Source organism: Lactuca virosa, chromosome 9 (genome assembly GCF_052849685.1).
Source record: "Lactuca virosa cultivar CGN04683 chromosome 9, Lactuca_virosa_CGN04683_v6, whole genome shotgun sequence".
Classification (NCBI taxonomy): domain Eukaryota; kingdom Viridiplantae; phylum Streptophyta; class Magnoliopsida; order Asterales; family Asteraceae; genus Lactuca; species Lactuca virosa.
In genome coordinates this window covers 22,693,768-22,754,715 of record NC_136434.1, presented here as the reverse complement: position 1 = coordinate 22,754,715, position 60,948 = coordinate 22,693,768, and the positions used below count along the sequence as shown (strand labels likewise).

The 60,948-nt window shown below is 36.7% G+C and overlaps 3 protein-coding genes and 1 pseudogene across 9 annotated transcripts; 2 read left to right on the top strand and 2 right to left on the bottom strand.

Annotated features, from left to right (window-relative positions):
• Positions 1–1,469: 1,469 nt before the first annotated feature.
• On the top strand, positions 1,470–6,620 carry LOC145135659 (uncharacterized). 7 transcript variants are annotated; one of them, XM_079069910.1, is made up of 11 exons: positions 1,474–1,826; positions 3,058–3,107; positions 3,386–3,478; positions 4,135–4,272; positions 4,444–4,514; positions 4,592–4,901; positions 5,012–5,082; positions 5,159–5,409; positions 5,509–5,575; positions 5,964–6,034; positions 6,120–6,620. In XM_079069910.1, the coding sequence occupies exons 4-9, from the start codon at positions 4,260–4,262 to the stop codon at positions 5,564–5,566; spliced, it is 774 nt and encodes a 257-aa protein (XP_078926036.1). In that variant the 5' UTR covers positions 1,474–1,826; positions 3,058–3,107; positions 3,386–3,478; positions 4,135–4,259; the 3' UTR covers positions 5,567–5,575; positions 5,964–6,034; positions 6,120–6,620. The 7 variants fall into 7 exon arrangements, with proteins under 7 accessions (XP_078926040.1, XP_078926039.1, XP_078926036.1 ...); XM_079069914.1 differs by lacking the exon at positions 3,386–3,478 and having other exon boundaries at positions 1,470–1,826; positions 5,509–5,553; positions 5,964–6,039; XM_079069913.1 differs by lacking the exon at positions 3,386–3,478 and having other exon boundaries at positions 1,471–1,826; positions 5,509–5,553.
• Positions 6,621–14,526: 7,906 nt separating this feature from the next.
• LOC145138824 (peptidyl-prolyl cis-trans isomerase FKBP15-1-like) lies at positions 14,527–16,448 on the bottom strand. The gene is made up of 6 exons (XM_079072846.1): positions 16,307–16,448; positions 16,123–16,172; positions 15,458–15,520; positions 15,172–15,262; positions 14,967–15,071; positions 14,527–14,855 (listed from the first exon to the last, which is right to left on the bottom strand). Exons 1-6 carry the CDS (start codon positions 16,377–16,379, stop codon positions 14,764–14,766), a joined length of 474 nt encoding a protein of 157 aa, XP_078928972.1. The 5' UTR covers positions 16,380–16,448; the 3' UTR covers positions 14,527–14,763.
• A 4,943-nt stretch (positions 16,449–21,391) lies between these two features.
• LOC145138823 (Pentatricopeptide repeat (PPR) superfamily protein) lies at positions 21,392–24,225 on the top strand. The gene has a single exon (XM_079072845.1). The coding sequence runs from the start codon at positions 21,488–21,490 to the stop codon at positions 24,104–24,106; it is 2,619 nt and encodes an 872-aa protein (XP_078928971.1). The 5' UTR covers positions 21,392–21,487; the 3' UTR covers positions 24,107–24,225.
• A 4,152-nt stretch (positions 24,226–28,377) lies between these two features.
• LOC145137506 (UDP-glycosyltransferase 79A2 pseudogene) lies at positions 28,378–29,498 on the bottom strand (annotated as a pseudogene).
• Between the last annotated feature and the right edge of the window lie 31,450 nt (positions 29,499–60,948).

The following is a 60,948-nucleotide window of genomic DNA, read 5'->3' as shown; positions in this document are numbered from 1 at the left end:
ATCTCTATCATGTCTTGAGAGATCTATGAAAAGCATGTCAGATAAACTTTAGATGTTGTTATGTGGATGTTATTATACCTATATGGATCCTACTTGCCCAAACGGTTCTCAAATGCACTATGCAATTCATTATTAAGTGTCGAACTAATCAATACACGAGGCAATCTTGGCTTTGTTGTTGTCACAGTCTTTCCAAACCCTACGATATCTCTAGTTATCTCAAACAACCAAACATAATCTTTTACTTCTTAAATTTGACCATTAGTGTTAACTTACTTCTGTTACTGTTGCTCTGGAGAAAAAATAGTAGTTGAAATTGATTACCCATATTTGTTCTGTTATATTGAATGTAATTTTACTTTAGTTATGTTATATATAAGGCCTTATAAATCGCAATTGATTACATGTTTTCATAATACATTTTTTCAATCAAATAGGAGTCTCTATATACAACTGTACCTTTGATGACACCTCTAGACCGACTTTCATGAATAGCATCATATTCATCCATTTTTAATATGGCTTTACGTCGTCAATCTCTTTTAAGATTTCATTACATTGGTAATATTGAGCATGCCAATGAAGAAATCAAACATGGCATTTGAAGTTCAACTTTTTCTAATTCAAGATAGCCATAAAATATGACACCAAATATTAAGTGATTTTATTTATCCACCGGTAGGGTTTAAAACAGACAATTTTTGAAGTTCACTGCTTACATTTTCAAAATAATGTGTTTAGTTCCTCACTTATTGCAACCAATGAGACTGATGTTTGTGAGCTCAAAATCATGTTTGAATGATGGAACGTCTCAACGTCTGCAACAAAATAACATCTATAATAGAGCTTCGTTTCCAAAGGGAACCTGTCCACACAAACCTCGGACAAGAAACATGACAATTATTGGACTCAAACTAATGTTAAATGTTATTATTTAGCCGATTGTTGCTTCAAAGAATCGATGCAGTATGTCAATATTTTGTGGAATAACTATTGTTTTATAATGTGGTTTGTTTTGGCAACACATGAACTTCTATCAACATAACTTCAAATATTCCTAGCATCATAAGGGATGTTGGAATATTTTCCAAAACAACGATGTCACGCAAACCACGACACTCATTGATTTATGTTACGCAAAAGAGAGTGACATTAAAAAAGTGTCGTCTCTTCAAAAAATTTAAGGATTTAGGTCACGCATTATTGCGTGCCCTTAAATTAGCGTCTAATGTAAAAAAAAATAAAAATACGGAGGGCACTTTATCTAAAAAAATAAAAATAAAAACACGGAGGGCACTTTATAGCAGTTTGGTTTATTTAGATATAGTACCAAATTGATCTATCAATCGTTAAAAAAAAAATAGCATATCACAAAGTACGTTCAGGATTTCACATCACTATCTATATAGTTAATGCTTATCAAAAATTCATATGCAACTAAAAAAAAAAAAAAAAAAGACAATTATGTGTTAGGTATTCACGATACAATACATTGATAAAAAGTTGTAAACTAGCACACAGTTAGCAATTTGTAAAAATTCACGATTCTGATCAGCGACTTCTCCAATCTTTCTGAATTTATGTAAAAATATCAACAAAAGTGGTTTCTTCATATGTAAATATTGCTGATTTCTGAAATACTTGTTCAATCATGTTCCCAATCGGCAAAAAATCGGCCTTATTGGAGAACGAAAAATACCCAACATCCAATTATTTCGAATCCGAAGGCTCGAAGATGAAATCATGACTCGCTTGCGATTCTAAAGATGAAATCGGCCTTATTGTCTTCACTTTCATCAATTAGTCTTTAATTTCTGATTCATAAGGTATATCAACTGTAATCTCTTTCTCTCTCTCTCTCTCTCTCTCTCTCTCTCTCTCTCTCATACGCACACGGTGACTTTTTTTCACTCTGTCTAAATTTGTGCAAAATCAGTGTTTCTCTGTTACCTTGATTGCCAAACTCTTTCTAATCTGTTTCCCAGTCACCTGTATATTAGTTTGTAAAATCCTTACTTAGAAATCAGAATATTATGCATTTGGTAAAATTCTTGATGTTGATGCCATATCTAGCGAAAAAGGGGAAAGACCATATGGCAATTGATGACCCAAATAATGCTTGAAGATGATAAATAACGATTTCCAAATTCAAAGAGTAACGGTTGATACAAGTCTCAACTATTTCATTATTAGACATTGTAATGTGTGAGTGAGAGAGTGGTTTTAACACTTGGCTTCCTTTCTGCAGTAAACATTTATCAAAGTTTTAGCATTTGCCACTTATATTTTGTTGTGGTTTATTCATGTACTTTAGGATTAAGTATAAGTGGGAAATAATTGAATGCATTCGTTCGTTTTTAGTTGGGTTAGGTGGGTCTAATACAGGCTGTGGAATTAACTCCCATAACCACTCAGCAACTCAACTCCCCCATATTCTTAATTTTTTGGCGTATGGTTGTAATAAACACGACACTTAATTTGATAAAGGATGAAAAGTTACATGTCTGTGACAGAAATGGTCCCTGTGTTAATAATCTGTTACAGAAATGGTCCCTGTGTTAAGAATCTGTTACAGATAGAAATGGTCCCTGTGTCGAGAATCTGCTTAATTTTCCCTCATAATCTATGTTTTTTTTGTTGTTTTCACATCATTTAATTAGCTGTAAAATCTGAACATTATATTTCTATATTAATTTGAAATTATATTAGTATACCCTTTCACTGTAATATGGTTTTTACAGATTTGGTTCTTATATAGTCCCTATGTCCATGTGTCAAGAATCTGTTACAAATGGTTCCTGTGTCAAGAACTGTTTAATTTTGCCTCGTTTTATATGTTTTTTTTTTCATGATTTAATTAATTGTAAAATCTGAACTTTATATTTTTGTTTTAGTTTGAAATTATATTATACCCTTTCACTGTAATATGGTTTTCATAGTATCTAACAATGGCAATTTTGAAGCCTCCACTTTGCTAATAAATGTAATTACTTTCTTCTAAATTTCAAGGGCATATCAATTAGGTCAACTATTCACACCTTTGGTTCTGTTTTACAGAATTGCAGAAAATGATTGATCAGTTGATTTGAAGCTGTAGAAATAATCGGGTAACATAGTAGAAAAACCTTTACTTTTGCTTTTGGTTTAACCAACTCTTCATTTATTTTTTAACCAACGTTTTTTTAAAGTATAATGACACTTTTTCCTAATGATCAGTTTACCCCTCTTTCCCTATGCGACAATATTCTAAATCTGAATTTTATTTTTCTGTTTTAGTTTTAAATTATATTATACCCTTTTTCCTTGTGGCATAAATATTTATAGAAATCATCCTTATATCAATAATCTGTTATAGTAATGGTCCTTGTGGCATAAATTTTTACAGGTCCTTATATCATGAATCTGTTACAAAAATGGTCCTTGTGGCAAGAAACTGTTACAAAAATGGTCCTTGTGGCAAGAATCAATTACAAAAATGGTCCATGTATCAAGAATCTGCTTCATTTTGCCTCATTTTCTATGTTTTTTTTGTGGTTTTCATCATATAATTAGTCTCTAGCAAATAATAGAAGTGTTCGTATGTGTGATTACTATTTTAACAGATGAGGCTAATGATATGAATTATATCCCTCTTTGCAGGGCGTTTTAGTTGAATTTATAGCAATGTATATTGATTAATGACTAATTTTATTGTTCCAAATGTAATGTCTTTGAAGGATTGTGAGATATCCTTCACGTTGAAAACAACCATGGATTAATAAATAGTGTGACCCATGGTTCACCATGGATTCACACACTAGTTAAAATTAATTATGAGGATCAGGGAGATGAGTGTAATGTACCAACTAGAAATTCTCATGAACTTGGAGTTTGATGTTTGGATAATTTTTTAATGTAATGTAGTGTGGCTATTTTCATTCATTATATGTAGGTTGTTAAAATTTGTTTATTAATGTCTTCAAAATGATCCTATTTATTGCTCGATAATGCAATGGAAATTGTTAAATTTTGTACATTGTATATAAATAATTAAAATTTGTTTATTAATCTTTTTTTCAAAGTCTTAAGTTTAAAAAAATCAATTATTTTTAGCAGTCTGCAGACTTTAAAAAACAAACAGTCTTCTTCTTGCAGACTACAGACATTTGGTCCACCTTTTGAACTGCAGACATTTTGTTGTTCAAAAACAAACAACACCTAACAGCTGATACACGCAGTGTTTGTCTCATGAAAGCTCTACATACTTCTCTTCTGCAACAATGGCCTCTTGGGGTAAGGAATTCGTTTCTATTTCAGTATCTTCATTTTCCTTTATGCAGTTAGGGTTTCTGTTTTCATATGGACGTTGGATGGTTCTTAGATTTGTTATTTTCAATTTTTATTATCTGTGATGGTTAGGGGTTTGGGAGGTTGTTAATATGATGATTATATTGTTTGATTTAGGTTGTGAGGTGAGAGCTGGTGAACGATTTGTAGCAGACATTGCTGAGGGAACGATTTTGGTTATTTTAAAGGTATTACTGGAACAGGAGATATCCTTATTTTGCTGTTCATTAACATTCAACTAATTAAAAAATGAAATTCTACTTAGGCTTATCTTGGAGTACCGAAGGAGGATATTCATGAGGATTCTGTTTCTCTGTATATAACTGTTGATGGAAAAAAGTTAGTTGCTGGAAACTTTAATCCCCGGAGGCACTCCGAACAAAGGTTGTGTTTGTCAATTGATAAGAAGTTCTCATTAACCCATACGCTGAGAGATAATAGTCTTTATTTTTTTGGAGTTACACACGAAAAGGAGCCTGAGGATAAAAAAAAAGATAAACCAACAGTGGAAGAAGCAAGTTCTGCATCTGTTTATTCACATAGATGCAAAAAGTATTCAATCATGAGTTTTTGGGGTAAGATAATATCTCTCTCTCTCTCTCTCTCATTTGATCATTTCTATTTGAGCATATCATATGTGTTTTCTTATTCTAATTTTTGATGTTTTTGTAAAATTGTAATTTAGGGGCTGAAGTGAAACACGGTCAAAGGCTTCATGTTAAGCTTGATCAAGGGAATTATTTGAGTCTTAAACTGGTATGTGCATGCCATTTTGGTTTTGTTTTGCATTAACATTAAATGAACTTGTTATTTGTTTAATTCATGCATGCAGGCTTCTCTTGTGTGTACCGGAAATCATGAAGAAAAGAAGTCTGTGTGTTTGGAAGTCGATACATGTGACAAAACAATTCAACTTGCAAGGCTTCACCCTGAGAGGCTGCCACAACAAGTAATGGACCTAAAGTTCGATGAAGACATCATTTTAAGTCATGATGCAAAAAATGGAACATTATACCTATGTGGGTTCCAAAAAGACCACGCGTGCATGAATATCCACCTTTTCATGAACCTAATTTTGCAAAGGTTACTTTGGCAATTTTAATTCAGAATTCCAAATAGATACTATTATGAATCATTGAATTGTGTTGTTTTGATATATAATGTGTGAATATTTATTGACAGAATGAAGCAACTTTGGCTTCTGAATGTGCACGTGTATGCAGCAAGGTTAAGTCAATGAAGTTTTGGGGTAACAAATGTCTCGCTTCATTTATGTTTTTTTATGTTTCATGTGGATATTAGATGCTTGGTATATTATTTTCAATTTGATTGTCTGTGCTGCTGGTGGAAGTTAATTGGAATGCACAGCTGAGCTGTTTGTTATTAGAATATATCTTTTCCATAGGCCTAGAACTTTGTTTTTAGGTAGACTACTTATGTGCTAATACATGTATATCAATCGGATTTTTTCTGTTTGTTTGTGTATTGATGTATCTACACGTTACTAAAGCCTGCCTTGTTTGAAATGGCTTGGATTTATTTATAAGATTGCATGCATTCAGGAGTGGTACACTTTGCCACAATCTGGTGTTTAAGTTTTACTTACATTCATTGTTTTTTGCAAACTCGTTATTCAGGAGTCGAGATTAAAAGTGGTGAAACAATCTCTGTGAAGCTTGATCCAGAAAATATTTTACATTTCAGACATGTATGGTATATGCATCCATATGTTCATTTTCCTCTTGATTAACAATGAAAGACTGGAATTTTTTTCTACTAATTAATGTATGCAGGCTTCACTTATTGGTATTGACAAGCAAACTAAGGAGAAGAATGTTACTGTGGAAATCAATGCTAGTGGCAGAAAACATGAGATAACCCTGAATACTAGAAGCAAACCACAAGCAGCCTTACAAAAATTGTATGATGAAGAAATTCAGTTAAGCCATAACTTCAAAGATGGTAAGGTGTACCTGCTTGGGACACTGACCACAAAACATGGACAAAAGAGTGGATATCATTTTCTCACTTTCTCTCAAAGTGATGATGGTAAAGAGAAAGAAAGAAAGTTGGAAAGGCGCAGGTCCTGCAGCTTCTGACATCGTTGTAATATATTTCGTAGCTGTTTATTTGCTCTTTCATTTCTTTTATGTTGCAATGTTAGAAGTAAGATTATCTTTTTCAAGTTGTAGTCATGGTTTTAAGAAGTTTGTCATAGGTGTGTCATATCTTCAAGACTTGTATCTTACGTCACGTTTTAAGAAAGCTTGAAATTTGACATCGTTATCACACCATGTCTCTCGTTATTTAGAATCTTAGTTGTAGCTATGTTATTTCTATTTGGAGATGGTTGAATGATTGGTCTTGTTTGGTATTGTTAATTTCTTATTAACAGCAAAGACCTTGTATCTTGGGGAGTGAAATGGTCATTGATTTATACACTCTTCTAGAAGGCGATGAATGATTATTTATTCAAAGGTGTGAGATGCAACCCTATGAAGACAACATAAAATATCCAACTTAGTTCTTATATTCCTATATATGGATTACGTATAGATCAAAGTTTAACTAGTTAAATTGGTCACTAAGGCTCCAAAATGCAATAATGGAGGTTAGGATTTGCTTCAGAAGGTTGGAGGTGATGCTGGTGGAAGTTTTGACCAAATTACCCCTATCAATAGGGTTGCGGAATCATTGAAGTTGTCTATCAGGCTTGATGCATAAAGATATAGTTATATCAGTTGCGACCTAGGATCATGGGTATGCAGATGTTGGAGACTAGTTCTTGTTCAAAAAATGCCCCTAATTCCCCTAATGGGTGATGAGTTATCAGTAAAGTCACTTGTCACTGCAGTGTATGCAGGCCATGGATTGTCTGCTCCACAAAATTTTGGTATCAAGGAAGCCTTATACTCTTGAATATACTAAGGCAAATTTAAACTTGGTTTCCACCTTAAAGTCCGTGGCTGCTATCTTTTGGTGAGCTCCAGTGATACACCAGTTAATGACATAGGTAATTGGCCTTAAAATAAAGGTTATTCAAAGTTGGTTGTTGCTGCTGTTGATCTCCTAAATTTCCCCTTCGTTGGGCACTAGTTACCTCTTTCGGTCATTTTGATATTGCTCATCAGGTGTTTTGGTGTTGCTTTTAAATTACTATGTATTTTCCTTTTGTTCTTATGTATTTGTATTTTATTTCCTGTAACTGTCCCAACTCTTAGCTAGATCTTTCTAATATTTATATTTTTTCAGCCGTTCAAAAAAAAAAAAAAAGGATTTGCTCCGGATGGTTGAAAGTTGATAAATGATGAAATCTTATAGGTTAATGCATTTAAATATGGCCTAAATCCTAAGCACTAGGTTTTTCCCAACAACAAGGACACACCACGCTTAGCATTTGGGTGCACCGCACCACATATGGCAAGCCCACTTCGCGCTAACCAAACACACCCCAAATTAACTGAAGACTGATTGAATCGCAATGCATATTGGAAATGGGTGTTAAATTAGTGGTAATACATATTTTAATAAAAAAAAAGGTAAAGTGATCATATATCTACATGAAGCATAGTGTGTTACCATATCAAGTCAATATCCCTTAAAATATCAATATTTCATGCTTGTTTGTAAATATAAACAATTACTTATTTTTTGTTTTTTTAGAAAATGTAAAGCAAGTTCATAAGTTAGTTCCCAATAAAGTAATCCGACCATGTATTCACGAGTTTATATTATTCTACAAGGTACCTCTTCTTCCTAATAAATTAATTAAGTAATTGGATAAATCTTCCCGATATTTTATTATTATGCAAGTGATACCTTATATGTTAAATGTTGAGCTTTACCCAAAAACGGTGACCAAAATATGTTAAGAGAATTTTTCCAAACCAACATTTTGGAATTATGTATACAAGACGAGGATCTACATATAATAAATGTACTTATCTACCTAAACATCTATGGATTCAATTAGTTATTGACATGAACTTACAAAACATACTAAAATGCTTTATTAATTCCCAAACTTCATTCGCGTTTATAAACAGATAATGGGAAAGTCATTATAAGTAATTTTACAAACAAAACAAATATTACAATGTACAATATGAAAATCAGATTATTAAAACAACCCAAAATAAAACACTATTGTAAAATTATGTTCTGCCTGCTGCCAAGCCATCATATTTGCTTACATTTTTGTCAACTTTAAGTACCTTTCAAAGGTAAGCCTTTGTAGCTTTAGACTGTTAATTCCTTATCAATCTATCTTCAGTATTCACAATCTCTCGTCTTGTCATGTAAAAAACAAATTGAAACGTAGTTGGAAAAAAAAAAAGATGACTTTATTACGCTTCCTACCTAGGAATTTAAACACAACCCTTGAATTTAGGACATCCCAAATACCTTCTCTAATGGTTCATGGGAGTCCAGGGCGTGAATAATTGAGCTTTCACACCACAATAACACCTTTAGATTTCACTATTTTGTATCCACCTCCTGATTTTGTAGCTTACGACAAATGATGATGAGACCCCTAAAAAGAAAAAGATATTGAACGATTGAGTAAGTAAGTTATACATAACAAAGCCTCATCTAGTTAAATTAGATTGTATAGCCATATAAGCGAAATGGTATAAACATGTACACATGCTTACATAAATGAATGTATCGATATTCAATAAATGTTGACAAAACTGCAAAAATGGTCCCTGTGGTATGTATTTTTTCTGAGGTTTGGTCCAAACCTCGACTTTTTTGGATTGGTGGTCTTTTTGGCCTAGTTATGATGTGTATTTTGTCCCTCGGTAAACTGAAATGACGGTAATGCCATCATGTATTTATTTTTCATTTTTCTTTCATATTTTTAATTTAATATATATTTATCCATTTTTCTTTCATATTTTTAATTTAATATATATTTATCCCTCGGTAAACTGAAATGACGGTAATGCCCCATGTTGTTAATCGATTGAGAGCTACGTCGGATTCTTGATTTTCTGGTTTTGGAAGCATAGAAGGTGTTTGGATAGCGAAAAAAGAGGGTTTGGATTTATACAAAAGTTGTACTCTAAAAATCATTTTATTGTGGTGGGGATAAGCTAAATAAACTAATTTTAATAAGCATCTCCCCCTTGCTTATAGCTTATTGCTTATTTCTAATCCAAACACTTTTACAAAAGCTGCTTTCTTTCACCGCTTTAAGCTAATAAGCTATAAGCTAATAAACTATAATCTAATTTATCTAAACACCCTCATATAAGATTTCTTGATTGGATTTATACAAAAGTTGTACGGGTATTAAAGATGTATTTTCGACTTGCAAGTGAGGTGAAGAAGACAAACATGAATATGGGGGATACGGAGTGGTTGAGAGAGAGAGAGAGAGAGAGAGAGAGAGAGAGAGAGAGAGAGAGAGAGAGAGAGAGAGAGAGAGAGAGAGACCCCTCTTTATCCATTTTTACGTTTAAAATTTTAAATAAAAGGGAAAAATATTCAAGAAAATAAAAAAACAAATTAAAAGGGTAGATTAGTCATTTTGGTTTAGCAAGGGACTAAAACCACAACCAAAGTAGCTCAAAAGGACCATAATCCAAAAAAATCGAGGTTTGGACAAAACCTAAAAAAAAATGCATACCATAGAGACCATTTTTGCAATTTTGTCATAAATGTTTTATAAAGCTAGTTTCAACCGCCTACTATCACAAGTAATTTATGGGATTAGCGAGGTAAATTTATCAAATGTGCTTCTTTCCTATGCATATTTAAAATAGATGTAGCAATCGTGTCTTGTCGAAACATTAAACGGTTTGAAAGTGTTTGACCCTAACCCGACCCATTTAATTAATGTGGTGCGTCGTGTCAACCTGTTTATTTTCGTGCCGGGTTTCATGTTAGGGGTATACCTTGAAATATGTCGTGTCATGTGAGGTTAAAAGATTAAGTATGTTGAAAGAGTAGGAGTTTGGTAGACGGAAAGGAAAAACTAATAGTTTGGAGACGGAATAGATGAAGTCATAGCAAGTTCATATGACAAAACTGAAAGAGTAAGAGTTGAGGAGGCGGAAGACAAGATCACAAGGATGAGAAAGTGGTCAAAGGGACTGTGTAGTTTGGGAGAAAACAGAAAAATTGAAAATGAAGTCTTGATCTAGACGGCTAAGTCATTTCAACATTACAAAACGACTTGATCCAAAGGTTTTATTTTACTTATTATTTTGGTTTTGTATCTTTCTAGTTTATTTACAGAATTCAAAAAACTTGCATATAAATAAACGAGTCATTTTCGAGTTATATTCGAGTGAAAATTCTCAACCATAACCTTACCCGTTTAATATTTGTATCATGTCGTGTCAACCCGTTTATTTAAACGAGTTGAAATATCTTACAAAACTCGTTTATTTCGTGTCGGGTTTCGTGTCTTGTCAATTTTTGTCGCCTCTACATTTAAATAGTCTTCGACCAAACTCCATTTTGGACAAATTGCGACATTAGCAGTGTACATTTATGAAATGTGATTGTTTTTCTATATGCTACTGAATGCAATTCGATAAGGACTCATTTACACTTTATGGAGTTTTTTTAAATAATCGTTAAGTTATTTTAAATGGATCATACTTACGTGTGAAGCATTATTTGAAAATGGTGCGTACATTTTAAAATAACTACTAACGAGCATATGGGTCAACAATGTATGTTCCATCCACCTCATTCTTCAAGCGGGTCAACTTATTCCAATGCACAAACTCCTTCCACTCGTCTCCTATTTCCATTGTCAATTCATTGAATCTTCATTACGTCCATCTCTATCTCTATCATATCTTGAGAGATCTATGAAAAGCATGTCAGATAAACTTTAGATGTTGTTATGTGGATGTTATTATACCTATATGGATCTTACTTGCCCAAACGGTTCTCAAATGCATCATGTAGTTCATTATTCAGTGTCACTAATCAATACACAAGGCAATCTTGGCTTTGTTGTTGTCACAATCTTTCCAAACCCTACGATATCTCTAGTTATCTCAAACATTCAAACATAATCTTCTACTTCTTAAATTTGACCACTGGTTTTAACTTACTGGAGAAAAAAATATATATTAGTTGGAATTGAATAACCATATTTGTTCTTGTATATTGCATGTGCTTTTACACAACAAGAAAAAGCACATTTAGGGACGACAAAAAGCGTCGCAAATAGTCAAGAAAGTCGCCCCTAAAGGTATTAGGGACGACATGTTGTCTCAATTGGGTCGCCGCAAATACCTCGTAGCTAATACTCCAAAGTCGTCCCTAAAGGCGTCGTCTCTAATACTTATCGTCGCTAATACCAGTCGTCGTCCCTAATAATATTCCGGCCACCGGCCAGTATTATTCCGGCCAAATATTCCGGCGGGATGTGTCGTCGCTAATGCTTAAGATCGTCCCTAAAGGTGTCGCCACTAATGATTGTTTTTTTTAGATAAAATTTATATTTTATATTAGTTTATAGTATAAAAATGCAGAATTTATAAAATTATAAAACATATAATTTAAATATTTGCATTACATAAAACATCAAATAACATAAACAAAGTATATCACATTAACATCATCTAAATTCATAATAACATCATCCATAACATAAAACAGTATATACTAATCGTCTTCCCCATCATCGTTTTCATCGTCGTTGTTGGTCGCATTGTCGACTTGCTTGCTAAATGAGCGGATAATATCTCCAATTGGCGTCACAAACGCCGGGTTTTGGAGAAAAGCATTAACATCCACATCCTACAAAGTAAGAATATATGTTAAAATATATCATACTATAAAAACAAATTATTCTTACTTAACAATTAAGTCACCCTACAAAAGTTTTATGCGTTTCTTTTTTTCTATTATTCATACATATTATTTATGAGCAAAAAGTTGTTATTTAAACATGTTGCACGGATGTTATCTTTACATTTGATTGTTTTAGTTTATTTGTAACAATATTTTATATTATTGAAATTTAAATAATATATACTCCTATGTAGTTGCACTGATGTTATCTTTACACTCATTTTATCTTAAATCAAACCATATACATTTTTGCAATTATAACATCATATATACACTAAATTAATATACAATCAAACATAGTTTCTTGAAACAAATTTTCAAATGCACATACATACATATACACTTACCAAATAGACATATACACATACCAATTCAATACCAAATACAAAATACCAATTATACATATACAAATACACATATACAAAATACCAAATAGACATATACACATTCCAAACATACCAAATAGACAAATACATATTCCAAACATACATATACATATACACATATAGACATACACATATATCAAACACATTTTCTTGAAATACATTTTCAAATAGACATACACATATATCAAATTCCTTATACAAAATAAACATGCAAACATATATCAAATTCATACATACACATATACACAAAAATTGAACGCACGTGTGGTTGTAGAGCTGAAAATAGTGGAGCCGGTGGAGAAGTTCGTCGGAGACGGTGGATGTCGCCGGAGACAGTGGTCGTCGACGGAGACAGGCGGCAACAGTGGCAAGTGTCGTCCCTAAAACTTCGTGTCGTCCCTAAAGCTTATATTTCTTGTTGTGTTACTTTAGTTATGTTAGATAAGGCCTTATAAATCACAATTGATTACATATTTTCATAATACATTTTTCAATCAAATAGGAGTCTCCGTATACAACTGTACCTTTGATGACACCTCTAGATCGACTTTCATGAATAGCGTCACATTCATCCATTTTTAATATGGCTTTACGTTGTCAATTTCTTTTAAGATTTCATGATGATTCGATGATTATGATGGATGAAATAAGGATCATTTGATGATTGATTATGATGAAGTGTTATTTGAACTTTCAGCCATTGAATCGGAAGAATTGATTATGATTCAGATGGAGAAAAAAAAATCAAAGAAGAATGAATCAAATACAATTAGCGATTTGATTCAGATTGCGGAAGAGAGATTGATTCAAAGAATCAAAAGAAAATCAAAGAAACGGAACATGAAAAAGCTCTGATACCATTTTACATTTAGAATGAAATAACATGATGGAGAATAAACCTGTAATCCCTCATTAATCATCATTGAAGCTACAGACAAGGATTATATACAAAAGATTAAAGTGCACCATTGCTGCTAACTTGCACCTAACTAATTTTACTAACTCTGTACAAATAAGAACTAAACAGCTAACTGTCATATATGTGAGTCCCAATACATTGGTAATATTGAGCATGCAAATGAAGAAATCAAACATGGCATATCAAGTTCAACTTTTTTATTCAAATTAGCCATAAAATACGACACCAAAAATTTAGTGATTTTATTTATCCACTGGTAGGGTTTAAAAACACAATTTTCGAAGTTCACTACTTCACTCAGGCATTTTGAAAATAATGTGTTTAGTTCCTCCAAGAAAATAACATCTATAATAGAGCTTCGTCTCCAAAGGGAACCTGTCCACACAAACCTCGGATGAGAAACATGACAATTATTGGATTCAAACTAAAGTTAAATGTTATTATTTAGCCGATTGTTGCTTCAAAGAATCGATGCAGTATGTCAATATTTTGTGGAATAACTATTGTTTTATAATGTGGTTTGTTTTGGCAACACATGAACTTCTATCAACATAACTTCAAATCTTCCTAGCATCATAAGGGATGTTGGAATATTTTCCAAAACAATCTACAAGGCCTGATGCCATCATATCTTCTGAAGTTAAATCTTCCCCTAACATATTTGATAGTATGTATCTTGCTGCAAAAATTAAAATAGAATAATACAATCTAAAACAAGAAAATCACAAAGAGAACTAAACTAGCAGTTTGGTTTATTTAGATATAGTACCAAATTGATCCATCCATCGTTAAAAAAAAAATAGCATATCACAAAGTATGTTCAGAATTTCACGAGACTATCTATATATAGTTAAAAGCTTTGGCGGATCCACCCTACGTACCCCAAGTGGGGTATGGACCCACTTGAATATGATGCTTATCAAAAATTCATATGCAACTAAAAAAAAAAAAAAAGACAATTACATGATGTGTTAGGTATTCACGATACGATACATTGATAAAAAGTTGTAAACTAGCATTTTGGTTTTTGGAATGCATTAATAGTTATTTGGTTTGAGAAGAAGATCAAAATGGTGATAGTTTTCATCTTTTTGTTTAGTTTTCTGAATTGCTTTAAAATATCAATTTTAAGTTTCTCTAACCTCGTTACTTCAACCTAAGTGAAATAAGGAGTTAAAATGGTGTCACAAATACTTGTACAAGACATATGTTTTGTTTTTGAAGATACTAGGGAACAAAATTAAAGTATCAAATCTAGAATTCTCTCCTCCTACTAAAAGCTCATGATCTGGATTCTTGTGATCATACTCATAGCTCACTGTTGTTATTGGTGTCTCCTCCATCTGATCCTTTATCATTGACAGCAACAAGCTCCGTATCAAATATAAGTGTAGCCCCACCTGTGTATCAAAAATTAATTTCTTCAATTTATTAATATTTTTCCCCATTAAATTAAAACACATTTTCCCTATAAAATAAATGCTCAAAAAGGAGGAGGAATCATTACGTACCTGGGATAGTAGGTGGTGAACCCTGGTCTCCATAACCCAGCTTTGAAGGTATCTTCAACTTACGCTTCTCCCCAACACACATTCCCAATAGTCCCTGGTCCCATCCTGCAACACTATTTTTGTTAACTTCCATAATATATAGGAATTTAATTTCACAACAATGCAAATAAATTGGGTCGTATCATATGGTTTTATTTACACCTACCTTTTATCACCTGACCAGTACCAAGTTCGAATTCAATTGGGTCACCCCTTTCAAAGCTGGAATCGAAAACAGTTCCATCAGTCAGTTTCCCCTGCAAAACCAGAGATTAAAAGAATGTTATATCAAGCATCTTGTTGTTACACTTGCAAAGATATACATACAAATACAACCATAAACCATTCATTAAGTGATACAGAAAACTGAGATGATAACTCAGAGAAGAGTGGGGATGGGATGGTATGGAGAAAGAAAGGAAGTAGCTATGTAGATGTATCTACTAACTCACCCGGTAATGAACTTTCACCCTATCACCTTTGTGTGCTTGGATTTCACAAGATGCTGGTTTGAACTGCAACAACAACAACAACAAAAATGGAGGTTCAGGACAGAAAAAACAAGGTTAAAGGATGGGTGGTCGATACTGTTCATGTAAATGATGGTCAGCACAACTGATTTTAGCTCTTTAAAATCATTAAACATCAAGAAAGAATAAGAAATGGAAAGTATCAACATGAAAGTGAAAATCAAATTCAATAAGCTAACTACATTACTCTCTATAGATGCATTCGCTGTGTAACCAATTATCGGATCAAATGCATTGCACATAAGACACCTCCTAATTGGGAAAGCTAAGACATCTTTACATACTATACTAACAGCAGATCAACTCAAACCCTCACTACAATTCCGTGAAGATATCTTAAGCATTTCTTTCTCTTTTTCTACCACAAAGAGAAGAGAAAGCAATAGAAGGAACTAAGACACAGATCCTCCCAATTTTTACATAATAAGCACACTACACAACGATCGGGAAACAGAAGTGGATAATTCGCAGTGCAATCATAACTCCTTGTAAATAAATTAAATAATGCACAATTGTTAACTCACACACTTAAGCCAGATCAAGGGATTATAGGTGATAATAATAAGACTGGGCTACCGGAATTTTACCTTGACGCCGATCTGTAACTCCGTGACATCACCGGACTTCTTTGCCGAAACTGTGAGATATTACGAAGAAGATCAACTCGTCATTCAATTTACACAATCGAACCAGAACAAGTGATTTAAAATATGATAAATAATGAACTAAACCATTTCGAAACAGCTTTCATTAGTCTTCACTGAAACTCACCAAGTGTGGCGGCAATTAGCAGAAGCAACACAGAGCATCCCTTCATTGCAGAGGTCAGACTCAAATTCGCCATTTTTGCGTTTTGAGTTTCGACCGAACCGCCCTACGTTTTGTTGCTTCAGTGGGATTTGGGAAGCCTTGATGACGCGGGTCATCCAATCATGTATTGCCACGTCATACGTGAGAACCTAAGGATTAGATTACCGACAGAATTTCACCTTCAAGCTTCAGCAAAGAAAAAGATACCGATCTTGGACGTCCCTATATTTCACGTATTTAACAATTTGAGTCCTTAAGCTTCCATATTTCGTCTTAAACATCCGTAGAGTTCCGCACTCATTTCAAAATGGTAGTTTTGGATTTCGTTAAGCATGAACAACTTTTAGACTTAAGCATTTATACCCTCTAAGTTTTAAAACTAAAAATCTTGTTTCAATTTCGTTAAGCATATAGATACTAAAAGAGATTTACATGTATGGTTATGCAAGATGATGATTAAAGAACTTATATAAGGTATAGTTTTTTTGAAACCTAAAAAATATAAATTCATGATGTTGACATAGTCGATCATTCTTACGTCTTTAATCTCTTTGGGTACCGAAGCCACCAAGAAATTGACAAATTGTATGGCACATAACAAAATATCACGGTTCAAATACGGCTCAAGGTATCAATTATTCAATAGTCGTCTCATTGTTGTTAGCATTATGCATTTTAAAACCCTTGTTTATCATGTTGATCAATGAAAAAAAGTAAGCTAAACTCAACCAAACTCACAATCAAATTAAAGAGGCTAAAATGGACCTTAATAGAATAGTTTTATTGCTTTAAATAGAAGTTGTACGATGGATGCTTATAAGAACTCAAATTACCATACAAATTAATTAAAGAGTTCTATACACACATGATGGCTTCCTAAATATTGCAAAATCAAGAAACTTAATGGACAATAATTTGAAAGGACACTTTTTAGAAAAAAATCTATTTGTTATCTTCTTAGAAATATAAAGTGTATTCTAAACTAGAAGCTAAGCTATCATTTCATTATGATAAGGTAGTAATTAACAAAAACAAAAAACAAACTACACAACATGCATACATTTAGGGTATGAGAAAAAAAACATAAAAATTTATGTTGTTCACATTATCATTAATTATAATTATGTTATGTGCACGACCAAATTAGGAAGAGTTTATTGATAATATTGTCATGCTTTATTTTGAGTTTAAAAATGAATGGGAAGAAGAGTAATGGACGGGAAAAAATACATGTATTTTTGTTGTTTTCTTGAGTTAAAGGGAAATAGAAATAAAATTGTGTTCTTAAGTTGAAAGGAGAGGGAAGTAAATCAACATTTTTATATTTTTTTTCCCTTCATTTGAAAGAAATGAGAGTTATTGCAGAGAAAATGTAACTTTGGCACATTTCCCTCCCTTATGATCTTAATCCGCCCTCCTTTCCCCTTCCATTTTATTCCCCCTTTTTTTCTTAAAAAAAGCTCAAGAACACAATTTCTCCTGAATTCTTTTCCTTCCTTTCTATTCTCCTCCTAAAATAAACTCAAGAACAGGCCGTTAGGACTCACAAACACATGTAATTTACACATATATAGATTTCGGACCTAAAAATGTATCTAGGTGAAACCTATGATTCTATTTTTTGTTCATGAGATAACTCTCTACCCGATAAGGGGCGCCCCTTTACTTTGCCGACTATGTTGGGGTGCACCTTTATACGCCCTATCTTGTCTTTGATGTTTATGTATCTCTGACAATCATCATATTACATAATTTAAAAGGTTAGACAATTATATGAAATAATTTCAATAATTCATTTGCAAAATACACAAATATGTTTTTTTGGTATAAAAGCATTTACTTTTTGTTTTCAATTTAAAAAACAAGGGAAGAAAAAGCAATGGAACAAAAGAAATGAAAAAATAATAATAATAATAATAATAATAATGGAATGGAAAGATAAGAATCCATCTCATTTAGATTATATTTAGACGGATAGTTTCCTTACTCATAATTAAAAAAAAACACTAAGAACATATTTCATTTTCTTTGATTCCTTACTTTTTAAAAAAAAAAAATTACGAGACATTTCATTTCCCTTTAGGCTGGATTTACAAGAGATGCATGACATGTCATTTGAAGGGAGAAGGTTGGTCAAATTGGTAAAATGTAAATATAAAATAAAATAAAGAAATATAGTTATTCGTACACAACAAATTTTCTCCATACAAAATAATTTATACATTAAAATGTTATATTACACAAATTTATAAAACATAAATTATGTAGAACCGATCTATAAAAAAATAACTTAAACCCTCACACTCTCACTCCTTAAAAAAATAATAAATAAATAAATAAATAAAATAATAATAAAAAGACAAAACTTCAAAAATGGTCCCTGTGGTTTTCGAAAATATTAAGTTTAATCTCTAAGTTCAAAAAACCTCACAGATGGTCCCTGTGGTTTCAAAACTTTTAACATTTGGTCTTTTCGACTCACTCCGTTAGCATTTCACCGTTAAGTAAGGGGCATTTTTGTTATTTCACCACCCAGTGACCATTTATGAGGTTTTCTATTACTTTTTTAAAAAATAATAATAATAAATGAATAAAATTTAATATGCAAAGGGTCCCACCCTCTCTCTCTCTCTCTCTCTCTCTATCTCTCGTCTTGCTCGTTTCAACTTATGTCTAAGCTTTAACGAATACACTCGTCTCTCCTCCGCCACCGCCTCCACTTCTTCCACTGTTGTACATAATCTCTATTCTCGCCCTCACCGGAAATCTAATGCTAACTGGTCCGCCATTAAAACTGCCACCAACCTTTCTTCCGACGGGATTCTCCATCTTAGTCATCTTAAGCTTGTACGCCTTGTGGGATCGGGGAATCTTGGTCGGGTCTTCCTCTGTCGCCTCCGAGACTGAGATCACGCACCATTGTTGAGGCGATGCTATGGATTCAATTTGAGTTGGGGATTCAATTTCTGGAAGGGAGTCATCACCACCATTGTTGGATTCATTTAATTTCATGTTCTGGTCTGATTTCTTGGAGAGGGATTTGATACAAGGTTTCTGATTTCAAGTTTGAAGATCGATTTGAGTGATGAATATATTTGATATGGGTTTATGGGATTCTATCCATTTCCAGATTACCTAAGTTATAGGTTTTCATAGGTGTGGTGGCAAGACTGTCTTCCCCAACGAGACTGTAAAGAAAAGTTAGGGACCATCTGTTCTATCGCTATCCTGATTCTCCGGCGAGAGTGGTGGTGGTCGGTACCGGTGATTCTAGGTTTGTTTGTGTGGGCCGATTCTAATGTTCCTCGTCGGCTGATTCTAATGGCAGGATCCAGCGGTTGGATGATTGGGTGAGTCCGATCAATCTGTTTTTTGTTTCCAAAATCTCAGTTTGACGACGTTCTTGAATCATTGCTGGAGATTGAAGACAGGTTCTTTAACTTACCAAGGATTAAATCCTTGAAGACTTTTTAACAAGAATAAGGTAAATCTTCAAAAATTCGATTCTGGTAATTACAATTGGACCAAAACGGGAACAAGAGTGACAGTTATGGCCAAAACCTTCATCTGGATTCTAACGATTTTCATGTTCTGGGTTCTAACGAATAGACCCTTCATCTTCATGTTTTTGTTTCAAGAACAAGAACAAACTCGTTTATGGGGATCGATTTTCAGATCTCGATTTATGGGCTTGAACACAATTCGATTTTCAACATCACACCCACACACATTGGACACACTTATGGGTCTGGAAAAGGACCTGAAGATGTCTTCTTAAATCGTAAGTTCTTGAAAGAGAGAGAAAGAGAGAGAGAGAGAGAGAGAGAGGGTGGGACCCTTTGCATATTAAATTTTATTCATTTATTATTATTATTTTTTAAAAAAGTAATAGAAAACCTCATAAATGGTCCCTGGGTAGTGAAATGACAAAAATGTCAATTACTTAACGGTGAAATGCTAACGGAGTGAGCCGGAAGGACCAAATGTTAAAAGTTTTGAAACCACAGGGACCATCTATAAGGTTTTTTGAACTTAAAGATTAAACTTGATATTTTCGAAAACCACATGGACCATTTTTGAAGTTTTGTCTAATAAAAACCCCTTAAATTCTCTCTCATCTCTCCTTTCTCTCGCCTCCGCAACACAATGTCGTTTTATAAACTTTTTTTTTTATTTTAGTCCTTTCTAAATTTTGACTATATCATGGCGTGCTCTAAGGTAGTGTTTGTTTTTTGTCTGTAGATCTGCGTGACCTCTTTTGTCTGCGCCACGCAGACCACGCGCAGACATTAGCCTTCGCAGACTGTTTGTTTTTTTGAAGACTGCAGACCTAAAAATGTCTGCGCGCCCTCTTCTTGGCGCAGATGTGGACCAGAGTCTTCTAACATCTTCAGACATCTTCTAGCCTAAAAAACATATATATCTTTATTTTTTTTAAGTTTTTTTTTAATTTATATTTTTTCCAACTTTATTTATGATAAACAATTTGACAAAAAAATTACAAAACTTAAAAAAAAACGTTCGACGATACAAACATGATATTTTTGACAAATTTATAAATGAATATTTATTACAATAATAGTCGTTGAAGTTGTTTATATAAATATGAAAAAAAATCATAATATATTCTTATATTTTTTGCAAAATTTTGTAAAATATTATTTAATACAATATCGTCAATTTCTCGAGAAAATATTTATGATACATTTTTAATGGATTTAATTGAAAAAATCGAAGTTTATTTCTATCCATTTATGTATCAAATTCTTTGATCACTAATTATAATGTTTAGTTAAAACTTTGCAACCAAAGTTGTTGGTTTTTATCAAATATATACGTTAATTCATACCATTTTTATTTTTATTTTTTATACAATAATACATAAAAGTTGATCTAGATTCGTTAATTATTTATAACAATTTCAGACTACAGAACGTTTGGTCCACCTCTTCTATTGCAGAGGTTTACAGTACCAGGTACGCAGACTGCACGGTAAAAACAAACAGCACCTAAATTTCAGTTCACCACCATTTCTCTGTGTATGAATAGGCCTCCACCCTCTCCTATGAATATGCCTCACGCCGACTCTTTTCGAATCTACAGAGTTCAGACGTCGCTGCCTGAAATTCTTTAGTCAAATGCATGTTGATTTCTACAAGCAAACTTCGGAGTCTCTCCGTCAAACACAATCGAACGCTTTGCCATGTTTTTCAGTTCACCCAGAAACCCGCAAACAATGACAACCTTGATCAGATAGCAGATCTTTTGAAACAACCGAATTGGGAACATAACACATATCTTAAATCGCTTGCTTCCCACATGAGTCCTGAATCAGCGTGTAAGGTCATCTCCCTTCACAACGAGAACGTCGCACTCTGCGTCCGATTTTTCAAATGGGTGTGTAAACAGTCAACTTATTGTTACAGTATGGATAGTAGAATCCATCTTTCGAATTTAATTATGCGTGGTAATTATTTTGGGGTTTTACACAAGGTGATCGTTGTCTTCTTGATCAAAGATTGTAGTAATACTGTAAATGAGGCTTTGAGATTGATTAGCGTTCTTGATGATATGAGGAAATTTGGTTTCAGGATTAGTTACCCTTGTTATAGTACTCTTTTGATGTGTTTAAGTAAGCTACAAATGGGTTTATCAGCCTTTTCAGTTTATGAAAGAATGGTGAATGATGGGTTCATTTTAGGTTCGATAGATTACAACACACTGATAAACGCTTTGTGCAAGAATGGGTTTGTACGAGGTGCAGAAATGTTTGTTTCAAGAATTGTGAAACTTGGTTTCAATGTAGATGTTCATATTTCAACTTCTTTAGTACTAGGCTATTGCAGGATAGGTGATCTTAAAGAGGCCTTCCAAGTGTTTGATATAATGTCAAAAAGAGATGGTTGTGGGACAAATGAGGTAACTTTCACGATACTGATTCATGGTCTATGTGAATCAGGTAGGCTCACAGAAGCATTTGCATTAAAGGAAAAAATGCTCATGAATGGATGCCATCCAAGTACACGTACATATACTGTTCTCATTAAAGCAATTTGTGACTTAGGATCTACTGATAAAGCTATGTATTTACTTGATGAGATGCTCAAGAAAGGAAGTAACCCCAATGCTCATACTTACACAATATTGATCAATGGATTATGCATGGAAGGTAAAATTGAAGAGGCAAATTCGATGTTTAGAAAAATGATCAAAGATGGGTTAATTCCAGGCACGATTACTTACAATGCACTCATCAATGGCTACTGCAAACAAGAACGAGTTGTTTCTGCTTTTGAGCTTCTTGCCATGATGGAAAAGAGAAACAGTAGACCAAATATTCGCACCTACAATGAACTTATGGAAGGTTTATGTAGAATTGGTAAACCTTACAAAGCCATGTCATTATTGAGAAAGATAATTGAGAATGATTTAAGACCCGAGACACTAACTTATAACATATTGGTTGATGGGTTTTGTAAAGAAGGCCAACTTGATATGGCTTTTAGGATTCTAAACTCCATGGATTCACTTCACCTTGAATCTGATGGATTTGCTTATACAACACTCATAGATCAGCTTTCCAAAGAAGGAAAAGTGGATCAAGCAAATGGGATTTTGGGTGTAATGATGAAAAAGGGTGTAACTCTTGATGAAGTCACATTTACTGCTCTTTTAGATGGGTATTGCAAGAATGGTAAAACAGAAAATGCAGTTTTGTTTTTTAATCGAATGGTCAAACATCTTACTTTGACCAGCCCTCACATCTTCAACTCACTAATTGATGCTTTCAATAAAGATACGAAGGTGGGCTATGCAAATGCTATTTTTGGGAAGATGTTGAAATGTGGTGTGACTCCTTCTGTTGTGACTTACACAATTCTAATTGATGGGTATTTAAGGGAAGGTAATTTTGGTCAATCTTTAAAAGTTTTTGAATCAATGAAACTTTGTAATTGTCCTCCAAATGTCTACACATTCACGGTTTTCATCGATGCATTATGTCAAAATGGTAGAATGGATGAAGGATTGAAGCTTCTTGAAACTATGCGTGATACGGGTGTATCTCCAAATGTTGTTACTTATACTATATTGATTAAAGCTTATGTTAAATCGGGTGAGTTGGATCATGCATTTGGAATCTTGAATGATATGGTAAAAGACGAGTGTTCACCAAACTTTGAGACTTTTTCTTCATTGCTTGAAGGATTAGTTATCTCCAACAATGGTAAAACTAAAAATAAAAATGCTTCTTTTACTGTGTTTAAAGAAATGAATGCTACTCATAGTGTTGAGTTTTTACAAAAGGCCAAGAAACATGGTGTTAAGGATTCGGATGTTAATAGTTTCTTGATCATGGGGTTATATAAAGTGGGACGAATAGTTGAAGGCTATGAATTGGCTCAAGAAATGGTGAAAAATGGCTACTTTCCTGACATTACTTCATGTTCTCAGATTCTTGAACACTTGTTTCATGAAGGAAAATATGATGATTGTGTAGTGTGGATGAAGTTGATGTTTGATCATGGGCCTATGCCATCTTTTGAATCATGTTGTTGTTTATTTCATGGTCTTCGAAAGGAAGGAAAGATTCGGGAAATGCAAGATTTGATGTCTGATCTTTTGTGGAAAGCTGGTGTTGAGGAGAAAGATGGAGTTTTATCATACATAGAATCTTTGTTAAATTGTGATGAACATGATGAATGTCTTGAGCTTCTAAAAGTTGTTGAAGAACTTAACCATCAAGAAAAACCAATAATCTAACTAGATTGAAGAACAGGGGGTCCTCCTGATGTAATAGGTACTATGAATAGACATTGTAATTCTCCAGCACAACACTATGGTCTTATATGAATGTAAAAAAAGTTTTAAAGTTGGGTAAATGGTAAAGCTTACATGGCTTTTGTGAGAGTGGTATGATTTCCTTTGATTGCTATAAATTTAATGTCTTTTAAGGGTTAATAAACTTTATCCCGTGTATATATTTAGTCATTTTTTTTTGTATACATATACCAGAAACGCGGTACGGTATAGGGAATGAGGTACGGCACGGTACGGGGTTCGCGACATATAGTGTATCGGGGGGGGGGGGGGGGGGGGCTCATCTCGGTACAAACCGGTACAGTGTTCCTAGTTCTAAGACATTTCATAAAATATATGTATACTATTACTTAACAATTTAACACTTCAACGTTCAAACATGAAATACTTAATAACAAAAGTACCAATTACCAAAACAGGAACAAAAGAAATACCATAATTACTTCATCATAATACTTAATAACAAAAATATTAAAATACCATAAACTAGTTTATCCGCTTCCTTTTTCCTCTTTCATTCTCCACGTCATCATCATCAAGGTTCTCCCACACCATTTTCTCTAAACGGGCACTTGAACATTCAATGTGATCACTTTCCGGATTGATGTCCCATTTTTTGTTGGGTCCGGCTTTATAAGATTCTGAAAACCGGGACAAAAGTCTGATATTAGAGTGAATATACACAAGTTTATCCGCTCTTGGGCCATTTAAACGATTCCTTTTGATGCTATGTATATGAGAGTATGTACTCCAATTCCTCTCCGCCGAAGAGCTACTAATCGGCTGCGAGAGGACTCGTTTTGCCACGTCCGCCAGATCCGGAGTCTCCGCTCCATATGTTGCCCACCAATCAATCGCGTCCATAGTGGAAAGTAGAAATAGCAAAATTAAGTGGAGAAATTGAAGACAGAAAGATGAAATCGGAACTGAGTTTGATTTTGGATGTCTGATACTAGGTCTATATATAATAATCTCAAGTATGAGCAATTTACAGTGTGAAATTAACATTAGGAATACTAAGAATCGATCCATCGTATCTAGCGACACATATAATTGGAGAAATCGAACAGCCGCTATAAAACGTGGCCTTATCTCCCGCCGAAAACGTCAGCTGAGTCGACGCCTAAAATCCGATCGGAAGCAACACAATCGACTTCAGGTACGCTCGTTTTTTACACCAGGAACGCTATTAGGATCGATTGGAATCGCGATTGGGATCGATTGGATCCAATTCGGGGTTTACCAATATATCACGTACCGGACCGATTTCGCTTTGATTGGGTACGTGGGATGCCATTACTTGAGCGAATCTGATAACTTATGCATCTAACCATTAAACTTTTTTTTGGGTACACATAATTATGACCATTACAAACCAACAACTTAGTAAAATCAAGGAGCCGCATTAAACCTAATGATTATATGTGTACAAAAAAAAAAAAGTGATTAAATGTGTACACCTGATAAAGTTTATTACGCTTGAAAGACATTAACCCTATAAATTATAATGGGCAAATCCTAATGACTATGAAACCACATTGTACTGGCGTTGAAGTAGTTTACCACTGCTAGTTTGAATAAGCCTGACTTTGATTTTGGTTTCTTACTTTGCTAAGTAATCCCTGTTTTTAGGGAAAAAAATGTAATCAGTCACCTAGATCATTTAAGTGAAGGAAACTTGCTTCCAACTTCTTCAGGGAAGAATGGAAGATAAAGAGCGACTTTTGCACTACAAGTATGCCCATTTAAGTTTTAATGGTTTGGACATACTTAGGCAAAAAGAAACGGTGTTAAGATTCCCATATTTTGATAGTTTATATGATCAAGAATATGCGACTTGTGGGTAGAAACAAAGAAACCCATTTTCTTGAGGAAGCAAATGAACAACATCTTACATTCTTGAACTCCTACATGCTATATACATATGTGGAGCAATTAACCCTTTGTCTAACATCAACATAAGGTATATATAGTTGAATCAAGTCATACAATTATGTAGATGATATGATTCACCAACAATTATGAGCACATGCATGTTGAGTTAAGAACTCAATTATGCATGAGCTTGACATGATAAACCTTGGGAAAATGAGACTTCCTTGGTATGGAGATTCGAACAAGTCCAAAAGGTGTCTTTGTTTGCCCCAAAAAAAAGGGTGGTTCCACATGGAGGCTTGACATCTATTTGCCCAGCTTAAGATCGAGTCATTCAAGGTTGATTTGTTCATGAAGCTTAATAGAGTGTGTTTTGACAAATAAGTAAAACTGAATATCTCATTATTCATTTGAAGGAGGGATGTTAGAGTAAACATGAATCACTATCAGGTTTTTTTAGATTAGGTTTTTAACATGTCTTTTTCTGGCCCGATCTTTCCTTTTATTTTTTTTCAACAAATATTAAATTTATGATGTAAAACATGTAGCACTTCATAGAAGATGTCCCTGATATTTGAGTTTGGTTGCATTAATCATTTAATTGATGATGGAATTCAACAAAATAAGTTAAACACTTCTGACAAAACGATAAACAATTTCGTTAACACACACGGAATAAAACTACTGAAAAGATTGCAAACGAAAAAATAAAATCGGAGCATAATATTTAACGTGGTTCAGTCAAATTTGACATACATCCACGAGAGAAAGAGAGAGAGAGAGATGTTTTTATTATCACCACAAAATTACCAATTTGGTTTCCAAAAATAGGGTTATGCACAAAAAAAACTACCACTCCCTATTTTCCAAAGTTTTGAAAATCGGACCGGAGGCCGAACCGACCGTCTTACTGGTTCGATGGTTTAACTGGTCGGATCGGTCTCAAAAACTGGAAAAACCGAATGATACCATAATTACATTATTATTTATTTTAATTATATAAAAAATAAAAAAATAAATATTTTTTAAATCCCGGTTTTACCGGTTCAACCGAACCGTTTTCCTGGTTTACATGTATATCGTTTTTTTCTCATTTAAGAACTACATCCGGCGAGTTCGGTCCAATTTTTAAATCATGGCTATTTTCTATGTGGTGTATTGTATTATGAAGCAAGGAGATTGCCTATTTATAGCCACAAACACTACATGCATAAGAGCAAGTGGTATGGGTCACTACAACGTCGTTAGGATTGATGTGGCATGCCCATAACGCCGTGATAACATCAAAAACACCACCCTCAAATATTGTTAAGTCAAATCTCGTGGTAACGATAACAAGCTGCAACAGAGAATTCAACCAATCCAATCTTTTACTCTCTTGTTTTCTCTCTACCTCTTACCAAGTTATAACATATTATAACACATGCACACCACCCCCATTTCTAGTTATTGTTGTGTTGCTATATGATGTGACAATTTTTGGTAATATAACATTGGACCGATACACAATGCTCTAAAAAAATAAAGCTTGCATCTTCACACACATAGGGTAAAAGTCTTCAACACCCTATATTCATGTGTTCACACATAGTACACATATAGAGTAAATGTCTTCAACCGCTTACATAAAATTGATGTTCCTACCCATTTTTGACTTTCATGCCTTCACACATGCACACGTAACAATTGATACTATCAGTTGATCTTAAATTCATTCTCACTAAAGTTCGATTAATTATCAACGCCAGCTAGATCATCTTTTATACCATCGTAGTTTGTTCTTCATGATGATAATTATTTGTAGCATCATCTAAACTTAATCAAATAAATAGAACAAGCAACCAAATCTTCTTTACAAGAAGGGTAGACCAGAAGTAAATAAATATAAGATAAACCATGCACACTTGAAATTCAAGGCTACACACATCTTAGGGCATCCACAATGCATTGAACTCCATAGAGTTTAATGGATTGACACATCATTTTTCTAAATTCCATACAACTCAATCAATTTTTTCCTACAATGCATTCAACTCTACAAAGTTCAATAGAAAGTTACAAAAGCTAATTTATAATATGTATTTAAGATTAGAAAACTTTCATTTTTCCCATTGAACTCCTAATCCATTGAATGTCAAGGTGGCATCTCATTATGGTAGAGTTTCATCCATTGAATGACAATTAGACTTGCCACCTCATTCAACTCTCCCATTAAACTCACCATAGTAGATGCTCTTAGGAAGCACGGAAGATTGATCTCATGTTAGAAACCTTTATGCATTTATTGACATAATCTAAAAGCGTAGAGCATAATTTTAAAGTAGATGCATATAGTGATATACATGAGGTTACATTCAGACCATCAGTCGTGCTATTACTAAAGTGTCTTCAAATCCCTAACCAAATCTATGATATACTTATTATGTATCTCATCATTCTGCAAAAACCCCTTCCATTTCTTGTGATTTTCCCTTATCGATTTCGCTGGTTCTTTTTCAGTCTCTATCATAACACTCTTCACAGCTTCAAACACGTCTTCTTTCCCAAAATACCCATCTTCGTCTCTCCTATTTACCTCAACTCCTACCTTCCAATCCAGCTCCATTAACTTAGAGTTCATGAACTGGTCACCCTTCAATGGCAGCATCACCAACTGACAGTCGTTTACCAGAGCTTCTATCACAGAGCTGAAACCAGCATGACAGACATAGCACCCAACACTTTCATGAGCCAGAATATGTCGTTGTTGCACCCACCCTGAGTGCACCACCCCTTTACCCTTCACCCTCTCCATGAACCCACGAGGTAGGGTTCTTTTTAGTTCTACAGAGCTGTCAAGATTCGCCGGAAAATTCAACACTAGGAAGAATGGAAGACCGGTGAGTTCTAACCCTAAAGCCAATTCTGTAATCTGATCATCTGATAGAAAAGTTTCGCTGCCGAACGAGCAGTAGATCACGGATCTGGCCGGGAAGTGGGTCAACCAGTTGGTCCACGTCTGGTCCAGTTCGCCGGAATGTGGCTCGGGAACCACCGGACCGATTAGAAGAAGTGGTTTGTTGATCTGTTTGGTTATATAATCTAGGTAAGGTCCTTAGAGTACAGCATCGCATCCATTAAAGCATTTCATCAAACGGTCAAATACGCTTGGAGTGCCATGGAAGCTCTTGAAGATGTAAAGTAAATCCGACGCTTCAAAAGTTCTGAGACCGATGATTTGAGTGGCGGCGGTGCGGTTGAGCATGGTTTCTATACGCCGGACATTGGCGGAAGCAGCCAAGAAGGAAATCCTGATACCAGAATAAGAGGATAACTTATTGGAAAGCTGTACAAAGGGACTTATGTGACCAAAAGCCAGAAAAGGAAACATCACTAAGTGGAGCTCATTACTGTTTTCATCAGTTGACATCTTCCGTTGCATCAAGAAGTGGTTTTTTGATCTGTTTGTTTAAACTTTAAAGGTTCCTTTAGAGCTTCGATACCTCTGCGCGCGCATAAATATATATATATATATATATATATATATATATATATATATATATATTTATGCGCGCGCAGAGGTATCGAAGCTCTAAAGGAACATATATATATATATATATATATATATATATATATATATATATATATATATATATAGGGATTAATATGGACCAATCATTTTAATTACAAAAATTTAATAATTAATTAATTATATAAGGGTAATTTGGGAACTTTGTATATAAATAATTTTATAAACCAAAAATAAAACATAATATATATGGAAATCCCTTGCATGTTGGACATTTAAAGGGTGTTTGGATAAATATGTTTTTAGCTTATTAGCTTATTGTTTGTGAAAGACTCTAACTTTCGTATTTCTGAAAGACCCAAACTTTCATACTTGACAATTGTTACTCCAAAACATGCTACATGCATATTCATAAAAACAATATTTTACATTGATAAAGTGATTACAAACTACTGGATACAAACCGACTATTACAAAGTGTTATATATTACACAACTACCCAGGATACTATACTTTTAAACATATATGATCCCTAAATACAAAAGTAATATTATAATTATTCTAAACCTTTCAACAGTATATGACTATACTGTTTACTTATCTCCTGCAATTGTTAAACATTGAGAGGGGTAAGCGGTGACGCTTAGTGAGTTCAATAATAGATACAATATAACGTTATGCCATATATATACTTCAATATGGCAGAAGCAAAGGGAACAAGGAACAACAAAGGCATATGTGAATCATTCGACAAGCTTTCCATATCAATCAATAAGACATAACAATTTCAATACTTGATATACATCAATAAAACTTCGGCCCAAATGGCACAAAAGACATACACTTTCTGATTAAACATTTTGGTAGATTTCAGGCTTTCAACCCTGTCTAACCTTCTGCCAATGCCATAGAATAGAAGTCATTCTCTTACGAGACATGCTCTACATGGCCAGAGGCTACATACTGTGACAACCCGAAATTTCTAGCTTGTGTAAACATTCAAATTTATCAGTGTTAGACTCATTTTGCTTCCAGTTATCACTGTTTGGAACCTGTTTTGAGTATTCTAACTCTAGTGAATCAAAGGAATTAGTATTTGGAAGTGTCAGTTTAAGTTCTAAACTACCTAGCAACCGTAAACCTCCCCAAAAAGGAGTTTACGGTCGAGGCCTTGAGTTTACGGTCAGGGTAATCGTAAACTCGTATAGGCCGTAAACCCGTTTACGGTCAGGTGGACTCCCATTTTTGACCGAGAACTCTACCCTATATATAGGGTATGTAGCCCTCATTTCACACTTTAAACACTCCAAAGACTTTCTCTCTCTACTCTCTATCTCTACAATTTTCGAGTTTGCTCAAGGAGATCCTCAAGAACACGATGGTGTTTTGGACCGAAAACACCTTCTTTGCCTTCAAAAACCGTAAATATCATCTTCCCCTTCATGAATCGAGTTAAAATCCTTCATTTTGGACTTGAGATCATCACTCTTTGCTTGAACAAAAGAGTTTACGGTCCTATGAATCTTCATAGACCGTAAACACTTATAAAGGGTGTTTTTATAGCCTTTACCCTTCCTAAGGCTAAGCATGGTCCCTAGAATCCGATTCCTTTGAATGAAGCCCTTGAAAACCATCATTTGTGCAAGATTGATGAGTTTACGGTTGAATCTCCTTAGACCGTACACCCTTTAATGACCGTAAACCCATGATCGTAAGGTCATTAGACCGTGAACTCATGGAACCGTAAACCCATGATCGTAAGGTCATTGGACCGTAAACACTAAGACCGTAAACACTAATACCGTGAACACTTGGACCGTGAACTCCAATGGTCATACCTCTTTGACCGTAAACTCTATAGGGTGGCCATATACCCTAGTTATGCAATCATATGTGATTGTATCCCATAAATCTTGGAGTTTCCTAGCCAATAAGGGTGTTACCCTTCTTATTTAGTCGTCTATACACTAAATTCATACACATACATGTCTATATGTGTCTATTAGGATCATTGCGTGCTCAAGGTTACACCTGACACTCTGCACTCCTCTTCCAACCACACGTCAGAACCACTCACTGCAGGTGAGTTCATACCCCTACATTTTCCATGTTTTTAATGTTTTCAGGGGGGAATACAAGCTAAACATAAATGCTTTCAACAATATAAAACTCATGCAATTCTCATACTTTAACCCTTTTGTACTGTGTTGAGCATAAGGGACGTTTTCACTAAAATTGCATAGTTTTCAGGACTCGCTATTCACTACGTTATACATACAAACTATAATCGGTATAGTTTGGGATTTTCTAAACATAACAAGTACAGAAACTTTCACTACTAAGCATATGCACTAAGACAGAAATAGTTTACAGTTTACATCACTACTTTATCATGGTATTCATAACTGTAATTATCACTACATACGGTATACATACGGATTTTCACTATGGTAGAACGCTACTACACTACATGTAAACTAGATTGTACGATACTGTGAGGCGCTACTTCAATATTGTACCCTTAGGTGTACAGGGACAAATCCTATCATAGTATAACCAGAGTCTCCTAGAGGGAGAGCGTGAGATTTGTGAATAGATCTATTCGGGACTGACAATCCCGCACCTGAACTGCTAGCTACAGTTAGGCGGGCACGCCTGGGGTGTACAAATGTCATTTAACTCGACGCCTGAAGAACGTTGGAAAGGTCTCTAGTCATATCAAGTATGGTTATACGACTCACAATATGTATAAATCACTCTTGGTTTACAAACGGTCATTCTTCAATGGTTTTATTTTACTAAATAGAACTAATACACACTACAACTGGAGAATTCCCAGAGTTCTCAAACAGCATCGCTCATACAATGGTTTCACGCACGAAATACTTATACATCATGATTAGCATAGCTAGTCACATGAAGTATTATTTTTGCATTTCACTATAATTTTTAGTAATGAACATTCATGGTTTTATACAGGATTTGAAAACACTACATTCTCACTAAAGAAAATATCGGATTTTCTTGGAAACATACAGTTATTCATGGTTTTATACAGAATTGAAAACACTACATTTTCACTAAAGAAAATATCGGATTTTCTTGAAACTATACGAACCCCTTTACGAGCTTATCAACAAGTTTTCATTACAAAATACCGCTTATGAACTCACCAGCTTTATGCTGATATTTTAAAACTGCTTGTATTCTCAGGAAATCAGTAGACAGGTACTTGCTGGATTTTCGAGAAGCTGGAGCAATAAGAGTTTTATGCATGTTTATATTTTACAAACTATTTGATGTAATTCAAACAAGTTTCAGACAAAGTTCCAAACTGATGTAATCATTTTCATTTAAGTATTCACTGTAATGGCTGTGTTGCTATGATTGCTATTATTCATTGGTTGTGATGCTACACATGACGTCCTCCACCCCAGAACGTTTCCGCCATTCTGGCTTTGGGGTGTGACAGATTGGTATCAGAGCCCTTGTTTATAGCGAACTAGTATACCGAACCTTACGTGGTATACAACTATAAACACTAAGGGGCCTAAGTGCTCTACACTAAAAGTATACTTTCAAAAATATAAGTATTTTTATAAAAAATATACGAACATGCATACATAACAGAATTCGTGTCATTAGTAGAACAAAACAAAAAGTATTTGGATGTTGGGGCACTGCGGTTAAACCTGGGCAGTTATGTAATCATGTCTAGGGTCAATATAGCCTGATCAACTATATTCATTCGAGACATGACCAACATGTGCTTGGGAGTGACTATGGTGTTACAACAGGCCTTAAACTTACCAAAATCATCCCACATAAAATACTATAGGAGTATTTTAGCTAGAGCCAAACTCAGTATACAGATTCATTCCAAGTGTTGCTACCTCTTCTTTCTTAAGCGATAACTTACTTGCATTAGTAACCTTTCTGTGCTTATCGCTTGGTAGAACACTTTTGTTATCAGGATGAGATATATCTTGTTTCATATATCTTGAGGACTTACCATCCTCTTCTTCCTGATTGTTCTAGAGAAAGATGCCTCCACGACCAAGACCCACCAGAAGGAACAACACTCCGCCACCACCACCACCTCCTCAGTTCGACCCCGTCATGTTTCAGGCAACAGTTACAAAGACAAGACGGAAGTCAGGGACATCAAAAGGAGTGTTCCTACAAGGACTTCATGACTGCAAAACCCAAGTCCTTCGATGGAAATAGAGGTGTCATCGCTCTGACTCGATGGTTCGAGAAGATCGAATCCATCTTCGAAATTTGCGCCTGTTCCGAAGAAAACAAGGTGAATTTCGCCGCCTGCACTTTCACCGACAGAGCTTTGACCTGGTGGAATGGTTGATTCAAAACCCTAACTCTGCCAGTGGCTAATGCCATGGGTTGGGAAAGACTGAAGGAACTCATGCTTGCAGAATACTGCCCGTGGGGCGAAGTGCAAAAGTTGGAGCACGAACTCTGGAATTTGAAGATGAAGGGTTCTGACATCGCTGCCTACACCGCTAGATTCTGTGATCTGGCTCTCCTCTGTCCGGGAATGGTCACCCCGGAAAGCAAGAAAATCGAGAGGTACATTTGGGGACTGACGCAACCAACCAGAGGGAATGTCTTGGCTGCTAGACCAACTACATTTGAAAGCGCCAAGGATCTGGCACAGACTCTGATCGATCATGGAATCGATCTGGACGAGGTGGCAGCTGTCTCCGAGCCACAAAAGGAAAGTGGTGGGAAGAAGAAGAAATCATGGAACAAGCGGAAGGGTCAGTCTACGCAGGAGCCCTCCAAGAAACAACAAACAGTGGCAGTTCATGCTGTACTGCTCCTGCTGCTGCTCCAGCTACTGTCCCAACCACCCAAGCTCCTACCGGTGTTTATGCTGGGAAACTACCTCTGTGCAACAAGTGTAACTTCTATCATCACGGACCCTGCCGTGAGTTGAGTTGCAACAGCTATGGAAAGAAGGGACACACAGCTCAATACTGTAAGGTACCAACCCAACCCACCAACCAGGCGCTGGTCAAGCTTGCTATGGATGTGGAGAAGTTGGGGACTTCAGGAGAAACTGCTCCAAGGCAACAACTGGTGGCAATACAGGAAGAGTTCTGGCGATGGGCCAGGAGGAAGCGGTTGCTGATCCTACCGTTGTTACGGGTACGTTCCTCCTCAACAACTCTTATGCATGCCTTCTTTTCGATTCTGGTGCGAAGAGAAGTTTTGTTAGCCATGCATTTAAACATCTTCTCAAACATAAACCCCAACTGCTAACCGAAACATTTACCGTCGAGATGGCTAACGGCGAGAAAGAGAGCACTAACGACATATTCGTAGGCTGTACCCTTACCCTAAACAATCACTCTTTTCCGATCGATCTCCTGCCAGTTTCCATAAAAAACTTCAATGTCATCATCGGCATGGATTGGTTGAGCCCCAACCGTGTTGATATCCTTTGTTACGGAAAAGCTATCCGTCTCAATCTTTCCTCTGGTGAAACCCTCATGATTTACGGCGATAAACTCAGTTCAAACCTCCGTATCGTTTCGTGTATCAAAGCCCAGAAACTTTTGCGAAAGGAGTGCCATGCATTCCTAGCCCATGTCATTAACGAGAAGCAGGAAGTTAAAGACCTCGAGAGCATCCCCGAAGTCTGCAACTTTCCTGATGTCTTTCCCGAAGAGCTTCCGGGAATTCCTCCCGAGCGCCACGTCGAGTTTCGCATCAACTTAATCCCTGGAGCTACCCCCGTAGCTAAATCCCCATACCGCTTAGCGCCAGCAGAAATGCAGGAATTATCCAGTCAGCTCAATGAGCTGCTCAGCAAAGGATTCATCAGACTGAGTTCCTCACCCTGGGGAGCCCCGATCTTGTTCGTGAAAAAGAAGGATGGATCCTTTCGGATGTGCATTGATTATCGAGAACTGAACAAGCTCACTGTCAGAAACCGTTACCCTCTTCCTCGAATCGATGATCTCTTCGACCAACTTCAAGGAGCCAGCTACTTCTCCAAAATAGACCTAAGATCAGGGTACCATCAGCTGCGAGTCCATGAGAGTGAGGTTCCTAAGACAGCATTTCGGACTCGGTATGGTCACTACGAATTTGTAGTAATGCCCTTCGGTCTAACCAACGCACCGGCGGTATTCATGGACCTGATGAATCGGGTGTGCCGTTCTTTCCTGGACAAGTTCGTAATCGTGTTCATCGACGATATACTTGTCTATTCCAGAAGTGAGGAAGATCATCGACAACACTTGAGATCGGTGTTGGAAACTCTAAGGACGGAGAAGCTATACGCGAAATTCTCCAAGTGCGAATTCTGGATTCGAAAAGTAACCTTCCTAGGTCACGTGGTAAGCGAGGAAGGCATACACGTGGACCCCTCCAAAATCAAAGCGATAGAGAACTGGTCAGCACCGAAGACGCCCACAGAAATCCGTCAATTCTTGGGTCTCGCTGGCTATTATCGCAGATTTATCCAGAATTTCTCTAGAATTGCCAAACCCTTAACCACTCTGACTCAGAAAGGCGTACCTTTCTGTTGGAGTGAAAAGAAAGACACTGCATTTCAAACATTGAAGCAGGCCTTATGCAGCGCACCTATCTTGTCCCTACCCGAAGGGACGGAAGACTTCGTTGTCTACTGTGATGCATCCATTCAGGGCCTAGGCTGTGTGCTCATGCAGCGGGGAAAAGTCATTGCTTATGCCTCAAGACAGCTGAAAGCACACGAAGTCAACTACACAACGCACAACCTGGAATTGGGAGCAGTGGTCTTCGCATTGAAGATATGGAGACATTATCTCTACGGAACCAAGTGCACTATCTTCACTGACCATAAAAGTCTGCAGCATATTTTCGACCAGAAGGAGTTGAACATGAGACAACGACGATGGGTTGAGCTACTCAGCGATTACGAGTGAGAAATACGCTACCATCCCGGCAAGGCCAATGTGGTGGTAGATGCCCTCAGCCGGAAGGAGTGCTCAGGTCGTAGAGTGAAGGCACTGACCATGACTATCCATTCCTATTTATCCGCGCAAATCAAGGAGGCTCAGCCGGAAGCCTTAAAACCAGAGAACATGCCTGGTGAAGCCTTGAGAGGAATGGAAAAGAACCTAGAGATCAAGGGAGACGGAGTCTATTATTTCATGGACCGGATCTGGACCCCAAAGTTCGGTGGTTACAGAGAGGTTGTCATGAACGAAGCTCACAAGACCAGATACTCCATTCATCCAGGTTCGGACAAGATGTACATTGATCTCAAGAAACTATATTGGTGGCCAAACATGAAGGCAGAGATCGCTACCTTTGTGGGCAAGTGCCTGACTTGCGCCAAGGTGAAGGTCGAATATCAGAAGCCCTCAGGTCTACTCTACCATCCGGATATACCTGAGTGGAAGTGGGAAAGGATTACCATGGATTTCATCACTAAATTACCCAGATCTCCGAGTGGGTACGACGCCATCTGGGTAATTGTCGACCGATTGACTAAATCCGCCAACTTCTTGCCAATCAAGGAAAACTTCAAAATGGAGAGACTCACACGAATCTACATCCAAGAGATAGTCCGACTGCATGGTGTGCCTGTGTCCATTATCTCCGATCGAGATAGCAGGTTCACTTCGAGGTTCTGGCAGTCCCTATAGAAAGCTCTTGGAACTAAGCTGGATATGAGCACAGTTTACCATCCTCAGACAGATGGGCAGAGTGAGAGAACCATCCAAACCTTGGAAGACATGTTGAGAGCATGTGTCGTTGCCTTCGGTAAGTCGTGGGACACCCATTTGACCTTGGTTGAGTTTTCCTACAACAACAGTTACCATACCAGCATTAAGTCTACGCCTTTCGAAGCCCTCTATGGCCGCAAAGTGCAGATCCCCTCTGTGCTGGGCTGAGGTGGGCGACACACAGCTAGCCAAGAGGCAAGTCCCTGACAGCACTCTCACTGGTCCAGAAATCATCCGCGAAACCACAGAAAAGATCATACAAATCCGAGAACTACTGAAGGCCTCACGGGATAGACAAAAGAGCTACGCCGATAAACGACGAAAACCCTTGGAGTTCCAGGTTGGAGACCGTGTTCTGTTAAAGGTCTCACCCTGGAAAGGCATGATACGCTTTGGAAAGCGTGGAAAGTTAAATCCAAGGTACATAGGACCTTTCAAGATCCTCGCTAGGATCGGTCCTGTAGCCTACAAACTTCGTTTACCTCAAGAACTTAGTAACATTCATACTGTCTTCCACGTTTCGAATCTTAAGAAATGCTTATCCGACGAAACCCTTGTGGTCACTCTTGATGAGATTGAGATCAACAAGAACCTAAACTTTGTGGAAGAACCGGTCGAAATCATGGATGGAGAAATCAAACGAACGAAACAAAGTCGCATCCCGATAGTGAAGGTTCGCTGGAATGCCAAGCGTGGACCTGAATTCACTTGGGAGCGCGAAGATCAGATGAAACAGAAGTATCCACATCTCTTTCCTAATTCATGATTTGTATTCTATGTTCGAATTTCGGAACGAAATTCCCTCTAACGGGGGGGATGATGTGACAACCCGAAATTTCTAGCTTGTGTAAACATTCAAATTTATCAGTGTTAGACTCATTTTGCTTCCAGTTATCACTGTTTGGAACCTGTTTTGAGTATTCTAACTCTAGTGAATCAAAGGAATTAGTATTTGGAAGTGTCAGTTTAAGTTCTAAACTACCTAGCAACCGTAAACCTCCCCAAAAAGGAGTTTACGGTCGAGGCCTTGAGTTTACGGTCAGGGTAATCGTAAACTCGTATAGGCCGTAAACCCGTTTACGGTCAGGTGGACTCCCATTTTTGACCGAGAACTCTACCCTATATATAGGGTATGTAGCCCTCATTTCACACTTTAAACACTCCAAAGACTTTCTCTCTCTACTCTCTATCTCTACAATTTTCGAGTTTGCTCAAGGAGATCCTCAAGAACACGGTGGTGTTTTGGACCGAAAACACCTTCTTTGCCTTCAAAAACCGTAAATATCATCTTCCCCTTCATGAATCGAGTTAAAATCCTTCATTTTGGACTTGAGATCATCACTTTTTGCTTGAACAAAAGAGTTTACGGTCCTATGAATCTTCATAGACCGTAAACACTTATAAAGGGTGTTTTTATAGCCTTTACCCTTCCTAAGGCTAAGCATGGTCCCTAGAATCCGATTCCTTTGAATGAAGCCCTTGAAAACCATCATTTGTGCAAGATTGATGAGTTTACGGTTGAATCTCCTTAGACCGTACACCCTTTAATGAACGTAAACCCATGACCGTAAGGTCATTAGACCGTGAACTCATGGAACCGTAAACCCATGACCGTAAGGTCATTGGACCATAAACACTAAGACCTTGAACACTTGGACCGTGAACTCCAATGGTCATACCTCTTTGACCGTAAACTCTATAGGGTGGCCATATACCTTAGTTATGCAATCATATGTGATTGTATCCCATAAATCTTGGAGTTTCCTAGCCAATAAGGGTGTTACCCTTCTTATTTAGTCGTCTATACACTAAATTCATACACATACATGTCTATATGTGTCTATTAGGATCATTGCGTGCTCAAGGTTACACCTGACACTCTGCACTCCTCTTCCAACCACACGTCAGAACCACTCACTGCAGGTGAGTTCATACCCCTACATTTTCCATGTTTTTAATGTTTTCAGGGGGGAATACAAGCTAAACATAAATGCTTTCAACAATATAAAACTCATGCAATTCTCATACTTTAACCCTTTTGTACTGTGTTGAGCATAAGGGACGTTTTCACTAAAATTGCATAGTTTTCAGGACTCGCTATTCACTACGTTATACATACAAACTATAATCGGTATAGTTTGGGATTTTCTAAACATAACAAGTACAAAAACTTTCACTACTAAGCATATGCACTAAGACAGAAATAGTTTACAGTTTACATCACTACTTTATCATGGTATTCATAACTGTAATTATCACTACATACGGTATACATACGGATTTTCACTATGGTAGAACGCTACTACACTACATGTAAACTAGATTGTACGATACTGTGAGGCGCTACTTCAATACTGTACCCTTAGGTGTACAGGGATAAATCCTATCATAGTATAACCAGAGTCTCCTAGAGGGAGAGCGTGAGATTTGTGAATAGATCTATTCGGGACTGACAATCCCGCACCTGAACTGATAGCTACAGTTAGGCGGGCACGCCTGGGGTGTACAAATGTCATTTAACTCGACGCCTGAAGAACGTTGGAAAGGTCTCTAGTCATATCAAGTATGGTTATACGACTCACAATATGTATAAATCACTCTTGGTTTACAAACGGTCATTCTTCAATGGTTTTATTTTACTAAATAGAACTAATACACACTACAACTGGAGAATTCCCAGAGTTCTCAAACAGCATCGCTCATACAATGGTTTCACGCACGAAATACTTATACATCATGATTAGCATAGCTAGTCACATGAAGTATTATTTTCGCATTTCACTATAGTTTTTAGTAATGAACATTCATGGTTTTATACAGGATTTGAAAACACTACATTCTCACTAAAGAAAATATCGAATTTTCTTGGAAACATACAGTTATTCATGGTTTTATACAAAATTGAAAACACTACATTTTCACTAAAGAAAATATCGGATTTTCTTGAAACTATACGAACCCCTTTACGAGCTCATCAACAAGTTTTCATTACAAAATACCGCTTATGAACTCACCAGCTTTATGCTGATATTTTAAAACTGCTTGTATTCTCAGGAAATCAGTAGACAGGTACTTGCTGGATTTTCGAGAAACTGGAGCAATAAGAATTTTATGCATGTTTATATTTTACAAACTATTTGATGTAATTCAAACAAGTTTCAAACAAAGTTCCAAACTGATGTAATCATTTTCATTTAAGTATTCACTGTAATGGTTGTGTTGCTATGATTGCTATTATTCATTGGTTGTGATGCTACACATGACGTCCTCCACCCCAGAACGTTTCCGCCATTCTGGTTTTGGGGTGTGACAGATTGGTATCAGAGCCCTTTCTTATAGCGAACTAGTATACCGAACCTTACGTGGTATACAACTATAACACATAACATACAATTGTTCCTATATATTGAACTCACCGTGAAATAACCGAAGGAATAAATGATATTTTGGGCAGCACTTCGGCTCTAAATATGACTTTCTGCGATGAAACCAAGGATATTAGTTGAAAACCGGCCTTACACGAGCAGAGTTTCGACTTGAAAATATAATTTTCTCGGGAACTTCGGAGCGTCGGGACTTGCTTCGGGTGTCGGGGATGATACCGGGACTTCGGAGGGTGTTAGAGGGGCTTGAGAGAGACTAGAGAGTGAATGAGAGTGAGAATTTGTAACATAAACCCGGAGGGCTCGATTTCTATTTATAGGCTGAAAAATCGACTCTCACGTCGTGAACCATGTATGTTAACGTCCTGACTGTGATCCTGGTCATCCCCTAGGCTTGTCGTGTGTCTTTTAGGCTCGAAACGCTTCGTTCACTGAGTTCACGTCGTGAACACTGTGTTCACGTCGTGAATGCAGTCAAATTCTCGAAGTTTGTGCTCCGAACTTCAAAAATTCATATTTTTCGCATACGAGCTCCGTTTTTTACGTTCTTTATATCCACGCGTAGGTGAGATTATGCTCTACATCTTTCATTTAGACTTCGTCGGCTAACATGTAAGTCAGCCCGTTGATTCAATTCTGCTACTAGGGTTCCTACCCTTCTCGAGCCTACAACAATAGCTTACGCTTACCAAGCCTCAAAATAGGGCTACAACAAGCAAAGCATCCATGGCTGAATGGTTAAAGCACCCAACTCATAATTGGCGAATTCGTAGGCTAAAATCACTTATTTTGGTTTTTGAATTTATTTTTAATATTATTTTAATATTATATTTTTAACGGGCCGAGACAGGAAAAGTCCTTTAAAATTTCATAACTTCTTCATCCGACGTCCGTTTTCGTCTGTCTTTTTACCGTTGTACTACTATTAACGAGACCTTCGATTCTCGTTTAGGTTGTGTCGGCTAAAAATACTCGATCTTTATTTCGAGTTTTTAGCGGTCTACTGCTATACCGAAACTTAGAAAAATCATAACTCCTCATACGAAGTCAGATTTAGACGTTCTTTTTATGAAAGTTCTCGTTTTAACGAATACCACGACTTTCATTTAGATTACTAAGCCTAAAAGTAGTTTATCAAAAACTCACTTTTTACGCTATATGGCGTCGTGCCGGTTCTGTCGCGAAACTGCGATTGGTCATAACTTCCTCGTTATAACTCGGATTTCGATGAGGTTTTCGCCTAAATGTTTCTAACGGGATTCTCTACAAATTTCAATAATAAAATTTTACTTATTTCAAATTTTATATTTTCGTTAAATTTCAATATTAGATTGGAATCTCATAAGACTTCCAATATTTTTCGAGTGATTCTAAACATAGTTTTACTTCATTTCTAGTAAAAACTATCTGTTAGAACTCAACGCTCAAATTCATATAATATTTCATTATATTTTTCACTTTTAAAATTGCATAACACGATAACTGAACGTGTATGTTACAAATAACTCCTCCTTTTGAGGATTTCGTCCCCGAAATCAAAACGATTTTAAAAAAATGGGGATATTTCGTTCTTATCTCATTCTTATTTTCCCAAGTATAATTTGGGCCTCGATGATATTTCCACTTAATAAACACTAACTCTACTTCTTTATTACGTAGATCAATCGTTCTTTCGTTCACGATCTCCTTCTTCAATCTTCTGACTGGAATTTCGTCATTACACACGACATGGTTCTCTAAACCAATCAACTCACTTCACAGATTTATATAAATAGGACTTGATTCTTTATGACCAATAAGGTCTGAACGAAAATAATCTTCTTAGTCATCACCGAAACGAAGGTAATGACATACTCGAACAAAAACGGAATCAATTTTCTTGCTTCTTGGTCACTTTGTGACTTTCCCTGATCCAAGTGTGAGTCCTGTGCTTCCGGTAGTATAGGCCTCTACTACCATTCACACCTACTCATACTCGTCCCAATTATTGTCTCGCAGTCCCCAAGTTCTTATCTCCTAAAATCACAAAACGATTTAACACATACGAATGTGTCCAAATAATCTTAAAATTTCCCTAGACTCTACTAGGACTTATTCCATGCATATCTTCAACATAATTGTGCTTCAACTCGGTGGGTGATGGAAACGCCAGACAATAAGACAACTTCAGAAATTACACCAACCGTTCTATCATCCCGCCATTCAAATGTGTACATTCGGATGTACCGTACTCCTCTATACGTACTGTTATTTTATTAGACGCATTCTAAAGGCAAGATACCATTCTTACGATATCTTCCGATAGGTATCATTCACTATCGTAAGCCTTCTCGTTTCCTCCATTTACTCAGTTCACTATGAGTCTTCACCATGACGTTATGTTCACAAAAGCAGGCGTTCATCATATCGGAACGAGAATATAGATAGAGGAAGGTTTTGACGTGTATTCCTCCTTATTACTCTGAAAAGTTACATGCCAGTTCTAATATCGTAATTAAACGTTTAGAATCCTGAGCACATAAAATTTCTAGATCCGGTCGACAACAGACCATAGATCCAATCAAATAATAGCATATAAGGCATATAATGCTATAACATAAATCATTTAGCACATAAAAGCAATTTAGGCATCTAATCCTAAAGTAAGCTAGTGCTTGTGTCAATTCAGGTGTACTACCTAAAATATATTAGACACTCATCTCACAATCATCGCTTAGCGTTCTAAGTTTAAGTCTAGAAATCCTACAAATTCCTAGTTCACTTAGACTAATTCTCTAAAATTTTTGAAGTAACTTAATATTTTAAAATACTAGGGTTTACCACAACCCAATACCCCACTTAAATCTTTCCTATGGTTTGTATCCATATACTTACAAATGAATATGTTCATATATTGAACGTTAGACAGTTTAAGTCTAAATATCAATTCGTGATATTTAGTTCGCTTAAACTAGTGCTCTGATACCATGATTGAAAGACCCTAACTTTCGTATTTTTGAAAGACCCAAACTTTCCTACTTGACAATTGTTACTCCAAAACATGCTACATGCATATTCATAAAAACAATATTTTACATTGATAAAGTGATTACAAACTACTGGATACAAACCGACTATTACAAAGTGTTATATATTACACAACTACCCAGGATACTATACTTTTATACATATATGATCCCTAAATACAAAAGTAATATTATAACTATTCTAAACCTTCCAACAGTATACGACTATACTGTTTACTTATCTCCTACAATTGTTAAACATTGAGAGGGGTAAGCGGTGACGCTTAGTGAGTTCAATAATAGATACAATATAGCGTTATGCCATATATATACTTCAATATGGCAGAAGCAAAGGGAACAAGGAACAACAAAGGCATAAGTGAATAATACGACAAGCTTTCCATATCAATCAATAAGACATAACAATTTCAATACTTGATATACATCAATAACACTTCGGCCCAAATGGCACAGAAGACATACACTTTCTGATTAAACATTTTGGTAGATTTCAGGCTTTTAGCCCTGTCTAACCTTCTGCCAATGCCATAGAATAGAAGTCATTCTCTTACGAGACATGCTCTACATGGCCAGAGGCTACATACCAATACCACTGTGAATCTAAGTCCTTTCACTGATCACATGGCCAAATGTACAACTTTGCTATCAAAATAGCGGAAATAATAACACAAGATGATAACACGGAAAAGCACATAGCACATATAACACATAACATACAATTGTTCCTATATATTGAACTCACCGTGAAATAACCGAAGGAATAAATGATATTTTGGGCAGCACTTCGGCTCTAAATATGACTTTCTGCGATGAAACCAGGGATTTTAGTTGAAAACCGGCCTTACACGGGCAGAGTTTCGACTTGAAAATATAATTTTCTCGGGAACTTCGGAGCGTCGGGACTTGCTTCGGGTTTCGGGGATGATACTGGGACTTCGGAGGGTGTTAGAGGGGCTTGAGAGAGACTAGAGAGTGAATGAGAGTGAAAATTTGTAACATAAACCCGGAGGGCTCGATTTCTATTTATAGGCTGAAAAATCGACTCTCACGTTGTGAACCATGTATGTTAACGTTGTGACTTTGATCCTGGTCATCCCCTAGGCTTGCCGTGTGTCTTCTAGGCTCGAAACGCTTCGTTCACTGAGTTCACGTCGTGAATGCAGTCAAATTCTCGAAGTTTGTGCTCAGAACTTCAAAAATCCATATCTTTCGCATACGAGCTCCATTTTTGACGTTCTTTATATCCACGCGTAGGTGAGATTATGCTCTACATCTTTCATTTAGACTCCGTCGCTTAATTTTGACTTTATTTTTAATATTGTATCAATATTATATTTTTAACGGGTCGAGACAGGAAAAGTCCGTTAAAATTTCATAACTTCTTCATCCGACGTCCGTTTTCGTCTGTCTTTTTACCGTTGTACTAATATTAACGAGATATTCGATTCTCGTTTAGGTTGTGTAGGCTAAAAATCACTCGATCTTTATTTCGAGTTTTTAGCTGTCTACTGCTATACCGAAACTTAGAAAAATCATAACTTCCTCATACGAAGTCAGATTTAGACGTTCTTTTTATGAAAGTTCTCAGTTTAACGAATACTACGACTTTCATTTAGATTACTAAGGCTAAAAAGTAGTTTATCGAAAACTTACTTTTTACGCTATACGGCGTCGTGCCGGTTCTGTCGCGAAACTTCGATTGGTCATAACTTCCTCGTTATAACTCGGATTTCGATGAGGCTTTCGCCTAAATGTTTCTAACGGGATTCTATACACATTTGAATAATAAAATTTTACTTATTACAAATTTTATATTTTCGTTAAATTTTAATATTAGATTGGAATCTCATAAGACTTCCAATATTTTCCGAGTGATTCTAAACATAGTTTTACTTCATTTCTAGTAAAAACTATCTGTTAGAACTCAACTCTCAAATTCATATAATATTTCATTAAATTTTTCACTTTTAAAATTACATAACACGATAACTGAACGTGTATGTTACAGCTTGTTAGCTTATTGCGGTGGGAATAAGCAGTTTTTTAAAAAGTGTTTGGGTTAGCTTATTTAGCTTATTCCTACCACAATAAGCAATAAGCAATAAGCATTCCCCCAATTGCTTATTAAAATCACCTTATTGAGCTTATTCCTACCACAATAAGCTGATTTTTTAAGCTTCCTATCCAAACACTTCAACTCAGTTTATTGTGGTGAGAATAAGCAATAATCAATAAGCAGCCACTTTTTTCCTATCCAAACACCCCCTTACAATAAAATCCCATTAACCACAAGCAATCGTTCATATCGTCTTCATCATCTTCACACACCAATGTGTGTCGCTAATGTAGAGAGAAAGGAGGACCGAAGTCTCCAAGTATGCTCGATCAATGGGGTTGTTGTCGTCGGAACGTCTATCCACCACCGTGTCCGCTACCAACAACCACGATAACAACACACACCACCAACAATCGTGTTTCTATCTAAACCTAATTATATTTCTCTCTTATTTCTCTAAAATCTCTGCGTATCAACCACCATCACGACCCCTAGAATCAATCCAATCCAATTTCTGTAAGTTTTTCTAATCTAATCCGGGTTTCTAATCTAAGTTTTATTAATCTAATATGATGGTTAAATCCAGAGCAAGTGTTTATCTGGTTTATGTCCTCTTGCGTGGGCTTAAGGAATAATGTCAAGTTTTGAAAATGTGGTTTCCGATTTTGACTGTTCATGGTTGGGTTTCGGTGGTCGTCGGTTAGATTTAGGGAATGGGGCGACCCCAATTGAAGCCAAGCCTTCCCCATTTAATTCATCGACCCCAAGAACCCCCATGGTTTGGGGGTGTGTGTCGGTGGTAGTCGACTAGTTACTTTGATTTGTGAAGTATTTTTGTTTTAGTTTTTTGATGTAAAAAGTGTTAAACATTAAACTGTGCACAAATTTACACAGGGTAGAGACGATTTTTGGTTTTTTAAATTTGTTAAGTAGTTTGTTTACTTTTGGATTTAATATATAAATTTTGTTTATTATTGTTCAGTTATTCAATTTTTCAACATGTATTTTGTTGATCCAATGAGAATGTAAGTTTCAGCCATGAGCTAGGGATGCAATTTATCTCCAAGGTTTTTCAATTAAGTGAGAATTTTCGCACTCATACTGGAGTTCTGAATCTGGCTCAAAGTGTTGTCAACCTTCTTTGCCACTTTTTCCCCTTGTTTTTTGATGCTTTGAAGCCAGAAACTAGTCGAATCAATGGAGATCTACCTATGTTGATTGAAACTGATACAAATGATAATGCTATCAAAACCATATTTGGAAGCAATGGGGTTGGCTGTTAGCATTTTACTGGATTTGGTGTTGAGCAAGTTGTTTTAGTTCGTGATGAACATCTAAAAGAGAAGGTAAAAATTTGCTTGTTTTCATTTACTATTCTATATCACCCCCTAATTCAGTAGTTTGTTCATTAATTCTTTATGGTATGATGATTACTTGTTGTAGAAGATGATAATTTTTTGATTTGTTTCTTTTTTTCACAAAAGATATACCATAATTGATAATTTTTGTGATTTATTTATCCATTTATGGAGTTTGGATTTTGATTTAATGAAGTCTTCATTTTGATTTTATGAAGTCTTGAACCTATGGTAGGTGGATTGGTGGTCTTAATCATTGTATTCATGCACAAGGTGTTTTTTTGTTCATTTTATATCATTAGGAAAGGTGGATATTTTTCCAACAGAATACATACGGTAATTGAATCTTGAATTCCAATTCTATTGGAATGGAATAACGAATTTCAGTTCTGTTGGAATGAAATATGAATATTTTCTCACTGATTTATGCATGTTCTACAATTCTTGGTTATTGGTTTTGGAGCAATTCACAAGTCCGTATATTTTTTCAAAAGAATTAAGTTTTTTATTTTTCATTTTCTAATGCATTATTGGATTCTAAATTACAATTTAGATTTGTTTTCACAGAATTTGATGCTTGAAGAACGGACCACGAAATTGAAAGTGATTCTTAGCAACATTATTCTTTTAGAATGTATTAGTGTCTTTGTTAGATTTTAATGTTTTTTTTCGATTTGAAAGTGTTTTTAGTTTATTCTTTAACAATAAATGTAATTTTTTGAAATTGTTACCCGTATTCTATAAGAATTAATGTAATTTTTGTTTTTATTATTCAATTGATGGTTCGAGAATTTGTTATTCTACAAGAAGTTTTTAAAGTCATGATCAAGAAATAGGTTCAAGAATATTTTTATTATTTTATGATTCAAGAATATTTTTATTTTTGAATATACTCATAAACATATTCTGTAAGAATGTCTGAATTAAAAGAAGACAAAATTGCAAAAATGGTCCCTGTGGTATTCATTTTTTTTTGGGTTTTAGTCCAAACCTCGAATTTTTTGGATTGGTGGTCCTTTTGACCATGTTTGTTTGTAATTTTGGTCCCTTGGAAAACTGAAAAGACTAAAATACCCTTTCTGATATATTTTTATATTTTTTCTATTTAATTTAAAGAAAATATAAAATAAATAACTAATTTGGGCCCACATCTCTCTCTGTGTGTGTGTGTGTGTGTAACCCACTATCTTCTAAAACATACTTGCACAACTTCAAAATCGGACCCAAGAAGCTCAAAATCATATGTTCAGATGTTCTTAATCAAAGATAGTTCCATTAACATAAAAAACCATTTTTGTGCAGGCTCTGAGAAACTTCAAAATTAAACCCAATAACCTCATACTTATGTGTTCATACCCTCAAAATCGATATGAGAATCTACAACATGAACCAAAAAACCAAAAAATTTACACAAACGATGAAGAAAATTTATGGATAAAAATATTTCTTTTACCCATACTAAACTCATTTCCTTGTCTGCTTTGCCCAATTCAAACCTCTCTAAATCCGATCAAAACCATAAGAAAATAAGAATCATGAGTGAGCAGCAAGATTGTTAGCTTTCTGGATATTTCTAGACCTATCTGTTGTTTACAAATAATCTCAAAATCAAGTATTTCCAAACCATCTCCAAACAGGGTAAATCGATTGTATCCTAATCTAAGTTTCAAATTTGCTTCTTGAACAAAATCACACACGACAATAAACATGAAAATCCATGGTTTGGTGTATTGACAACTCACCGATGAAGAATAATATTCCAGATTAAAGGGAAATGGAGATTAAGGGTTCTAAATCTGCGTTCGTCAGAGAAAGGGGTTATAGGTGGAAGGAGGGGGTGTCATCATCACCGATTTTTGGTTGGATTTGGGGTTAAAAAAAACTATATCAGGCTTTTTGCAAATCAGAAACCAGATATGAAACTTTTTGCACCCAACTATGGCAAATTGAGAGATGAGTCCACCAAATGCTCATAACCACCATGAGCAGTAAGTGGTCCGAGGAATTAAGAGATATGTGTGTATGCATCTCAAATGGTTTCAAGAAGGTATATGTGTGTGTGAATCATAAATCACTCCTTCCTCCGGTCACTGCCCCTCCCTATTTCTTAATCGGAAAAAATTATGATTGCCACCATCTTTGGATAAAAAACTGGAGCTGGAGAGGACGAGATTAGAGCACTGATGAGGTTCTGCAACAGGAACAACTCTAACAATATGAAGTTCAGACCTTTTTTGATGAACATGATGAAGATCAAATATGGGTTTGTTCTTGAAATAGAGGTTGAAGATAGAAGAGCACAAGAACCGAGAGCATGAAATCGTTTTTCAATTCCAAATCTAAGCATATCATTTAGTGTGTGTAATTACAATGTGTATCTATGTGAAATTGTGTGGGTTTTGTTGAGGAAGAAGACGATGAGAGAGAGAGAGGGGGGTGGACCCAGTTTTATATTTAATAATAATAATAGTTTTAAAAAGTGAAAGAAAAATGAAAATTAAATTTTTTAAGGGTATAATAGACTTTTTAGTTTGGACAGGGACTAAAACTGCATGTAAACGAGCTCAAAAGGACCACCAATCCAAAAAAGTCGATGTTTGGACTAAAACCCCAAAAAAATGCATATCACAGGGACCATTTTTGCAATTTTGTCTTAAAAGAATTATAATTCGTAAAACCAGATTTTTAAAATTAATAGAATCTATGATCCCTTAAAATATGCAAATTTCCTTTATTAAATCTATATTAATTGACTAAAATACCGTTGTAATTAAATTAGATGATATTTTTCAATTATATTTAATTCAATAATATGTATTAATCACTTTCTTAAAATAAGCAAAATGATTGGCCCACAATCATTCCTACATCCATACAATAATTAGTTAAAATACAATAACCTAAGCCTATATATATATATATATATATATATATATATATATATATATATATATATATATATTCTATTATACCTTATAAAACATATTTGGTCAAATGCTGAATTTTAAGTCGTACAAGCCCTAATACAAGATGTACAATCAATTTATGCATTAAAAAATACTGAATTTCAACTGGTCAACATATGTTTTTAAAGCTCGATGCTCGACTCAGTCTTCATTCCCTATCCAGTCCAACAACTTCCCAACTATGTCGCCCTTTCTTCCGCCTACACTTAGTCTTCTTCGCCTTTTATATAACCCTACCCCACCTCCACTTTCTCTATACCACCACCTCCCACCTAATACCATTCATATCACCACTTACCATAGTCGTCAGCTCCGCATCACAACACCACCACAAACAATTGCAACAAATAGAGAGTCGTTGGTGTAGGATGTTCCATGGATGGTTTTCTCTCGGTCTCTCTTCCTCTGTTTCTCTGCTCAAAACCACTACCACTACCTTCTCTTCCCCACCGGCGGAACCCTCTAAATTATCCTCTATCAGTGACTTTTGGTTCATATTCGTGTTGAAGGAGAGGGGATCTGATCAAACATATCAGATTGAAGATTTCATTTATATTGCTTTTCTGTCACTCAACGCAAACCCTACGGCGCTGATGACGAATAACTTTCTCGGATGGCCAGTGGTCCCAAGGCAAGAACCCCTCTAATGGATAAATCATACAACTTACGAACGATGCTTTCTTTTATAGGGTTTTTAATCGATGATTCTTCTATATCCGCTCACCGCCCTCTCTGTTGAGTAGGTAAAGCCACTCAAATATTAGTGGCAGAAATCATGATACCACTCAAATATTAGTGGTTGAAAAGCAAGTCAAAAAGGTGGAAAAGGAGAGGTGATCCATATTTCCCGGATGCATGTTTCATGGCTGCTTTTCTTGTTCAATTGTTTACTTCAGACTCTATATATGAGTCTCATATGTATTGTAAAAATTAGCAACAAAGAGTGAGTGCAGATTAGCACCAAGAAATATAAACTCCTAGTTACCTCGTGTGGATGTAGGTCAGAAATAGACCGAACCACCTTAAATCTTTGTTGTTCGTGTGTTTAGAGTGGTGTGTTAAGTGTCTCGATCCTAACAAGTGGTATCAGAGCAAGGTTTTAGCTCCAGAAGGTGATTTTCAGTTTTTTGGTCGAAATTTTTTTTCGTCAAAAACGATTTTGGTGTATACCGTTGGAAAGGTCTCGTTCCGAAGATGCCGAAAATATTTTTTTCTGAATTTTTTGACCACCGGAAGACGTCCAAATCGCCGGTCAAAGGTTGCCGGAATAGTTACCGGAAAAACTAGTTTCGCCGGAGAAGACGACATTGTAGCACCGAAGTTCCGCCGGAGAAGACGACACTGTAGCACCGGAGTTCTGCCGGAGAAGACGACACTGTAGCAGGCACTGTAGCACGACGTCAGCGGTGACGTCAACAGAAACTGTAGCAAGCACTGTAGCACGACGTCAGCGGTGACGTCAGCAGGCACTGTAGCAACACTGTAGCAGATTTGAAAAATTACAGTTTAGCCCCTAATCTTTCAGAAAATGGCAGAAAACAGTAAGCTTCAGATTGAGAAGTTTGATGGGAAAGATTTTGGTTGGTGGAAGATGCAAATTGAAGATTTGCTCGTGCAGAAAGACTTGGACACAGTTTTAGGTGAAAAACCGGAGGCGATAACACAGGCAAACTGGGAGATTTTGGATAAAAAGGCCAAGGCATTTATTAGACTGACGTTGTCAAAGGATGTTGCCTTCAACATTTTGAAGGAGACCTCGGCAAAGGGAATCATGGAGGCATTGTCTAATATGTACGAGAAGCCGTCGGCAGCAAATAAAGTCTTCCTGATTCGGGAGCTAGTCAACACGAGGATGAGAGAAGGAAGTTCAGTTACAGTACACATCAACAATTTGAACTCGATTTTATCCAGACTTGGGTCAGTGGGAATAAAATTTGAGGACGAAGTTCAAGCTTTACTACTGTTATCATCATTACCTGACAGTTGGTCCGGAACAGTTACAGCTGTTACTAGTTCCTCAGGATCGAAAGAGCTCACTTTTGAGGGAATTCGGGATTTAATTCTAGGCGAAGACGTCAGACGAAGAAATTCCGGGGAATCATCAAGTGAACAATTGAATGCGGTCAGAGGTAGAAAAAATAACAGAGGTAGTGGGAGCGGGAACAGGAGAAGGAGTCAGTCGAGGACTCGAAATGATGTGACTTGTTGGAACTGTAAAGAGGTTGGACATTTCAGGAATCAATGTCCAAAAGACAAGAAAGAAGTTAACGCTGCAGTAGACCATTCAGATGATGATGTTTTGATCTGTAGTGTGGAGAGCAATGTGGATTCCTGGGTTATGGATTCGGGTGCTTCATTTCACGCTACCCACAGCCGTGAAGCACTGCAGAATCTGAAAGAAGGAGATTTTGGTAAGGTAAGACTGGCGAACGATGAGGTTCTTGATGTGACGAGCATAGGTGACTTAGTTTTGAAGACTCCAGTTGGTCCATGGACTTTGAAGGATGTCCGGGTAATTCCAAGTCTGAAGAAACAGTTGATTTCTGTTGGGCAGTTGGATGAACAGGGACACGAGGTTAAGTTCAGGAATGGGCAGTGGAAGGTTGTCAAAGGAAATCTTGTGATAGCTCGTGGACATAAGAAGGGTTCATTATATATGGTCAGATTACCATCTGAGGGAGTAACCGTCCCAGTTCAGAAGAAAAACAAAATCCGGTTCATAGAGTCTCGTGGACAGAAGAAGGTTTGCTTTGCAGATGGCAAACCCAGAGTCACAGGTCAGATTCAGGTTGAACGTGTTTGGAACGGTTCAGAAAAACCAGTCAAGGGCATTCATAGCAGTGGGAGCAAGGGTTGTGCTTCAGCTAGAATACCCAGAACACAGTGGGTTAAGAGAACCAGTATTCCATCTGTAAAAGTCTCTCCAGATTATCTGTTTCACATGGAGAGTGTCGTTTGTTCTCAGGATGTTCCAGGATCGGGCAGTTCATTTCAGTGGGAGCCGGTGGAGACAGAGAACAGGTCAGTGGCAGACTTAGCCATGACTGATGTGTTGGAGCTAACGGAAGCTTCAACTAGCCTTCAGGTAAATTGAAGAGAAGGCTGGGTAACTAGGAAGGAGCTAAGATGAAAAGTTTTACGGAAATACAAATGCACAGTTGAAGCACATGTGAAGATTATTCCGTGGCTTCAAGTGGGAGATTGTTGAGTAGGTAAAGCCACTCAAATATTAGTGGCAGAAATCATGATACCACTCAAATATTAGTGGTTGAAAAGCAAGTCAAAAAGGTGGAAAAGGAGAGGTGATCCATATTTCCCGGATGCATGTTTCATGGCTGCTTTTCTTGTTCAATTGTTTACTTCAGACTCTATATATGAGTCTCATCTGTATTGTAAAAATTAGCAACAAAGAGTGAGTGCAGATTAGCACCAAGAAATATAAACTCCTAGTTACCTCGTGTGGATGTAGGTCAGAAATAGACCGAACCACCTTAAATCTTTGTTGTTCGTGTGTTTAGAGTGGTGTGTTAAGTGTCTCGATCCTAACACTCTCCTGCTTCCCTCACTAGCTACTTCATTTCAGCCACAATCAAAACCAGGTAAGGTTTTACATAATCGCAGATTGATGGGGATAAAGGGGGATTGATCAATTGATATTGGTTACCTCATACCAAAAATTACACAACTCTGCCGCTTTTCTCTCTCTTTTTTTTCTATCTTTTCTACATCTATGGTATGTTCTCACCATCAAAATATATGTGGGTCTGTTATTCATTTTCAAAAAAATGTGCAGATGTGCATTGGTGTGCACATCTGCGTATTTGTGGTGCATTTTCCTTTTATGGTTATCACTAATCTTCTTCTTTTTTTTAATAAAATCCCACAGATGCTTGGTATGTGTTGATTATATATGGTGTCTTTCGATTTTGGGTTTGATTGGTCAATCAACGACCATTAAGTCAACAGTCATTAAGACATCAAGATGATGAGAAATCAGAAGACATGTTTCGGTTCAGAAACCATCTGTTCATTTTTCTCTCTCTAATGCTTCGATTTGCAGTCATTGCTACTTACATATCCGGTATTGTTTGTTTTTATTAGAAATATGCAGTACAAGGTGGACCTGAGTGTGTAGTTGAGTGGTTTGTACAATTATAGACATCAACGCTCACGTTTAGTTATGGTCACCTTTAGGTATGGTAAGGTTGTTTTAGAAATTTTTTTTTTTCAAAATATAGTTTTAAGTGTATTTCAAGGATACTTTCATTAGTTTGAGTAAATCACCTGTTTCATTGATGTTGATTTAATACCCCACAAGTCCTGCTAATTGAGGGTTAAGCTTGATGTCTTGAAATTTATATTTGTAGAATGTGGTGAAGAATATTGTTGGAAATGAGTTTTTTTCCATGGGGATCTGGTAAATGCAATGTTGAATTGATATTTTTTTTAGTTTTAATACATGAATAATATCATCATCACATTTTTTTGGCAATTGCATTAGAATGTAATTAACTTTAGAAGTGAAAACGAGCTACATATGTTGTGAAAATGGATTGTTTTATCATCTCTGTATAGGGTTTATAACAATAAGTTGCCACATGATGGGAAGTTGAAAGAAGTTTATCATCCTGGTATGTTCTTATATTGGTTACTTTATCCCTTCCTTCATGCATCTATCTTTTGTTTGCTAATTATTTGATTTGCTAAATGCACAGATAGCTGGGGTTTTGAGTTGTTTAAGTAGACAAAAAAGAAGTTGAAAGAAGAGTCTAGTATGTTCTCAGTCTAAATGCACAAATAAATGGGGTTTTTGAGTTGTTTAAACTGCAACGTTATACTAATACTTATATGTTAAATAGGTCACTATGCTTTGCAATTCTCTGATATTAAAAACATTTAGATAACTATGTATTGTACCAAATCTTTAGGGGATATTAAATTTTAAAAGCTAAAAGTTCATAGCCTTGTAGAATATTGATTTAGTTTGATCCAATTTGGAATATGTAAGCGATGAATTTTTTTTATGATATTGCTTTTTTGTCGGTTGATGCTCAACTAATGGAATTTTTTTATTTTCAGGTTAATCCAAAATTATCTTGGCTTCCTTCCATCCTTTAATTAATCTCATTTTAATGTCTGTTTTAGGTATTTTCAAGTTTCAGAAGTACAATCTTCATGTCATATACTCATAATAGTAATAAATTTACTTTTTTTCAATAATAGCATCGGCATTAGTAAGGTACTTCATCCCATCCTGCTTTATTTTTGGGTTAGATGTTCATTTCACTAAAGAGTCTGAGTGCTGACATGATGATAGAAGCCTCTAGTTTTATGTCACAAAAATATCAATGTACTTTGAAGAAACATGTGAATATCCATGTTGTTGAATACTTTTGGATGCTCAAACATGATTAGTAGAGAATGAGTGAATGCTATTTTTTATTTTAGAAATGGGATTCGGTTAATGGAAGTCAAGAAGACAACAATGGTTGTGGCTAATAACAGGCTTGATTGAAATCACGTGCTGGTGTGGATAGCATTACAATGAGGTTAAAACATCAAACCAATTGATTAGATTCGAGTCTTATTTGCTGAGGATGTTGGTAGCTAAATAATTAGTAACTTATATGTATGTTGAATAGGGTAGAAAGGGAATTAAACAGTTTATGGATGTAAAACTCTTATTTTCTTATTCCTAACTATATAAAATTGTGTATTTTTCGGTAGCAATTTTCTAATCTGCTTTTCATTTTATTGATTTAGAAGAAATGTTGGCTTCAATATTAAATATCTTTGATATATTCTTATAAACAAAAATGAAATCTTGTGCGATTTGTTTGATAAATAATTAAATATCTTTGCATTTGATAAAAAGGATGACCATTGTGATTGTTTAGGATTCTTTTTGTCAAAGAATACAAGACTAAAATTTAAATATTCTATAAGTTAGATTAGATAATAAACATAAACTATCCATGTACGGGTCATGAACTTTTATTTTTGTTTGTTCAAAACAACTCTTTTGTGTAACATATATCTTAGTTTTAGTAAATTGCTTACTTGATTGAGAAAAGTCGATGAAATAAATTGTTTGACATGATCTAGCTTCATAGCTCAAACTTTAATTGCCAAAAGGAATATTCGGCGAAAAAAAAGAGTCGTCCGAAAATTATTTGTAGAAAACAAAATTCAATCTTTCTATCTTTGGAAATTAATATATCTGAATCATATTATATTATTTTGTGGATAATATTATCCACAAGAAATGAGAGTGTCGATGAGATTAATGATTATTTGATCGATCGACTCCATGGATAAAAAAAGAATTTACTATAGTTTTGATGAAGCAATAGACGACGATATAAATAACTTATATCCTATGGAATTCTTCAACACACTTACTGTTCATTACCTACAACTAAAAGTTGGATGTCACTAATACTGTTATGGTATATTGACCCATCAAATGGATTGTGTAATGACTCCCAATTGATATGTAAAAGTTTTCAACAAAATGTCATTGATGCCAAAATAGTTGTTGGTCACCATGCTGGAAAGAGGGTATTTTTGCTAAAGATTCATCTACGTCCGTCTGAAGATGACATGTTCCTATTCAAGCTAAAGAGAACAATTGTAACACCCATAAAAATCATGCCAAATTTGAACTTTTAAAACATTTCAAACCATTAAAAATCATTACAACTTTGTTTTCACAATGTATAATATCATAGTTTTCCAGAAACATAAACAAATCATGAGGAGCTGTACGATCATGCCTTCACCTTGCCTCGATCCCCTGATGTACCTGAAACAATAAACTGAAACTGTAAGCCCGAAAGCTTAGTGAGTTCCCCCAAAATACCCATACCCACAATAATACACATATAATCATAAACAACATACTATGGGTCCAGTCAACCATCGGGTTGGAATACCCCAGGCCCTCAACCATCCGGTTGGAATGCCAACACACTATGGGTCCAATCATCCTCGGGATGGAATACCCCAGGCCCACAACCAACAGGTTGGAATGCCCACATAATATGAGTCCAATCATCCTCGGGATGGAATACTCACGGCCCACAACCAACAGGTTGGAATGCCCAGGTCTATTAGCTTTCGCACCAAGCAGATAAGCCTCAACCGCCAACCAAACATGTGCACATATAACAGGTAATCACATAACAGTCTATGGATAACAACTGATCTAGCGGATCATGCAACATACCACATAATATTATCCTACCCTCTAGGATACCGAACTAACAGGTCATACCACATATCACATATTATCATCCTACCCTCTAGGATACCGATCTAACAGATCATACTAGCATAACATAACCAATAACAATTCAAAGGGCCGGCCTTGGTGCCTTAGACCCTTGAGTATAGTGAGGATAACTCACCTCACAAATGTCGCACTGAAGTGATAGGCTCAACTCCCGAATCACCAACAAGAACTCCACCACCTACAATTAACATAAAACCCTTTTCCATTAATTTCCAAATTACCAAAATACCCTCAGAGTTCAACTGGTCAACCCTTGGTCAAATTCAAAGTCAGCAGTCAAGGTCAACAGTCCATGTTGACCCGACTCGTCGAGTGCAGTTCACCGACTCGTCAAGTCCTTCCTGAACTCGAGAAGTCGTGAAATCCTTAGTTGGGTCTTCGAGTTTCCCTGTAACTCGACGAGTTCATGTGTGTCCAAAAATCGGGAAAACCCTAACTGACTCGCCGAGTCACCCTACTGACTCGTCGAGTCCATGCATAACTCTTTGCACGACAATCTTCATCGGACCCGCCGAGTCACTCTACTGACTCGCCGAGTCTACGATAATCTTTATATGACTCGCCGAGTCGTTCATACGACTCGCCGAGTCGTTCATACGACCCGCCGAGTCGTTCATACGACTCGTCGAGTCCCTTTGGTCCTTCATCCATACAGACGCGTTTTAAGCCATGCAAAGGCTCCAGATTGCAGATCCAACCTTCCAAGGCCTGCTTATCACGTAAAGTTGCAAACTTTACGTGCATGCAAAGCTTTAAGGCCTTAAAATGACAAAACTAAGCTTGAAATGAAGTCCAACACTTGAGGGAAGGCTCATACTTGCCAAAGATACTACCTTTATGGATCTAGAGACCAAAAGGAGTCCAGATCTGAAGTTGCAACTTCAGATCTTGGCTTAAACACAAAAGCCTTTCCTAACACCCACTCAACAGAGGTTAAATATGAGATGAGCCAAAGAGACAACTTAATAACTTCTAGAGAGTGTCAATGATGTATATCTTTGCTTCCCTCCAGTTCCTAGCTTTGATTTTACTTGTTTCCCCTAATTGTTGCTCACCAAGATCTCTGTTCCAAGCTCTATCACACCAAAGAAACACACACACGATTTAGGGTTTAGGGGTGCCAAGGAACTGTAAAGGGGAGGTTGGGGAAGGCGAATGATCCTTTAAATAGGGTGCAATACCCCAGGATTTAGGGTTTCATCTGCCAGTTCCTACTCGTCGAGTCCCTTCTTGGACTCGGCGAGTAGGTCACTAAAACACGCGGACCACCCCGCTGCTACTCGACGAGTGGGGCAGCCAACTCGTCGAGTAGACCTTAAAACCAAGAAAATTCTTATATGAACCAATACCTGAAAATCGGGGCGTTACAATTCTCCCCCACTTGAACTAGACTTCGTCCTCGAAGTCTGCCGCGACGAACAGCTGTGGATAGTGCTCCCGCATCTCTGCCTCTGGCTCCCACGTCCACCCGGAACCCCCTACGATGCTCCCATTGTACCTTCACCAAAGGTATCTCCTTGTTCCTCAGAACTTTCATCTTCCTCTCCAGTATGGCCACATTCCTCTCCACGTAATTCAGGCGCTCATCGACCTGAATATCATCCAGCGACACTACTGCCTCCTGATCCATAATGCACTTTCGCAACTGCGAAACGTGGAAAGTGTTGTGGATCCGACTAAGCTCCTCTGGTAACTCTAGCATGTAAGCCACCTTGCCAACCCTAGCGATGATCCTGAACGGTCCAATGTAATGGGGACCCAATTTCCCCCTCTTCCTGAAGCGGATCACACCCTTCCATGGTGAGACCTTCAGGAGAACCATATCACCCACCTGAAATTCTAGCTCAGATCGGCGTCTGTCGGCGTAACTCTTCTGCCGACTCTGAGCGGTCTGCAGTCGCTGCCTAATCTGCTGAATCTTTTCGGTAGTCTGCAAGACTACTTCTGTCCATCCCATCACCCTGTGTCTGACCTCACCCCAACAAACCGGGGTGCGACATCTCCGCCCATACAACAGCTCGAAAGGCGGGGCACCAATGCTGGAATGATAGCTGTTGTTGTAGGCGAACTCTGCAAGAGGTAGGTGGGAATCCCAACTCCCACCGAAATCAATGACATACGCCCTCAATATATCCTCCAGGGTCTGAATGGTCCGCTCGCTCTGGCCGTTAGTCTGCGGATGGAATGTTGTGCAGAAGTGCAACCGCGTGCCCAACTCCTCGTGGAACTTCTGGCAGAAACGGGAGGTAAACCTAACATCTCGGTCAGAGACAATGGAGACCAGAACCCCATGGCGAGCCACGATCTCGCGGACGTACATGTCGGCCAACCTCTCGGCCGACGAACTTTCCCGTATGGCCAAGAAATGGGCACTCTTGGTCAATCGATCCACGATGACCCATATGGCATCAAACCCCTTTGTCGTCCTCGGCAGCTTGGTAATAAAGTTCATCATGATCTGTTCCCATTTCCACATGGGAATCTCCAGGGGCTGCAGCTTGCCATGCGGCCTCTGATGCTCGGCCTTGACCATCCTACAGTTCAAGCACCTCTCGACGTACCAAACGATTTCCCGCTTCATGCACGACCACCAGTAGCTCAAACTCAAATCCCGGTAGATCTTGGTGGCCCCCGGGTGAATAAAGAAGTGAGACTTATGAGCCTCCTCCATGACTGTCTGTCTAACCCCACCAGTCATCGGAACCCATACCCGACCACATCGGGTCTACAACCCCCGGCTATCCTGCACAAACTGGGCGTTCTCGCCCCTGATCCTCTCCAGTTTCCAATTCTCTGGTCGTATACCCTCCGCCTGAGCATCTCTGATCAAACTCACAAGCGGAGAATCCACTGCTATCCTCATACATATCGCTGGGGTGGGAGTCCCAGCTGACTTGAGGCTCAGAGCGTCCGCCACCACATTCTCTTTACCGGGGTGGTAAAGGATCTCGCAATCGTAGTCCTTGACTACATCCAGCCACCTGTGATGCCTCATGTTCAGGTTCGGCTGATCCATGATATGTCTCAAGCTCTTGTGATCCGTGTAAATGGTACAACAGACCCCATAAAGGTAATGTCTCCATATCTTGAGAGCGAACACCACCGCCCCCAGCTCTAAATCATGCGTAGGGTATCTCGTCTCATGCGGCTTCAACTGTCGCGATGCATAAGCTATCACCTGTCCCCTCTGCATGAGGACCGCCCCTAAACCTGTGATGGATGCATCACAGAACACCACGAAATCCTCAACTCCCTCCGGGAGTGTCAAAACTGGAGCCTCACACAACAGCTTACGGAGGGTCTCAAACACCCTCTGCTGCTCAGGGCCCCACCGGAACTCCACCCCTTCCTCGTCAGACGAGTGAGGGGTACTGCAATCTTAAAGAAATTTTGTATGAATCTCCGGTAGTACCCTGCCAATCCCAGAAAACTCCTGATATCTGAGGGAGATTTCGGAACCTCCCACTGCATGTCTGCCTCGATCTTGGCCGGGTCGACCAAAATCCCATCCTGGTTAACGAGGTGCCCGAGGAACTGGACCTCCTGTAACCAAAACTCGCACTTCGAGAACTTGGCA

Coding starts and splice junctions, on each gene's coding strand:
- LOC145135659 (XM_079069914.1), top strand. Junction 4,902..5,011: donor TTCAATCATGAGTTTTTGGG/GTAAGATAATAT, acceptor ATTGTAATTTAG/GGGCTGAAGTGAAACACGGT. Junction 5,410..5,508: donor ATGAACCTAATTTTGCAAAG/GTTACTTTGGCA, acceptor ATTTATTGACAG/AATGAAGCAACTTTGGCTTC.
- LOC145138823 (XM_079072845.1), top strand. CDS start 21,488: ATGTTGATTTCTACAAGCAAACTTCGGAGTCTCTCCGTCAAACACAAT.
- LOC145138824 (XM_079072846.1), bottom strand. CDS start 16,379: ATGGCGAATTTGAGTCTGACCTCTGCAATGAAGGGATGCTCTGTGTTG. Junction 16,173..16,306: donor GCTAATTGCCGCCACACTTG/GTGAGTTTCAGT, acceptor AATATCTCACAG/TTTCGGCAAAGAAGTCCGGT. Junction 15,072..15,171: donor TACTGGTCAGGTGATAAAAG/GTAGGTGTAAAT, acceptor ATAGTGTTGCAG/GATGGGACCAGGGACTATTG.